Source organism: Miscanthus floridulus, chromosome 8 (assembly GCF_019320115.1).
Source record: "Miscanthus floridulus cultivar M001 chromosome 8, ASM1932011v1, whole genome shotgun sequence".
In the NCBI taxonomy this organism is placed as follows: Eukaryota; Viridiplantae; Streptophyta; class Magnoliopsida; order Poales; family Poaceae; genus Miscanthus; species Miscanthus floridulus.
In genome coordinates this window covers 215,355,204-215,425,891 of record NC_089587.1, presented here as the reverse complement: position 1 = coordinate 215,425,891, position 70,688 = coordinate 215,355,204, and the positions used below count along the sequence as shown (strand labels likewise).

At 45.9% G+C, this 70,688-nt stretch overlaps 5 protein-coding genes and 1 pseudogene across 10 annotated transcripts in view; 5 read left to right on the top strand and 1 right to left on the bottom strand.

Annotated features, from left to right (window-relative positions):
• Positions 1–25,392: 25,392 nt before the first annotated feature.
• LOC136474927 (E3 ubiquitin-protein ligase ATL31-like) lies at positions 25,393–29,362 on the top strand. Of its 2 annotated transcripts, none has more exons than XM_066472495.1 (2): positions 25,393–27,070; positions 28,972–29,297. In XM_066472495.1, the coding sequence occupies exons 1-2, from the start codon at positions 25,730–25,732 to the stop codon at positions 28,999–29,001; spliced, it is 1,371 nt and encodes a 456-aa protein (XP_066328592.1). In that variant the 5' UTR covers positions 25,393–25,729; the 3' UTR covers positions 29,002–29,297. The 2 variants fall into 2 exon arrangements, 1 of the variants encoding a protein (XP_066328592.1); XR_010763045.1 differs by lacking the exon at positions 25,393–27,070 and adding an exon at positions 28,061–28,206 and having other exon boundaries at positions 28,972–29,362.
• A 2,989-nt stretch (positions 29,363–32,351) lies between these two features.
• On the top strand, positions 32,352–37,872 carry LOC136478138 (pentatricopeptide repeat-containing protein At1g73400, mitochondrial-like). Of its 3 annotated transcripts, XM_066476468.1 has the most exons (4): positions 32,352–34,357; positions 34,475–34,528; positions 35,629–35,795; positions 36,696–37,872. In XM_066476468.1, exon 1 carries the CDS (start codon positions 32,640–32,642, stop codon positions 34,293–34,295), a length of 1,656 nt encoding a protein of 551 aa, XP_066332565.1. In that variant the 5' UTR covers positions 32,352–32,639; the 3' UTR covers positions 34,296–34,357; positions 34,475–34,528; positions 35,629–35,795; positions 36,696–37,872. The 3 variants fall into 3 exon arrangements, with proteins under 3 accessions (XP_066332565.1, XP_066332564.1, XP_066332566.1); XM_066476467.1 differs by lacking the exon at positions 34,475–34,528; XM_066476469.1 differs by lacking the exon at positions 34,475–34,528 and having other exon boundaries at positions 35,629–36,551.
• A 6,237-nt stretch (positions 37,873–44,109) lies between these two features.
• Positions 44,110–46,243, top strand: LOC136478137 (E3 ubiquitin-protein ligase ATL31-like). Its single transcript, XM_066476466.1, has 2 exons — positions 44,110–45,748; positions 45,867–46,243. The coding sequence occupies exon 1, from the start codon at positions 44,141–44,143 to the stop codon at positions 45,491–45,493; it is 1,353 nt and encodes a 450-aa protein (XP_066332563.1). The 5' UTR covers positions 44,110–44,140; the 3' UTR covers positions 45,494–45,748; positions 45,867–46,243.
• A 10,664-nt stretch (positions 46,244–56,907) lies between these two features.
• LOC136474926 (transcription termination factor MTERF4, chloroplastic-like) lies at positions 56,908–58,215 on the bottom strand (annotated as a pseudogene).
• A 49-nt stretch (positions 58,216–58,264) lies between these two features.
• On the top strand, positions 58,265–63,470 carry LOC136474925 (pentatricopeptide repeat-containing protein At1g73400, mitochondrial-like). Of its 3 annotated transcripts, XM_066472493.1 has the most exons (4): positions 58,265–60,182; positions 60,300–60,353; positions 61,631–61,800; positions 62,700–63,470. In XM_066472493.1, exon 1 carries the CDS (start codon positions 58,465–58,467, stop codon positions 60,118–60,120), a length of 1,656 nt encoding a protein of 551 aa, XP_066328590.1. In that variant the 5' UTR covers positions 58,265–58,464; the 3' UTR covers positions 60,121–60,182; positions 60,300–60,353; positions 61,631–61,800; positions 62,700–63,470. The 3 variants fall into 3 exon arrangements, with proteins under 3 accessions (XP_066328590.1, XP_066328589.1, XP_066328591.1); XM_066472492.1 differs by lacking the exon at positions 60,300–60,353; XM_066472494.1 differs by lacking the exon at positions 60,300–60,353 and having other exon boundaries at positions 61,631–62,555.
• Positions 63,471–67,214: 3,744 nt separating this feature from the next.
• Positions 67,215–70,688, top strand: part of LOC136478136 (F-box protein FBX14-like) — a 4,880-nt gene continuing 1,406 nt past the window's right edge. Inside the window, exons 1-3 of the mRNA XM_066476465.1 lie at positions 67,215–68,439; positions 69,307–69,814; positions 69,911–70,688. The exon at positions 69,911–70,688 is cut by the window's right edge and continues 1,406 nt beyond it. Of these exons, the coding sequence (XP_066332562.1) occupies positions 67,715–68,439; positions 69,307–69,814; positions 69,911–70,672 (1,995 nt within the window). The 5' untranslated portion in view covers positions 67,215–67,714 and the 3' untranslated portion in view covers positions 70,673–70,688. The remainder of the gene's footprint in view (positions 68,440–69,306; positions 69,815–69,910) is intronic.

Below are 70,688 nucleotides of genomic sequence, written 5' to 3'. Positions count from 1 at the left end.
GCCTTGATGGCATCGGGTAGCTGGCTTTCTTCTTGTTGGGCATGAGTTAAGGCTGCCTCGACTTCTTTCAATTCAGCCAATAGAGCCATCCTCTTTGCCGATAAATCTAAGATTTTCTGCTTAAGTTCAGCGCCCGAAGTCTGCAAGTTGCCGATGCCCTTGTGCTTCTCATCGGTAATCTGTTTCAGTTGTAGCATCTCTTCTTTGAGTTGAGCTTGAGCTGCTCTATCGGCAATGCGTTGAGCAGCCCGTTGATATTGCAGTTGGCGGCTTTCTAAATGGGCTGCTGGGAAGAGTGCTTCTTCAACATCGGCAGGGACCTGGCCACGGATTGTTTTGAAAATAGCCTTTGCGGGGTCTGAGTCATCTACCAGTTGGGCGGTATCCTGCTGTAACAAGTCCAGGAGAGCTTCCAACTTGGACTTAATTTCTGTCGATATTGTTTCTAGTGCAAGGGAAGAACTTGTTTCCTCTCCATCATCGTCAGAAACGTCAATGGCAAAGGAAAATAGGCTGTTTGGGGAGTCTTGTTCCTGAGAAAAAGAAAAAGAGGTCAGTTAAGAATAAGTATGAATATTATAAATCGACTAGGTCAATCGGCTTACCTGTTTCAAGGCAATTTCCTGTACTTGGCTGGAGGAAGCAGCCTGGAGTATGCCGTGTGGAGGATCGGCTGAGCTTGCCGATGGGATATCCTCTGTGGCCTCATCGGTGGTTGGCCCTTGGGGGTATGATGATCGATGGTATGTCCTGTACAGGAGGATTAACTGCTTGCTCAGTTGCATCAACTGATTCTGGCCGGCTTGCAGACGTTGGGGCAGATGTGGGGATCGGCATGGACTTCTGTCGTTTTGGTTGTGCCTCGGCATCTGTTAAGGCTTTGCGCTTTGCTTGGGCCTCAGCAACGGTTGGCTGGGGGGCATCGGCACTTGTTGGTTGTGGAGCTTGAACATCTGGTACGCTTGCCGATGTACCCATTTGTTGCTGCAAAACAAGTGTAAGGTATGATATTTAACAGATAAAATGTAAAATCAAAGGAATACCTCTGAAGGTTTGTCAGAGGTAGTGGTGCTTGATGTCGGAGGAATTGCCGATGACGATCCAGCAGCGGCTCTTACACCCTGATGATTAATGTTAATACAGTTTGTGATCGGCATGAGTAGAAATAAACAGGGTTGTTACCTTGAATGCCTTGATCAGGGTTGTAGCAGCAGCCAATGGAGTGGCCCTAGCTGTAGCCAATTTGGACTTGGAGGTGATGGTCTTGGCATGGGTCTTCTGGTGAGTCAAAGCAGCTAAGGTGGGGGCGTTGTAGCTGATCGGTGATATCGGGGAAACAGGCCGAAGATCGAAGGGTTTCCCACTTTTGCTCATAGATGGTGCTGGGTTGTTAACCTGTCACGAGAAAGTTAGTTACCGATATATGAAAGGAAAAAGCAGAAGGGAGTTAAAAGAAACTTACTGCGTCATCGGGAATGGCGTATTCAGGGTCGATCATGTGCCGATATATGTGAGCAGATGTTGCAAACAGTTGTTCCCTCCACTCTCGCCACCATTGCTTATATGATTCGGTGATGAAAGATGCTGGCGTCTAGATGGATATATCGACATCTGTAGTATAGGCATTGGGGGAGAGTCGCACTACCCTGCTCCAATCTGTTCCGCAGGTGATTGTTTCTCTGGGTTTGATCACATCGGCAAAACAAAGTTTGATTGGCAGTTGCCCAAAAGTCAATTGACGGGATACTGCCGATAGATTGTAAAATTCATACGTGATATTGGTGTTTTTCCCACTACCGAATGTGTTTACTAGGATTGCCCTGGGAGTAATGATGGCCATCATGAGTTCATTATCCTGATTCAGAGTGTTATCGGCAAAGTTGAAAAGAAGGGGGAATCTGTTTTCTTCGTCAATATAAGGTACCCAGGCCCTATGATCACGAGAAAGACCATTGTAGAAGCTTTGGAAGAATCTGCCGATCTGGTCTTCATTGGCCTCTGTTCCAGGGAGGATAATTATGGCTTCACCAAAATTGAGGGGTGAGCGTGTTGCCAATTCCTCATCCCCAAGCACGTGGTCTTCAGCAATTTCTCGTGGGAATTGTTGGGCAAAGAAGTCCCATTGCAAACGTTTGTGCATATGGGCATTCAGCCACATGTTGATAAACCACCACGGGCCTCCTAAGTTGCCGATGGGTTCGCCAAGCAAAAGTTTCTGAGACACTTGATGAAGAAGATAAGTGGAGCTCAGAAGGTATCGGCCAAGAGGGAACCTTACACCATTAGCCAAGAGTTCAGCCGTGGGGAGGAAGGCGTTGGTTGGTCCTACTGATCGACCACAGAAGATAAATTTTTCTAACCACATATTCAAGAATGTGGCATGTTCCGTCTGGTTAACTGTCCCGATCCTCTGGCATTCTTGGATATATTCCGTCCAACCACCGATGTTGTGGGTATTCACCCTATATTCAGATTTTCTGCCATAGATGGAGCCTTCATCGGCAGTTGAAATGTCCAAGCCAGTGAGCATGTAGACATCGGCAAGTGTGGGAGTAGCTGGGCCATGTCCAAACATAAAAGTGTTTGTTGTGTCTGACCAGAAGTAAGCAGCTGCAATCATCATTGACTCGTTCTTTTGCATATCGGCAATGGATAGCCTAATGCATTGGTCTAGCTTCCGTTCTGCCCAGTGTACTTGCATCGACCTGTTGACCCTCAAGTACCAATCTTTCCACCCTTTGGTGGTTTTGGGCCAAGATCGAAATGTATCTTTCCATAAATTCAGAGAGAAATTTTGGGCTCTAAAAGGGATTCCGTTAACCTCTGCATTAATTAGATCAGTTGGATCTGGGTTGCCCATTGGTCCTAGGCATTGGAATTACGGCTGATCGGTTGGAATAACTAATTTGTTGCGAAGTTCCTAAGTTTAGAGGATCCGAAGAACAAAGAAAAAGAGAAAAAATTACCAACTGTATGAACTTGCAAAGACCAGAGAAATCGAGGTAAAAAGTAACGGAAGTGGAACGAACCGCAGGGACGTCGAAGTTGATTGCCATTATCTTGAGGTAGATGGGGGCACGAGCTGGAGACTCGAGGTTGACGCTGGAGAAAAGTTCTTGTTGGTTGAGGTCGCGCAGTTGTTCGTCGGAGTCGCCGCCGGAAAGAGAGAATGCCAAAGATTGGAGTCTGAGAGTAGAAGATGAGCGTTCCGGAGAAATCTATTTATAAGCCGCTTGGAGTAGGGGTATTCTGGATTTATCTCTATGCCGCGCGCATGTGGGTCGAGGTGGTTTAGATGGATATGGTAACTGTTCGCACGATAATCAAGGGATTGTACAGATGATTTGATGGCAAGTAATCATGACTTGGAAGAGATCTCGGTATAGGATATTTTAATTCTGAAAATGACGGCATTATTATGTTAGGATCTTGCCGATGGATTATTGTTTCGGTATCTTAACCATAATCAGGGCAAGAGTGGTTGGAAATTGTGCGATATTTATTGAGGTGCGTGAATCAGGACTAGATTTGATAACAGATCAAGTTTTGGCTTGGAGGATGAGTTACGGTAATTGGGCGAAGGCAAACATTATCTGGAGTAAATTTTGGAGCATTAATGGTTTTATACTCCGAAATTGGGGGGCATGTGTTGACACCGTTTTTTGCACGTGTCAAAATGATCAGAGTGGGCTAATCGGTAGGAGGAAAGTTACTGTATACACTGACAGCCGATGAAAATCAGCTTGTAAAGATGGTTGCCGAGGAATGGTGGTGATCGATGGAAAGGTTGATTTAGACTCAGGCGTTGCCGATAAGGTTGGAGATGTTATTGTCGATGCCGATGAAGGAAGGCTTGAAAACTACTGCCGATGAAACAGGAAGTATGCCGATGGAAAGGAGGTCGGTGAGAATTCCATCGTAATTGAGGAGGACAGGGAAATAGATAGGAGTTGATTTTCTTTTCTATATTTGTTAGAGTATGATTCATGTAAGAGTCACGTGTTTCCTTAGATATGGACTTGGTGTCCTAGTCGTATTTGGTTATGTCTCTTTAGATCAGGGTATAAATATAGATTGAGGGGCAATGTAATATATATCAATCAATATCAAAACCAATTTTTACTCCTATTTGCATCTACTTACTTTTCGGCGACTTCGTCAATTTGCATATTTTTTCCTTTTTATGAGTTCTCATTGATTCGGTGAGTTGCATCGCTTCAGTGCGACCTTCGGCGATTCTCGAGTTCCGCGTGAGTACCTCTTGGCCGTGACTTTCGGGCGTATCGCTGTTGTCAGGACCAAAGTGCTCGTATCTTCATCCTTGTCGATTAACAGGTCAAATCGACTGGCACGCTTTGGATATCGATTCGGGTATTAGCCCTTTGTGTTTGCAGATCCACTTTTGCATCAACAAACACAGGAAGCAAGAGAAGACGATGGCAAACTCTACTCGGCAATCTACGGCGGCTAAGGTCGAGCATAGAGGGACAGCTGCTGGCAATGGCAATGGAGGAGCGATGGTGACGCGGCGAAGGCCAAAACAGAGCAGAAAATAGGGAGATAAAGGGCTCTGCAGGTTCAAGAACTCTACGCGAAGCTCGGAGATGCTCTTACCGTGACGGAGGAGCGGCTAATCGGCACGGTGGCGTTGGCTTCTTCTCAGCGAGCTCGGATGGCAGCGCTGTGGCTTACTCTAGGGCTTGGTGGGGGACGACACGGGTGTAGAGGCTCGCTATTTAAGGGTCGGGCAGCATAGGGCGCAAGGCAAGGCAAGGGAGGAGTCGAGAGCGGCGCGGACACGGCCTTGACATCGCGCGAATACGGGTCGGGTATGGCCGGAGGTGAGGGATAGAGCTGACAAGGATGGCCCACCTATCGGCGTTCGAGAGAGAGGGAGGAGCGGGAAACGCGCAGGCAACGTGGCTTCGACTCGGGCTGGCTTAGCAGAGAGAAGAGAGCGGGGTTGGGCTGCCTATGGGAGAGAGGAGGGAATGGGCCCCTGGGAACAGGAGTGGGCGACGCGGCGCTGCTGGGCTTCATGAGAGAAGAGAAGAAGATGGGCCACGGGGAAACAAGGACGAACGGGCCAAATGCCAGGTAAGGAGAGGAAAAAATAAAGAATTCCTTTTCTATTTTCTTTTCCTATTTCAAAACCACATTCAAATATGAACCAAATCAAGTTTGAATATGATTTCAAATACACTTTTCAATTCAAACAAAAATGGGCAATTTTAGTAAGTTTTCCAAAAATAATTTTTACAACTTTCTAATTTCTTTTATTTTCTAATTTTCTTTTCTTTTATTTCAAAGTCATTTTCAAATTCATTTTCTAAAGCATTTTAAATTTATTTTGAATTTTGGATTCAACCACTCATTGCAATAAATCAAATGCACCAGCATGTATGCACATCCATGTTGCTACTCCTTATGATGAATTTTAATATAATAAAAATATTCTTTTTCCTACATTTCATTTGCACAAAATTCATAAATAAATCATTTTAAACATATTTTTAAATGTGCAAATTTTAGGTTGTTATAGTCATTCAAGACAAATCTATGGGCAAGTTAGAAGATGATTCGTTGTCATGAGCAGAAGGTGTTTGATCTTACCTCATGCGGCGGAGGCGCTGGCTCATTGGTAGATCCTCCTCTGGGATGTCCTCAGCCGCGCGCTTACCGCGGTTATCTTCTTTGGCCATTGGTGTCGGTTTGGATATTGAGAGGAGAAGAAGAAACTGCTACAGGGTTCTTGAAGATGAGAAGACGTAGGAGAGTGAGAGCAGTTGCAGGTGTAGATGTGTTTAAGGCCGAGGCCCTTGGCCGATATTTATAGCCACAAAGGCGAGACAGTAGATATCTTGAAACGTGTGAAAGCAACCCCAATTAATGGAAGGGGAAGCACCGCTTCGCTAATAACGAGGGGAACACGACGTTGATGACTGAGAAGAAATTTGAAGGGTTTTTGCAATAAGTGCTATTTTTAGATTTAGTTAAGTCAGAGTAGAGTCAGAATCCGGAATTGGCTAATTTAAATCGGCTATTCTAGCCGAACCAAGAAGTATAGTAGACCAACTGGAAGAGTACATTTATCATCAGGTTTACACAGAATATATACTACAGATGCCAAAACATAAATTACAAGTTAAGAGCATCATGAATTACTCTTAGTGCTTTCAGTCAAATAGCATCAACTATTGTAATTTATTGTTTGTCTTCTTCGGCTGATCCGGGAATGCTTTCAAGACTGCTATAAATAGCTTTGCCTTCTTTAACCTTGGTCAGCATCTCTTATTTCTTCTATTTGATGGCATTGAGGATTTAAGTCAAGTTAGACTTATGACGATCAATGGTGGCTTTCATACTTTCTAGTTCCTGCTCGAGCTCAGCATGCCTAATTCTTGGCTAATTCAGTTCTGGTTCAATTTTGAAAGAAGAATTCTTCAGATTGTCGATCAATTGTGCTAATTCTTTGGCTTCCTGCTTGTTAGAGTTCTTGTTCATGGTTAGTCAAATTTCTTTGAGCCTTTTTCACCTTGGGAGCTTGATCTTCGATGTTGGATAGAGGTATCAACGCTTCAGCAAGATTTGGGGACAGATTATCCTTAATGGCTAAGAAGATTCTTCTCATTGGATCTGCATCCTGGACCAAATCAGCTATGTTCCTCTCGAGCATTGGCAGCATGTCTTTTAGCCGATTTTTTGTCTCATCTGATAAGATTTCTTGAGAAGAAATAGCTGATGAGCTTATCTCACTTTCATCTATATATTTCTCAAAGTTGAAAGAATAGCTCAAAGTTGAAGAGTTAAGTGTCTATATATGAACAAAAGGAGTCTTATTAGAAATAGCAAATGAGTTGACAATGAGATGGATGGTGAGAGGGAGATAGTACCTTTTCTGAAAGAGACCCTGGCTGAGGAGAAGGAACATCCGATGATGTGTCAGCATCCTTTTCAACATCCGGTTGAATCAACTCTGGGCTTTCGATGCTAGTGTCTGCAGGCATCAAGAAGCTTTTTAGTTTATAATTGCTATGGAAGGATAAAATGAGCATATGAATTTCTTAGCATCGATTGTTTGCTGAGATGGAGAATCGACAGTTTGAGTACCAGCATCAACAGGGTCCTCTTCAACTGGTGAGTTGTCAGATCTTTGCTCTTGTGCAGATGTTTTCCTAGGTGGCGTCTGATAAAAGAAAATAATCAGAGAAGAGTGGGGACTGCATAAGATTAAAGGCTTAAGGAGATACCTTGGTAGCATCAGATGGTGAAGTAGAGAGGTTCTCATCTTCTGTCGTTTGGGATCTGTCAGGGACATCAGTTGCTTCAATTATAATCGGCTCCTTAGGAGGATTAGTCGATGAGAGATTAGCATATGCTGATTTAAGTGCCTGGGACTACAGTTCGGCACCCAAACCAGATTGAGATGCAATAGTCGATGGCTACAAGAGAGAAATTGAATTAGAAGTGGAATATCATCTTAAGAGGGAAGATAAGTTAATTTTCCTAAGCAACTGATGATTTTGTTCTGCAAAGTATCTTTCCAGTGGTGGTTTTCTGAGTTACACTTTTGGTTGCCTTGCGTTTTGAAGACTGATATGTGAGTATTGTTGGGGCAGCTGGGGTTTTCATCAACTTTTTTCAGAGTGGGTGCAGTTGATCCTATTCTTGAGGCTGGACATGGTGGATAATATTCTAAGGGATGCACTTTCCTGTCCACACTTGGGGGGTCAAATTCGGTATCCTACAAAAAAATTGTTTGATGAATTGATAGGAGAACTTGATAATCCTTCTAAAAAGAAAATAGTGAGTTACCTCACTATCAGAAGCAAAATCGTCGTCCAAGGCCAAACAGTTAGGATGAATTGAGTTGAAGAAGAGGTGAGAGTGTCATTCTTGCCACTAGGAGTCAAATAGGTTTGAGGAGAAGGTGACTCTTGTCCATTCATGTAAACAAAGAGAAGGAAGATCTGACCCCAATTGAAAGACTATGGAAGCTTCCATTATTTCACTCATACCTTCTCTTGGCTTCAGAGTATTCCCAAAGAATAGCTGAGGAGGTAGTTGACCATGACCGAGTTGACATCACCACAAAAGAGGGGTTATAGAATTCATAAGTTGGGAGATTATCTGGGAGAAAAGCCCCAATAGCCATTTTATCACGACCATAGTGAAATTCGGCTGACAGTAAGCAGGGTTTGATGATGCAAATAAAAATTACAGCAGCTGTTTCATCTGAACAGCCTGATTCAAACCGAAATTTGACTGCTAGAACTAGCTCATTGTCTTTATATTCATCATAAGGCAGCCAAGTTAAGATATTTGCATCAAACCCTCGGTAATATTTATTGAAAAGGTGGCCTACATCAACAGCAATTATTATGGCTGATGCAGCTTCACCATAATTCATACACTGTCGAGTTCTTCCTTCTTTTTCTTTATAATCTTCAGCAAAGTTGAAAGAAGGAAAGCTCATATTCCTGAGATTGGGTCTTACAATCTTATTCATGTACAGATTCAGCCATAATTGTATCAACCACCAATGACCACTAATGGTATGCATTGGTTCATTTTTCAGCAATTGGGCAGCTACTTGATGTATCAGATGATAAGCAGATCCCAGCAGATATTTTTCAAGGAGGATTTTATTAGCGGCCGCTAGACGCTCGGCCATGTATTTATGATTATAAGTTGGTCCACAGGATGAATTTTTCTAGCTACATGTTTAAGAAAACTATATATTCTCTATGATCAACGGTTGATCTATCTCCACTATGATTCAAAATATAACTTACATATCATATGCAGTCTGATATTTTAGCTAATTTCTTAGACCAGCACTTAACAAGTCATACAGAATTTGCTTTAAAAAAAACCCCGCAACAACGACGGAAACCAAACGTACAACGCGGTGTCAGCGACGGGCTGCGGAGATGACATAGGATTGACCAATGACCATGCCGCCACAAACCCGTACGTACGTACGTATAGAACGAAAAATGTAGCATTGACCATGCTTGGTAGCCGCTAGCCGGTAGGACAAAACCAGAACGTACAAGACTGTACAATGATACATGCATGTGCGGACACTCCGTCGAATCGTCGTTACTTTTTCTTGTAGTTTTGGCATGATCAGTGATTTACGCTGCCACCTGAGAGAGAAGAGGGCAAATTTTCATGCCGAACGACTCTGGAATTCCATGGTTACGTGCCCGCAAAGCGCGCCATCTTCGTCTTGTAGCGCTCTGGCGTTTATCTGATGTTTGATATCCACTGTCATTGGGGAAAGAAAGATAGCCGAGGGTGCATCTAGCACCTTTTAATGTAGATGTAAAAAATATGACCGTCATAAAATCTAACATTTGATACTCATTTCCTTTCTCCGATTAATCTCGCAAGTCGTTCTCTCAGTGATCGTAAGAGCTCTTTTTAACACCGTTTACGACAACCAACCAAAGGACGACGAACGCAAACAAACACATAAATAAACAATGCTCTCACATTTTTTTTTCCTGAAATGCTAATGCTCTCACATTCTCCGCAGTCAAATTTGCTTTGACATCATCTTGGATGATGCCTGTGGTCGTCCTTCCAAGTCCTAGAATCTCTAGATTCATTTAATACTATGTCATCAGTCGTCGCCGTCAATCTGCTCATCGCTCGTTTAGCAGGTGATAAAAGTTCAATGAGCGCGCCAGATTATTGGAGAATCCGTCAGTAAACTCTCCGCGCACGTAACGTGATCCTCCGCGTCCAGGTCAACCGCAGCATTCTCCGGAGACGCCGAACCTGAGGGATCCGACGTGGAATCGTGACAACATATCACATACTATGCTTGGACGTACTGTAGTGGACTAGTACTACAATTGTACAAAAGTCAAAACACTTCATAACTCACCGATCTGCATGTATTCCTACCTCCTCGCGACACGTAACACCTCGTCGCTCTTGGGGCCACAGTTCTCCCGTTTGTCCGTTGCACCGCCCAGTGCCCGGAGCCGCTGCCTTGCCCTCCTCAAACCGTGCACCTGGCACCGCGCTAGGTCGCTGTTGCGCGTGAAACCGTCGAGGCGGCACGCCGGGACGAGGGCCGGGCGAGCCAGTGGTGCCGACGGGACGCACGTCGGCTGGGGACCCCCCACGGCCAACGACAAGTGGTCCGTGCATGCGCGCGCCCGCCCACGGGGACGAGTCCCTCTCGCGGAGTCGCGGTCCGTGTCCCAGACGGGTTGTTTACCAGGTCCGCGCGAGCAGAAGTGTGGCTGGCCCTTCGCTCGCCGTCTCGGCTCGGTTCGGCTGCGCACGCGGCAACTGGCCCACTAGGCAACTGGCGAGTCCAGTAGCCGAGTAGCGGCAGGCTGGCTCATTGCGCAGCTGGACAGCGTGTAGACTGGGACGTGTACAAGTACTACTTGCACTGGCCGGACTGAGCTGACGCCGATCCCTATCTGTACTCGTGTCATCTCGGCTGCTGTGGCAGGGGGTCAGACCGGATCTGAACCCTTCGTCTGGGTGATGGGCGGTTGGTTTCGGCCGAGCCTGCCGTGTCGACTGACGTTGTCGGAACAGCGCGTCAATGTCGTAGGAGAAGTCAAGTGGTTTGAAGTCTGATGCCCTGTCCATACCGGAATTCCAGAACCTCGCCTGGTCGATCCGCCACCGGGTTACTTTGGTTTTACACGCGGTTAATATGTGATGGTTGGTTTGAAAAAAAAAACAGCGTGGTCTATCATCTTTTCATTTTTTTAAAAAAAAATTGTTTATGGGAGGGGAATGTGATGAGTGAACCACCGTCTACTCATCCCATCCAAGCTCTCCTTCCGTTTCAAATTCTAAATTGTAAAGTCATCGTGACTTTTCTAGATATATGACTTTTATTATATATTTTGACATAATATCTATCTAGGTACGTAGCAAAAAAACTACGGTACTTAGAAAACTATAATGACATAATCTATAATGGAGGCAGTAATATTTAGTATAAACATAGGATGATGTAGTGGCTACTTAAATTTATGAGATAAACTCACAAATCAGGATGCATCGCCTCGTATAGAATACCAAAAGATTTATTATTTCACCACTTAGCATGTAGCGGGGGTAAAACTGTCTTAACAATAGCATTAGGGGGGGTTTGCAAATGTACACCCTAAAAAATACGGAAACTACGATTATAACTTATATTTCACTATATATGCACCATATGAATAAGTTTATGCACCCACAAAGTAAACATATCTTTCCTTAATTTATTCTAACTTCGGCACTCGGCAACTCCAAGAGTCCATGCATTTCATAGAAATGTACCACTTTATTTGTCAAGTACTCTCTCCATTTTAAATGTGTCTAGGTACATAGAATGGCCAAAACGACTTATAATTTGTAACGGAGAAAGTTATAAGGCCACTATAGATAATAAGTGGACAAGCTTATTATATGTTTTAATCCATTGAGCGTCACGGTAGGGAAACTTGTGCAAAGATTCACTTCGCAACGAGCGGAGTTTGGAATGCAGGAAATATTCTAAGTTTCGAGAAAATTGAAATTGTTTCTTACACATCTTATAAAGAAAATCCACCACCATGTACAACATCAAATTAGTTTCGTAGTTTCATTGAATTATCTATCAAACATATTTTGACAGCGCATTTATTTGAAATTTTGGATGTTACCATACTTTTATAACATAGTTAAAATTAGAGAAGTATGATTTATAACAAAACTGAAGTGGACTATATTATAGCTTAAAGAAAATTTGGTGTTTTTGCCCTCAAGCTACGATGATGATTTTGCTCTTACTTTTTTAACTTTGCGATTTTGCCGTCATCATCTTCGAACGAAGCAGCCGATCTGATGAGTGAATTAAAAGGGCAAAGAAAAAAGAAAAAACACCCACACGAATAGACAACCCTGCCCCTCACTAGTTTCCCTCCTGTATTGGCTCGGCCGGCCGCGAACTCACCTCGTGCAACCCCTCACGAGCGGCTAGGGTTTGACGCGGCGGCGCGCGCGGCTCCCCGGCGGCCGGCGACCGGCGACGTTGCGCTCCCGTAACACCCTTGGTGTTACGCCTTAATCAAAACACTAAACCATATCATGAGCATCATGTTTATGTATTATTGCATGTGGTAAATGAGAAATTAAATTTTATTGCACTGATTCTCGAACTGAGCTCTAATTTATTCCTTGTCCAAATACTCTCCAGCACAGCTCGACTCACTATTGTCATCCTAATCCAGCTCCATCTCTCGTTATTCACATTCTTCATAATCCCCGTAGCACGCACAAGGCACATGCTCTGCTTAGCCCACGCAGCATGCGCACAATGACAAATTATTATCATTCACTAATTATTAGCATACCACTTGGCAAGATTTATATCTCCATCAATCTTGCGACGCGCCACTGTCATCTTTCGTTGTTCTAATTACCCCGCCTTTACTTCGCTTGCTAATCACCTTACAAAATTATCAGCGCATGACGCGCTGCCGCTGCCATAGTGTGTCGCACACGCTATGCATTAATATCACTCGCAAGCTCGGCCCGCTAAACACTCCGCTTGCACGCTGCTCAGTTACTTTGCAAGCGAAGGTCAGACACCCTTTTCCCACACGAAGGTACTGTAGCCGTGGAAACCACTATTCATCATAGAAAACAATGTTCATCCGAGAAGCACGTCGCGCACAGGCGGCTGCTTTTGACCCGTGGTCTCCTCCTCCATTGATTCCTTGACCGCTCGTTTGCCTCCTGCATGCCCCAACGAACGTCGTCCTTCTTTAGTATGCATGTCAGATAATCTTGGATGATCCAAGGAGATGAACTTTATTATGATGAACTGGATAAACATAAATATCTATGAGTATTGTTGGAATATAAATAAATTATTAGAGAGCACAGTATAAAAATGATTCGATGTGGGTTCAGTGTTTATCCACGAATGAACTTGTAAACAGTGGCGGATGCACGATGCGGGATAAGGGGGGCTAAAACAATGGAGATGTTGATTTGCATGAAGATTTAATGGTGAAATCAAGCTTTTGCTACAGTGGTTAGGCTTGAAATCAAGAAATTAGGGGGGGCTGGAGCCCCCCCAGCCCCCCCTTTGGATCCGCCGCTGCTTGTAAACACTGTCCTTCAGAATTACTAGCCTGTAGTAATTTGCACACAAGCTGCCACCTTTTGGCTTCTAAAAGTTGCCAGCCACGCACCATTGACCGGTAATTAGAGCAGTGCTCTTCTGTAGTACGAAGTCAACACTATCCACTACGTCTTGCACGTCGTGCACGTCTTGCACAGTTTATCGTGGAAAATACTATTGTGGTCCATGCCCCATATGCCTGCTCTCCTCTCCTCCTGATGACCGATGAGATGAGCCTACTAGCTACTACCAACTTGCACTGCTGCATGCCTATATCATATGACTCCTCATAGTACTGGAGTAGCATGCATTACATTACCTGATGATGAGTCAAGGGTCAATGTGCCAAGGGACAGCGCAGGGCGACCTGCATGAATGAACCAGCGCCCACCGCCAAGCACGTTTAGCCCAAAGCACACTCCAGTCCTGATGTGCTCGTTAAGTCCAAAGACCATTCAAAGTCCATCATTGAATTAATCCCCTCATGACCAAAGACCCACTCCAAGTCTATCACGTGAAATCCAATTTACATGACCAGCTAGCCAAATGCCAGCTCCACCTCGAGCCCCGCGTCTCCTGCCTTTAAAAGGGGCACGCCGAGCCGCTGAGCTGTTCTGCTCCACTGATCATTCACTTCTCTTAAATCAAGTACCTAGCATCTCACATCCAATTCACCGCTTTGTGTTCTACCATTTCCAAGAACACGCGAAGGTGCGAATAGATCAGTTGGTTAATCAAGATAATTGGCCTCCTCTAATAATATCATTTTCTTCATCTCTAGAGCTCATTTGAATTTATTTATTGTGAAATAAATTTTGTTAGATTCCTAAATTCATGATCTATCTGTTAGTGTAATTAGTTCGTATAGTTCAGTGATACCTTTAGGATTACTTTATTATTTCAAGATGTGTATTATTATTATGGTTATTTAGAGAATGAATTTTTGTGATGCATTGGTAGAAGTGCTAGCCCTAGAATTCTTTTACAGTAGGTTCATTGTATTATTATGTGCTCACTGTAATTTTTGTGGCCTTAGAATAGGTTGATAAATATGGTAGCTAGTGCACCTTGTTTTATCATATATATAGTAAATTGATATCAACAATAAGGATGCCTTTAGTTGCTAAGATAATGCATGAAATGTTTCATACCTGTTTAGTGGGAATAATAGGTAACTTTGCGTATTAGTCATTAGAGTCAGCTTAGTAACTTGGTAGATATATTCTTATTTTAAGAGTTGATGTTGTTGTATTACTAAGCATTGCATCATCATCACTGCATGCATATAGAGAACGAGCCACTGGAGATCGTGACATTCGGCGAGCAAGAGTACGACGAAGTCGTCGAAGAGTACGAGGAGGAGATCCTCGTGCAGGAGGACGTTCTGGAGCCGCCCGTCACTGACTTTGCTGACACCGCGCCTGCCCAAGGCAAGCCCCGGTGCATAACCCTTATTTTGAATAATAACTGAATATATATCTATGATGTGTATTTACGTTACAGGCATTCTATGGAAACTACATGCATAAATATATCTACCTATGAGTCATACTAGTACAGATCGAGTAGCTGCTATGCTCAGGATATCGGTAGCGTGAGTAACCTGCCGTTACTCGCAAAATAGGTGATAAATATGATCACTCATGATAAAATGGTGGAAAGGAAAATGATGACCGAGCAGGGATATGGTTGGGTTTTGGTGGGTGTAAAGGGTTGTGTCCTGCGGCCAACAGGGCATAGCTCGGTTACATTTTTTCCCTGTTCGTGTCGATTAAGGACCGATCGTTGCATAAGGCATCGTGGGCAAGTCACAGATTTATTGTCCCGAGCACATACTTGGGTATGGGCGCAGGGAAGACTTGTTGCTCTCTTGTCGCGGATCTGGCTCTTTTCGGACCGACTGATGGGAAGAGGAGGTGGTGGAGGTCCTTGCACCACACTGAGTCCGGGACTCAGGATGTGGGGGCTTGGAGTCTAAGGTTGGACGGAGACCTGGACACCCAGGATAGGAGAGTAATGGGTTAGTCCTGCTTGTGCCTGGGGTACAAGCGGGGCGTGTGTCTTCGGGGCACCCAGCTGGGCACATTGATTCGCGAATCGCCGGGCGATCCGATACGGCTTGTCTCGTGTTTAGCACCGTAGTAAGAACTGAAAGTGAAAGGAGAAGAAATGGAACTGATTGCTCAACTCTTGCTTTAAAGTAGAACAGGTGCTTATATAGACTGGCTAGATGATAACTTAATACGGCTGATAATAATAATACATAACTAAGGACTCACTATTAGTATTGCTTTCTGCCAAAAGAAACCAGCAAGCCATATAGCTTATCATATTCCTTGGAGTCGGGAAATTATTCCCACTAGTCGGATAAGTCTTGCGAGTACATTGTGTACTCAGGGTTTATTTACCCCTGTTGCCGGTGATGCATGAGAAGTACCTTGTGTGGAGGATTCTTCTGGTGGGCTTAGACAGATCCTCGTCCCTATCACTAGATGTCTATTTTAAATTCCGCTATTTATCATTCCGCACTCTGATATTTGGTATTGTAATAATATACTTTTAAGAAACTCTGATGTATGAAATGGATAAGTATTGTAACTCGTTCTCATTATTGGATCCTTGGGAAAAATGTGGAACTTTCGGGTTCTCTCTTGGGGTGTGCCCGACGGATACCGTCCGCTATAGCTTGCTTTCGGGGTGCTTAGTGTCTGGTGTAAGACGAGCGCCTCCGTAAGTGTGCTATTTTGGGCGGTTCTACCACAGTTGGTACCAGAGCCAATATTGGTTACGAGTTTCATCACTCTTTTTCAAAACTTAAAAATTTGACCAACAAAAGTTTTGCGAAAATTAGGATGCGATTATATTAGGTAAATAAATGTAAGCCCTAGCAATATGGTATATCTAGGATAGCGGCACTAGTTTTATCTAATCAGTTTTCTGCAGGTACACTGACTTACGTTGCGTAAGAAATCGGTTAGTATACGGAAAGTGAGTGTGCGATGTGCCGAAATTTTTACGAATGCCGCTATATTCCGGCTTGAGTGAACGTATAGGCCGAAGCATGCATCATGATAATAGCATCTTACTTCAACTGAAATCCCCCTTCACGTATAATTGAATTAGTAAATTTATAGGACTAACTAACGAAATGCTTTAATAAATGTCCTGTCATTTCTCTAATCCCTTGATTCTGATCGGGAGGGTGCTCTAATGCATGGTTCATATCTCCTATAGATGAATCTAAGGTCCGGACATGGGAGCACTAGTGTGGGGGTAGCTCATGGTCTTGGCGAGGGCCAAGGCGAGAGTGGCCGGGCCCATGAGCCCAACGGGGAGAGCCATGGGGCTCCACTTCTGGCTCCTCCTCCGCCACCACCACCGCCGATGACTCCCGCAGAGATAATGGCAGAGTTGTTGGCTGCTCGCTAGGAGTCAGCTGCTGCTCGCCAGGAGACAGCTCGTGCCATGGACATTATGGCACAGGCTGTCGCGGGCCTCGCCCGCGGAGGCCACGGGGGCAACGGTGGGAATGGGGGTGGTGCCCACCGCCCTGAGGGACAGTCCTCTTACCAGGACTTCCTCAAGACTCACCCACCCACATTCACGCCGTCTAATGAGCCCCTGGAGGCGGAGCACTGGCTTCGCACCCTAGAGCAGAAATTTCGGCTGCTCGGAGTGACCGACGAGCAGAAGGTGTACTTTGTGGCGCAGCAACTTTTGGGGTCTACAGGTGCATGGTGGGAAACCATCCAGGCCATGGAGCAGCCAGATCATCCGGCAACATGGCGGGAGTTCTCCACCGCTTTCCGAGAGTTCTTTATCCCTGCTGGTGTCATCAACCAGAAGGTGACCGAGTTCCTAGAGCTGCGCTAGGGGAACAGGACAGTGATGGAATATGTGAATAAGTTCAATCACTTGGCTCAATATGCTGGCATCCATGTGGACTCTGATGACAAGAAGAAGGACCGCTTCTTTCGCGGTCTCGCTCCCATCCTTCAAGAGAAGCTGTACACGGTGAACTATCAGACCTTTGGAGCATTGATGAACGCCGCCATTGCCATGGAGGGTTTTCAGCGGGAGTCTCAGGCTGATTGGAAGAGGAAGCGGGTGGCCGCAGGGTCTTCTAGCCACCCTCACACTCAGAAGGTTCAGGTTGTCCGACGGGGGCCCTATTAGTCATCAGGCGGGCCTTCGTTCCGGCAGCCCCAGCAGACTTCACAGACTTTCTCCACACAGTACCATGCACCTCCTCAGCAGGTGCAACCCCAGCAACATCAGGGACAGTAGGTTCCACCTCATCAGGGGTTTGGGAACAAGCCTGGTGCTTGCTTCAAGTGTGGCAAAGATGGCCACTATGCCAGGGAATGTCCCCAGCATCAGCTAGCTCAGTCTGCTCAACCATCAGTAAACTCTAGGCTTATCAAGAGGACCGTCATCAAGAAGAAAGTGCCCAGCAGGTCGGGTCAGGTGCACTTCATGGATGCTCAGCAGGTTGTACAGCAGGAGGCGGTTATGGCTGGTATGTTTACCATTGACTCCCATCTAGCTTTGGTGTTGTTCGATTCTGGTGCATCACATTCCTTTATGAGCATGGGGTTTGTAGAGCGGCACAACTTATCACTTATGGCTATACCGTATGCCTATAAGATCCGTACTGCGGGTTCCCAAATGTTCATCAATACCTGCATGGATACAGTAAGTCTGGTATTAGCCACCCACACTTACCGCCTACAGTTCATGGTCATGCCTGGGCAAGGCATTGATGCTATTCTTGGAATGAACTAGTTGTGGGTGTATGGGGTAGTATTGGATATGAAGAGGAGAAGTGTGGAGTTACGGCTTCCTTCTTCTGAGGATAGGATATCTCTTATTATACCCTCAGAACTGGTCTTACCTGTTGCTGCCCATGCTGAAGCCTCTCCTAATCTTACCTCTATCCCTGTGGTATGTGAGTTCCTGGATGTTTTCCCTAAAGATCTTCCTGGGTTGCCACCGGACCATGAGGTAGAATTCTCCATTGAGCTTGAACCTGGTACTGCTCCTATCTCTAGACGCCCGTACCGCATGGCTCCAAGAGAACTAGCTGAAATGAAGAAGCAGCTAGAAGAATTGATGGACAAGGGTTTCATGTCCTAGTGCTTCACCATGGGGGTGCCCAGCCATTTTTGTGAAGAAGAAGGATGGTACTCTGCGAATGTGTGTGGATTACCGCCCCCTTAATGTGGTAACAGTTAAGAACAAGTATCCTTTGCTCCGCATAGATACTTTGTTCGACCAATTAGCTGGTGCCAAGGTGTTCTCGAAGATTGATCTCCGATCAGGCTATCATCAGATCAAGATCAGGCCACATGATATACCAAAGATAGCTTTCTCTACTAGGTATGGGCTGTATGAGTACCTAGTGATGTCTTTTGATCTCACCAATGCTCCTGCCTTCTTCATGTACCTGATGAATTCAATTTTCATGCCAGAGCTGGATAAGTTTGTGGTAGTTTTCATTGATGACATTCTGATCTATTCCAAGAATGACGAAGAGCATGCCCGACATCTCCGGATAGTATTAACTCGACTAAGGGAGCACAAGTTGTATGCTAAATTCAGCAAGTGCGAGTTTTGGTTAGATCGAGTACAGTTTTTGGGGCATGTGTTGACACCTGAAGGCGTTTCTGTAGATCCCAGCAAGGTGCAAGATGTATTAGATTGGAAGTCTCCTAAGTCTGTGCATCAGATTCATCAGTTCCTTGGTCTAGCTGGATACTATCGGCGTTTCATTCCTAATTTCTCTAAGATAGCCCAGCTAATGACCAAGCTACTCCAAAAAGAAGCTAAGTTTGACTGGAGCCTAGCCTGTGAAGAAGCTTTTCAAGCTCTGAAGACTTTTCTAACCACTGCCCCTATGTTAGCCCAACCGGATATTGACTGACCCTTTGATGTATATTGTGATGCCTCGAAGACGGGGCTGGGGTGTGTGCTTATGCAAGAGGGGTGTGTGATAGCTTATGCTTTGCGCCAACTAAAAAAGCACGAGGTGAACTACCCCACCCATGACTTAGAGCTGGCCGCTATGGTCCATGCTCTAAAGATTTGGAGGCACTATCTGTTAGGCAACAAAGTGCATATCTTTATAGACCACAAGAGCCTCAAGTATATTTTCACTCAGTCTGAGCTGAACATGAGGCAAAAGAGATGGTTAGAATTAATAAAGGATTATAATTTGGAAGTCCATTATCATCCAGAAAAGGCCAATGTTGTAGCAGATGCTTTGAGCCGTAAGTCACATCAAGTTGAGGAAATACCTTTGTCTCTCAACCACACAGAGGTGCTAGCTCATATTGCATTGACCTCAGAATTGCTGGAGCAGATTATTCGGGAGCAAAAGGAAGACCCCGAAGAGATTCCTCATATCAGGAAGTTGATGGCTGAAGGGCGTGGCCCTCACTTTAGTGTTGATGAACATGGAGTGGTGAGATATAAGGATAGACTGGTGGTTCCATCCAATGAAGAGCTGAAAAGAAAAATTTTGAATGAAGTTCACCATTCAAAGTTGTCTATTCATCCTAGCAGTAACAAGATGTATCATGATCTGCACCATTTGTACTGGTGGTCTAACATGAAGCAGGACATCACCCGACACGTCGCGGAGTGCGACACTTGTGACAGGGTTAAAGCAGATCATATGCGTACCCTAGGATATTTGTAGCCCTTGCCCATTCCGGTTTGGAAATGGGAGGATATTTCCATGGATTTCATTGTGGGTTTACCCCGCACAACCAATGGTTATAACTCTATCTGGGTCATTGTGGACCGCCTCACCAAGTCGGCTCATTTTATTCCAGTGAAGACATCATATGCTGCCGGGAAGTATGCGGAGATATACTTTGATCGGATTGTGACCCTACATGGAGTTCCCCTGACTATCATCTCTGATAGGGGATCCGTTTTTATGTCTCGTTTCTGGGAGCGACTCCACGAGTGCCTTGGGACAAGTCTCCTCCGCAGTTCAGCTTATCACCCCCAGACTGATGGTCAAACAGAAAGGGTGAACCAGGTGCTCGAAGACATGTTGCGAGCTTGTACCATTTCTTTTCCTGATAAGTGGGATGACTGCCTGAAGTTAGCTGAATTCTCTTACAATAATAGCTATCAGGAAAGCATCCGCATGGCATCATTTGAAGCTCTATATGGAAGAAAGTGTAGGACGCCACTCAACTGGGTTGAAGTGGGGGACCGTGGATATTTTGGGCCTGAATTCATAAAAGAGGCTCGAGAGAAAGTAAGCATTATTCGAAGTCACTTGAAGACAGCTCAAAGCCGATAGAAAACTTATGCTGATAAGCGGAGAAGGCCCTTGGAGTTTGCAGCTGGAGATCATGTATATCTCAAGGTGTCTCCGATGAGAGGGGTGCATTGGTTTGCCATCCATGGCAAGCTAGACCCTCGATATGTGGGTCCATATCAGGTGTTGGAGAGATGTGGTCCAGTGGCTTACCGTCTACAACTTCTAGATATTCTATCTACAGTACACAATATGTTCCATGTATCACAACTGAAGAAATGTCTGCGTGCTCCTGATGAAGCTATGGAAATCGAAGAGCTTCCCCTCTAGCCAGACTTAACTTATGTGGAGCACCCTATCAAAATCTTGGATGAGAAGGAGAGAGTGACCAGGAACAGAGTGGTAAAATTCTACAAGGTGCAGTGGCAAAATCATTCTGAGGCTGAAGCCACTTGGGAACAAGAGAGTTACCTATTGCAGCATTACCCCCACCTGCTCACCGGCTCGGATAGTTAGTTGTTGTGTCGAAATGTATTTCCTACCTTTTTCTCACTAGGCACATGAAATCTCGGGTCGAGATTTTGTTTTAGGGGGGTAGATTTGTAACACCCTTGGTGTTACGCCTTAATCAAAACACTAAACCATATCATGAACATCATGTTTATATATTATTACATGTGGTAAATGAGAAATTAAATTTTATTGCACTGATTCTCGAACTGAGCTCTAATTTATTCCTTGTCCAAATACTCTCTAGCACAGCTCGACTCACTATTGTCATCCTAATCCAGCTCCATCTCTCGTTATTCACATTCTTCATAATCCCCGTAGCACGCACAAGGCACATGCTCTGCTTAGCCCACGCAGCACGTGCACAATGACAAATTATTATCATTCACTAATTATTAGCATACCACTTGGCAAGATTTATATCTCCATCAATCTCGCGACGCGCCACTGTCATCTTTCGTTGTTCTAATTACCCCGCCTTTACTTCGCTTGCTAATCACCTTACAAAATTATCAGCGCATGACGCGCTGCCGCTGCCATAGTGTGTCGCACACGCTATGCATTAATATCACTCGCAAGCTCGGCCCGCTAAACACTCCGCTTGCACGCTACTCAGTTACTTTGCAAGCGAAGGTCAGACACCCTTTTCCCACATGAAGGTACTGTAGCCATGGAAACCACTGTTCATCATAGAAAACAATGTTCATCCGAGAAGCACGTCGTGCACAGGCGGCTGCTTTTGACCCGTGGTCTCCTCCTCCATTGATTCCTTGACCGCTCGTTTGCCTCCTGCATGCCCCAACGAACGTCGTCCTTCTTTAGTATGCATGTCAGATAATCTTGGATGATCCAAGGAGATGAACTTTATTATGATGAACTGGATAAACATAAATATCTATGAGTATTGTTGGAATATAAATAAATTATTAGAGAGCATAGTATAAAAATGATTCGATGTGGGTTCAGTGTTTATCCACGAATGAACTTGTAAACACTGTCCTTCAGAATTACTAGCCTGTAGTAATTTGCACACAAGCTGCCACCTTTTGGCTTCTAAAAGTTGCCAGCCACGCACCATTGACCGGTAATTAGAGCAGTGCTCTTCTGTAGTACGAAGTCAACACTATCCACTACGTCTTGCACGTCGTGCACGTCTTGCACAGTTTATCGTGGAAAATACTATTGTGGTCCATGCCCCATATGCCTGCTCTCCTCTCCTCCTGATGACCGATGAGATGAGCCTACTAGCTACTACCAACTTGCACTGCTGCATGCCTATATCATATGACTCCTCATAGTACTGGAGTAGCATGCATTACATTACCTGATGATGAGTCAAGGGTCAATGTGCCAAGGGATAGCGCAGGGCGACCTGCATGAATGAACCAGCGCCCACCGCCAAGCACGTTTAGCCCAAAGCACACTCCAGTCCTGATGTGCTCGTTAAGTCCAAAGACCACTCAAAGTCCATCATTGAATTAATTCCCTCATGACCAAAGACCCACTCTAAGTCTATCACGTGAAATCCAATTTACATGACCAGCTAGCCAAATGCTAGCTCCACCTCGAGCCCCGCGTCTCCTGCCTTTAAAAGGGGCACGCCGAGCCACTGAGCTGTTCTGCTCCACTGATCATTCACTTCTCTTAAATCAAGTACCTAGCATCTCATATCCAATTCACCGCTTTGTGTTCTACCATTTCCAAGAACACGCGAAGGTGCGAATAGATCAGTTGGTTAATCAAGATAATTGGCCTCCTCTAATAATATCATTTTCTTCATCTCTAGAGCTCATTTAAATTTATTTATTGTGAAATAAATTTTGTTAGATTCCTAAATTCATGATCTATCTGTTAGTGTAATTAGTTCGTATAGTTCAGTGATACCTTTAGGATTACTTTATTATTTCAAGATGCATATTATTATTATTGTTATTTAGAGAATAAATTTTTGTGATGCATTGGTAGAAGTGCTAGCCTAGAATTCTTTTACAGTAGGTTCATTGTATTATTATGTGCTCACTGTAATTTTTGTGGCCTTAGAATAGATTGATAAATATGGTAGCTAGTGCACCTTGTTTTATCATATATATAGTAAATTGATATCAGCTATAAGGATGCCTTTAGTTGCTAAGATAATACATGAAATGTTTCATACCTGTTTAGTGGAAATAATAGGTAACTTTGCGTATTAGTCATTAGAGTCAGCTTAGTAACTTGGTAGATGTATTCTTATTTTAAGAGTTGTTGTTGCTATATTACTAAGCATTGCATCATCATCACTGCATGCATATAGAGAACGAGCCACTGGAGATCGTGACATTCGGCGAGCAAGAGTACAACGAAGTCGTCGAAGAGTACGAGGAGGAGATCCTCGTGTAGGAGGACGTTCCGGAGCCGCCCATCACTGACTTTACTGACACCGCGCCTGCCCAAGGTAAGCCCCGGTGCATAACCCTTATTTTGAATAATAACTGAATATATATCTATGATGTGCATTTATGTTACAGACATTCTATGGAAACTACATGCATAAATATATCTACCTATGAGTCCTACTAGTACAGGTCGAGTAGCTGCTATGCTCAGGATATCGGTAGCGTGAGTAACCTGTCGTTACTCGCAAAATAGGTGATAAATATGATCACTCATGATAAAATGGTGGAAAAGAAAATGATGACCGAGCAGGGATATGGTTGGGTTTTGGTGGGTGTAAAGGGTTGTGTCCTGCGGCCAACGTGGCATAGCTCGGTTACATTTTTTCCCTGTTCGTGTCGATTAAGGACCGGTCGTTGCATAAGGCATCGTGGGCAAGTCACAGATTTATTGTCCCAAGCGCATACTTGGGTATGGGCGCAGGAAAGACTTGTTGCTCTCTTGTCGCGGATCCGGCTCTTTCCGGACCGACTGATGGGAAGAGGAGGTGGTGGAGGTCCTTGCACCACACTGAGTCCGGGACTCAGGATGTGGGGGCTTGGAGTCCAAGTTTGGACGGGGACCTGGACACCCGGGACAAGAGAGTAATGGGTTAGTCCTGCTTGTGCCTGGGGTACAAGCGGGGCGTGTGTCTTCGGGGCACCCAGCTGGGCACATTGATTCGCGAATTGCCGGGTGATCCGGTACGTCTTGTCTCGTGTTTAGCACCGTAGTAAGAACTGAAAGTGAAAGGAGAAGAAATAGAACTGATTGCTCAACTCTTGCTTGAAAGTAGAACATGTGCTTATATAGACTAGCTAGATGATAACTTAATATGGCTGATAATAATAATACATAACTAAGGACTCACTATTAGTATTGTTTTCTGCTAAAAGAAACCAGCAAGCCATATAGCTTATCATATTTCTTGGAGTCGGGAAATTATTCCCACTTGTCGGATAAGTCTTGCAAGTACATTGTGTACTCAGGGTTTATTTACCCCTATTGCAGGTGATGCATGAGAAGTACCTTGTGTGGAGGATTCTTCTGGTGGGCTCAGACGGATCCTCGTCCCTATCGCTAGATGTCTATTTTAAATTCCGCTGTTTATCATTCCGCACTCTGATATTTGATATTGTAATAATGTACTTTTAAGAAACTCTGATGTATGAAATGGATAAGTATTGTAACTCGTTCTCATTATTGGATCCTTAGGAAAAATGTGGATCTTTTGGGTTCTTCCTTGGGGTGTGCCCGACGGATACCGTCCGCTATAGCTTGCTTTCGGAGTGCTTAGTGTCTGGTGTAAGACGAGCGCCTTCGTAAGTGTGCTATTTTGGGCGGTTCTGCCACAGCTCCCCTCTCTCCCCCCGATCCCCTTCCCCCACCTCGCCGCGCGGGTTGCTGGGAGCCGCGCGGACTCACTGCGGTCCGGCCCCACTCTCTCCATTTCACAAATTAGAAACCCAAAAGGATTTAAACAATATTCGTCATGGTTTTTTTATATAAAATATTGGTCGTGGATACTCGGGATGAATCATGCTCTAGATTGGAAAAAATAAAGGTCCAAAATTCACCATTTTTCTTGGAAAATTAAAGCTCCTAAATTATCTATCTTGTGTGTCAAGATGTTGCATTTGTGTTGGAAAAAATAAATCACCATTTTTTCAATATAAATATGAACAAATGATGTGCGCTACATGTATCATAAATATTCACCATTTTTAGATGAAATGCTGCCGATTTTTTCTGAAATTTTTATATGAAAACTACCAACTTGTTGATATGAAAATAGGGGTAAAAACACAAATATCAAAATAAAACAGGGGGTAAAAACGCATGGGCAAAGTTGTCCGATTGCGAAAAGTTAACATCGTTAGAGGGACTTCACAGACCAGGGGTAAAGTCTCACTTCGTTTTGAAATCGCAGGGGTAAAATCATAAAGTTAAAAAAATGAGGATGAATTCATCATTTTGATTTAAAACGAGGGTAGAAACGCTTAACCCTAACTTAAGATACAAGGAGTAATTGCTTTTCGTAATAAAGCGGGAGGTGGATAGGATGATTGTATTATCAGCTTTAGCATTGACCCGTCAACCGTGGCCAAACTGAAGCTGATATGTGCATTCTCCCTTTTGTAGATTCCTGATAAGCTGATACACGCGGTTGAATCCAGATTCCAGAGTGCACAAAAACGTTCCAACTCCAACGGCCCTTCCCGGTCGCGGCTTCTGAACTGAACCCCGGATGGTAGGCCAGTCAAACTGCATGCCAGACAAAAGGGCACACCTGCCCGCGGCTGTCCTTCCGCGATACCCGCCGAGCGCCGCGGGATCGCGACCCTTTTTTGGCTCAAACTCCCTTCCCCTCTATATAGCCGGCTCCACACTGCATGCTGCGCAGTCAGGCTAGTCAACCCGCTCTCGTGTCCCGGGTCCTCGCCTCTGCAGTCTGCACTGCCGGCTGCCGCGCGCAAAGGATGCCCATGCCTCGCCACGGCCATGCGCTGCTCGCCGCGCTCCTCGCGTCCGCGGTCGCCGCGGCGAGCGCGCAGCCGAGCTACGGTGACTACGGCCAGCAGGTTCACGTCAGCACGGCCATGATCGCGCTCCTGGCCGCCGTCATCGCGGTGTTCGTCTTCATCGCCTTCTTCACCGTCTACCTCCGCCACTGCACCGGCTACGCGGCCAGGTCGGACGACGACGACCGCGCCATGCCCAATTTCGACGCCCTCGTCTCGCGGTCGCGGAGGCAGCGGCGGCCGCGTGGGCTCGACGCCGAGGTGGTCGAGGCTTTCCCCACCATGAAGTACGCCGAGGCCAAGGCGCTGCGGGTCAGCAAGCAGGCCGGCGCGCACGAGTGCGCGGTGTGCCTCAGCGAGTTCGAGGACGAGGAGCGGCTCAGGCTCCTGCCCAAGTGCAGCCACGCCTTCCACCCGGACTGCATCGGCGAGTGGCTCGCCAGCCACGTCACCTGCCCCGTCTGCCGCTGCAACCTCGACCCTAACAAGCAGGATACCAGTAGCGATGAGGAGCCCGCCAGTTTCCCGTCAATTCCAGTAGCGAGCAGCATATCCAGCGAGATTGCGGTGTCAGGGCAAGGACCACTACCAGTGGCCGTGGTGATCGATGTGATCACCGAGGAGGAGGAAGAGGTGCGGAGGCAGGAGGCGCTGGAGCTGCAGCAGATAGGGACCCAGCGGCGAGCCATGCGGTCGCGGTCGGGGCGCAAGCCGGTTCCGACGCAGCTCGCCAGGTCGCACTCCACGGGCCACTCCCTCGCCGTCCGGCTCGACCGCGACCTGGAGCGGTTCACGCTGCGGCTGCCGGAGCACGTGCGCAGGGAGATGGTCGCCGCGGGCGAGCACCACAGCATGCAATTGCGTCGCGGGCGAAGAGCCGGGGAAGGAAGCAGCCGCGGCGGCCGAAGCGCCCCGCTCGGCCGGCCGGGCAGATGGCAGTCGCTTCTTGCGAGGACGTTCTCCGGGAAGCTGTCGTTCTTTTCGGCGTCCAGGATGACGATTAGCTCCGAGCTGGGAGAAGTGTCGTCCTCGTCGTCCACGAGGGCGAGAGGGAAGCGTGTGGCCGCCGTTGATGCCGCCGACGTTCCTGCTAAGGGGAGCGTCCGCCTTGACCGCATCGGAGGCGGCGGCGGGTCCGGTGCAGAAGCTGGCGCTGCGTCCCGCGAGGTGGCGGCAGCGGCGGACAGGGAGAAGAAGGCAGCTACGCAGCAGGTTCGCACGTAGAATGGGAACAGCAGATTTGAACGTACTGTAGAAACTAGCTTGAAAGTTTTTTTTAGCAGGGCAAACTAGCTTGAAAGTGATCTTCTCTCACACGCGAAAGAAATGGGCCTTTTGATGTGCGGGGAACAGGGTGCTGATTTCGTTGCTGGGATCAACGTGTGGTAGTGCTCCAAATTCGGTTGAAATTGAATGAAAACACGAGATGATGCAGATGATGTTTGTAATTTTGTACAGGAGCAGAAACGTAACCTACAGGTAGAGATGTCTGAACAGAAGTTGAAGTTTCTTCTCTGTATATATGCCCTTTACCAAGTTGTGCACTCGTGCTTTACTTTCTAGCCCTGATCCTTTCTGTTGGTATTCATTTTACCAGATTTGTCATGCGTTTTGCTTCAGAATTAGGTACCACGTTTTGAATACTAGCATGGAGTGAATTTCATATGCTCCACCTCAAAACGTACACGATTGATCAAAGTAATAAATACTATACTAAGTTCAGCTTGCTCTCCATGCCGTCGCAAGAAAGAGTTCTTCTTCTTTGTTCAATCACATAAAGTACGGGGCGTGATTGCTAGGCCGAATCGGACCGTCTCCGTACCGTTTTGATGTCTGACCTCATTCATGCGGCGTGTTTGGTTGTCCTCCTCGCACCTTTGGCCTGTATACTTTCATTCATCTGCCCTCCTCCATCCCGCACGACTTCGTCTTCTCAATTTCCACTTCCCTCTCCATACAGGATGGCTTGATTCAGGCATAGCGCAGGGACCCATGTGTTATACACACAAAACTCTCATTCATACATGCAACCAAACAAGATCTCATCTCATACTGGACCAACAACAAAGACAACCAAACACGACTGAATGCACAGTTTGAGCATGCATCTCACCGTCCTGGACCGGCTCTCCATCCCGGCTCCCTCTCACCAAAGCAACCAATCATGCCCTATGTGTAAGCGGATGGGATGCAAATGTTCCAATGGCTGAACAATGCGTAAGTGAAGAAAGGCTGCAACCATCGTACGTCAGATACTCAGATGTTCTGTGCTCATAGTCCAGACTCCAGAATGAAGCTGAAGTAGCTTTGTTAAAACTTTCTATTCATCTGCTTCTTCTTGCAAGAAGGTTTGTTTAAAATTTCAAGTGCTACCTGAATTTGTACAGTATGACACCGATTAATACTTAATAGATGGTCCCAATAACAAATGCCAAACTCAGAGTTGATTAGCAAATGCCCGGGTATTTCTTTTTCCTCCTTCAGAATGTCAACAGTTCCTATAGTCTAGAAATAAACTTGGGAGGTCGGCAGGAGAGAAGAAATGGATGTCCTTCTGCCTGACTTTTACGTGCACGCAGTGCAGAAAAAAACAGGGATCAACAACAACAATAAACCATGCGAAGACGGGGGCATGCATACGCTCTAGACGAAGACAGAAAGGCAGGCAGCAGGCAGCGAGCTGGTCAAGCCGTTTCAGACATGGGAGTTAATACAGCTGGTTACAAGTTTACAACACGGCGCTGAAGTGTTGAATCATGGAAACATGCAGTGAACTTCTTTTGCGGATAAATCATGGAATCATGGAAGACTTTAAACTCTGGATGGTCCAAGGAATTGGCACTTGTGACAACAACCTACCAGTCGGTATATAGATTACTGCTTTGCTTCAGGATAAGAAGCAGTTTTCGCCCGTTTCAATTTTTCACCGTCATATATACTTTCTTTCCTTCTTTTTTTCTCCGATCCGGGAAAATGGAAAAAATAAATGAAGTTTCCTTTTTTCTGCTATTTATGCATAACTTCATTTTCAACGGAAACGACTGTAACTTGCATTTTGTTTACTGCTGATCCTGTTGTCCTTTATTTAATCGCAAACCATGTCATCTTTGCAGAAAAATGAAACAAGTATCCCTGTTCTATGACATTGCCCCTCCATGCGTCCAACCCACAAGATGTTGTTACCTTAAGATTTGATTTTGTATTTTTGTAATCCACAAAAATTGTCCTTTGTTGTACTGCTGGTGGAACTTAATCCCTTTTTTCATATATACACGTGTATATACATAGGACATGATCGATGCCGCTATGATGGGCCCGTACAACAAAACGCTCCCAACATCCTTGTTCATATATTGGTAACTTACGTATATCCTAGTTCCACTACACCTTGCAAAATTTGCAGATTTAACTTGCACTCCCCCCAAGCTTCGCACATTTAGAAATTAGCACCTTGACTTAACATGCACCATTCTCTAGTCCAGATGCCCCGCATCCCCAAGACATCCTAAATAGTTCAAAACTCGATTCTTCCCATATTCAACCACAATTAAGCTTATCAGCCTGACTTATCAGTTATGGTACAATATTTTTCTCTCATAACAAATCAGTGAGCGGTCTTTTTAGCCTAGCTTTTTAGCGAAGTGAACAGGGCCGTCACGTTCGCTGTCAATCTCAAGACATGCATATGAATTCTGGCACTATCATAGCTTGCTTCGAGATACAGTGTTCGGCAAGAGAAGTCGTTTCTTAATTAGTGAGGGCACAAAATCCCTTTGGTCTCAACAAGGACCGAGGGATATGTATCAAGATGACACTTTTTTTTCTCGAACACGCAAGAAAATTGCGTATCATTTTCATTAAGGAGGATGGAGTTATAATTACAAGATGCCTTGCGGCTGGAGCAAAACATCAGAAGCGATTACATGAAAGTTGAACAATCATATGCTTAGCTAAGCGTTGGTCCTAGTTTCCTGGCGCTAAGCTAGCCAACCCGCGTTGGCACCTGCCTCAATCCAGCGCTGAGCCTCTGCATGTATGATCTGGATGTGGTCGAATGCCGTGCTTGCAGCTTCTCTGAAACACCGGGCATTCCTTTCTTTCCAGACGTACTAGGAGACCAACGCGAAGAGGGAGTCCATCCCGGCCTTCTGCTCGTCGTTCCTTGTTGAGCGCAGCTGCCTCCACCAAGTGATGGTTGATTGCTTCTGCTGCGGAAGGTTCTGTCCGAAGCGCTTGGCAGACATAGAACCAGACCTCCTGGGCTATCAGGATGACACTTAACTTTTAACTATAGTTTCAATATCTGCCTTTTCGCTGCATCATGACAGTCTGAAGTATCTGTTTTCTATTTAAAAATGGCATAAAACTATGATCATTATCGTTTTCATGAGCATTAGTGGTTGGACTGCCGGATGTTCACATGTTTCATGTTTTTAATTCGAGACTGTCAGGCAGGAGTCTACTGTCTACCAAAGGAGGCATAGCCAAATACCAAATAGCGATATCAACGAACATCCTAAAAATTCACCAAACAAGGACAAATAACCAACTCAATATATATTTCCATGATGAAAGAAACCAGAATTAAAATCGATGCCCAAGCAAAGAAAATGTTAGCAGTTTTCTACTGTAATGCACTGCACACTGCAGAAAGATTGAACTTAGTAATGGGGGATCAGTTTATAGACCTTAACAGAACAACCAATCCAGTATGTTTTCACTTAGTTCGGATCATTAACCAAAACCAAAAATGAAATAATAAGGAAATCCTATAAGGCTATAAGGATACATTCATTTCCCTGTTTTCGTACAACAAAGAGGAATAAGGGAGTTCACTGAGGAGGAATTACAAAGGTGTAAGAGTAACTAATTGACATAAAAGAGGGAGGCTTATGCAAGAGTAAGAGTTGTATTCACCAAAAAAGCAAATCAAATTCCGACTAGCGACAGTGAGGCCTTGGAATAAATATACTAAAATAGTGGTACTGAATTCATGCCGCAAAACTAGGTGTTCTTTTACAAGGATAAAGTAAATGCATCCAGATATGAGATATCTATAGCTAATTTCATTTCAGCACACAAAGGAAGAACTAATTTCATTTCAGCACACAAAGGCAGCATCTGTTGCAAGCATTGGTGTGCACCAAGGAACTACACAATAGTTCAGGCAAGAGGCTGTTCAAAGTACAGGCAGAGAAGACTTGGACCGACTATCTTTGCCTTTGCTTCTCAGTATCCCTAGCATGCTTCTGCGAATGCACCTCATCTTCATGAGGCATTTTCCCAGCACAAGCAGTAGCATAAGCATCTGCAAGCCCTGCAATACTCTTGTTGTAAGAATCAATAAACTTCTGGACAAATCTTTTCTCAGTTAAACAAACAGTATTATAAAAGTCAATGTTTTCCTTCACAAGCCCCTTCGCCTTCAGAATCTTGATGAAATAATGCTTGGGCATCAGCCGCCTCTGCATGCTATAGCCAAGTATTGCTGGCCTATGCAAGATGTACTGAAGCTTCAACCCAACATCCACCTTCAGGAACTTCACTGTGCGACTCAGCTTGCCTTCTGATATCCTCAGAATTTGGGGTGGACTTGCTCACCATAAGGGCCAGCTCCGCCTCGGAGCATCCAAGAGTCGCCTTCATGACATCCATTTTTGCACCAATGGAGTTGGGACCAACGCAACAGACAGCCCACAGGGCGCTCTTGAACATCCCTGTATTGCGCTGCGTGGCACACCAAGCTTCTCAGCACATGCCACCCTTTCCCTTGACATCCTCGGGCTTCATGCATATCAGCATTGCGAACTCTGGAACATTAGAGGACAGTTAGACCGCACTGCTACAGGAATGCTATGTTAGGCTTGACCACATCCTCAAGGTTCCGACCGAGGAGGATCGGACTGATCTTGATGGCGGAGTGCAGCAGATCGAAGCAACCCAAGAAGGAGAGATAGAACTGGAGGCGACGAATCATTTTGGGAGCCACGAAGATGTTGGGGACGATGGCAATGAGGCGGGAGATTTGGGGAGGGGATAGCCCAATGCTGATGATCTGAGCGAAGCGAGGGGTTAGGGTTTTGTCCACCTTGTAGCAGAGGAGCCGCGGGTACCTGGCGATTCCGGCGGCGATGTCGTCTTTGGCGAGGACCGACGCCTGTGAGAAAGGCGAGGGCGGCGTCGGGTTTGACATGAGACTTGAGGTGGGTGAGCCCCTTGGAGGGCCTGCCCGATTGCGCTGGGTGAGCCCGCAGGTGGTGACCAGGTATTCCTCAGCGACGAATCGGGCGGGAGAAGTGGCGGTGGTGGCGGTAGAGAGGAGGCAGCGGTGGCGAGGGAATGCCGTGCGGATGGAGGATAGGAGATGATGTCGAAGGTGCAGCATCGCGGCGGAACGCCGCCTCACCGGGGACGAGACGCGCGGACGGCGGGAGAGAGATTTTGTCGGCCGGGCAAGTTGGTTTAGAGGGAGGTTATGGTGACAGATTAGCCCCCGCGGTGGCTGTGGTTTGTGGGCGGGATGTCTAAATTGGCGGTGGACGGTGAACAGGTACGCTCGTGTCAGGGTGAGGATGCCGGACGCTAGTGGGGGCTGCGGCGGCGGCGCGGGAGGGAGAGCCGGAGAGGAAAAAAAAGGCTTCGGCTTTTTGGCTTCGCCTTTGTCCCAAGCTACCGCTGGTGGGGCCGTGTGCATTCGAGCGAACGCAAACTCTCGGTCCACCTGCGCTTCGGTTTTGTCCCCGGCGAAGCCCATCCCCATCATCGGCTGCCTCCAACCTCCATGATGAACCTCCCTTCCCGGCTCCGCCATCTCCGCCGCCTTCTCGCGGCCCCGCCCTTGCCGACCCTCGCCGCCACACACTCCCCCAATCCGCCCTCCTTCCGACCGCTGCACCCCACCCGAATCCTGCCGCCGCGGTTCCATCTACCCAATCTCCCAGTGCGGCGGCTCTTCTCCGAGCACGCCATCCTCCCCACTCACCTCCAGGACGAGCGCTTCGCCACGCTCTCTGATAGGATCTATGATGCCGTGATTAAGACGGGGGCGGAATCCAACGAGGGCACGGAGGCCGCGCTCGACGCGTTGGGCGCCGAGCTGACTACCCCGCTCGTCGCCGACGTGCTGCACCGCCTCCGCTATGAGGAGAAGCTGGCGTTCCGGTTCTTCGCCTGGGCGTCCCACCAGGGAGGGTACAGCCACGAACCGGCGACTTACAACGACATCATCGACATTCTCTCCGGCACGCGGTACAAGAGCCGCCAGTTCGGTGTCCTCTGCAACGTGCTGGATCACTTGAAGCGCCATGGCACGAGGTCGGTGCCGGTTGAGGACCTGCTGGAGATCCTGCGCGCCTACACGGAGAAGCATCTCACGCACATGAGGAAGCTGGCCAAGAAGCGGCGGGTTCGGATGCGTACGCCGCCGGAGACTGACGCGCTCAACGTTCTGCTGGACGCGTTCTGCAAGTGTGGGATGGTCAAGGAAGCAGAGGCGGTGTTCGGCCGCGTGAAGAGGAGGTTGCTGGGTAATGCAGAGACATACAGTATCCTGTTCTTTGGGTGGTGCCGGGCGAGGGACCCCAAGAAGGCCATGAAGGTGCTTGAGGAAATGATTCAGATGAAGCACACCCCGGAGAGTTTCAGCTACATTGCAGCCATCGAATCTTTTTGCAGTGCTGGATTGGTGTCAGAGGCAAGGGAGCTGTTTGAGTTCATGAGGACTGAGGGGTCGACGATATCATCACCCACAGCCAAGACGTATTCGATTATGATTGTTGCGTTAGCAAAGGCTGACCGGATGGAGGAGTGTTTTGAACTGCTTTCAGATATGAGAAGTTGTGGCTGTATGCCTGATGTGACGACTTATAAAGATTTGATTGAAGGGATGTGCTTGGTGGGTAAACTGGATGCTGCTTATCGTGTGTTGGAGGAGATGGGGAGGGCTGGATTTCCTCCTGACATTGTGACGTACAATTGCTTTCTTAATGTGCTTTGTAGTCTTCGAAAGGCTGATGATGCACTTGAACTCTGTGAGAAGATGATAGAGGCGCACTGTGAGCCCAGTGTTCATACCTATAATATGCTGATGGTGATGTTCTTCGAGATGGGAGAGGCACATAGAGCATTAGATATATGGCTTGAGATGGACACAAGAGGATGTCAGCGTGCTATTGATACCTACGAGATAATGATCGATGGTCTCTTTGATTGCGGAAGAACAGAACATGCAACTGCTCTTCTAGATGAGGTTATAAACCGTGACATGAAACTTTCATACAAGAAGTTTGATGCTATAATGCTGAGGTTATCAGCTGTGGGCGACCTTGGCGCGATACATCGGTTGTCAGAGCATATGAGGAGATTTTACAATGTTGCGATGTCGAGACGATTTGCAATCACTCAGAAGAAGAAGAGCATAGGCCTGAGAAGGAAATGAGTGCCGTGGCAATTCCTGCTGCTGTTTCTTGTTACTGTGGATAATCAGGAGCTTATTCAAAGGTAATTGATGCTGTGTTTTCTCTGATTTTACTGCCAGCTATTCGTGGTAAATATATTTAAAATGTGCTTTGGATTGTGGTCTAGACATGGTATTTAATTTGTTCGTGCAATCTGCAGTGCATCTCAAGTGGCAAAACAAATAGCATATTTCAATCAAGTTCTTCTCTTATGGTATATCTTTTCCTAAACTTGCTGCCATGTTCCTAAACTTGTTTGTTATCTTGACGTCTTCTCATCCCAAAACTAGTACAATGCCTGCTAAGAATGCAGTGAAATCTATGTATGTACAGAAATACCAATATGAAGTAGGATGCTTTTCTTGTACTATTTGGGACACTAATCTGGGTATGCCATTATTTATATCCTTAATCAGTAGTCCAATATGTGTTTTGCTTACCCTCTCTGATATAAAAATATAAGTGCTTTAGGACATTGAAAGAATTTACAAGGTGAAACTTTGGCCACCATTTTCCTAAAAAAATATTTTATTTTGAAAGGCAAAATATATTATTATGAAATTGTTTTTTCATGAGGTGTCTAGCTGCAAAACTATTGTTTTTTAGCTATTCGTGGTCAAACCTAAAAATGTTTGACTTAGGACAAACCTAAAACTACTTATTTTTATGACCGGAGAGAGTACTGAATAGGAAAACTTTTATCAGCGTGTTATAAGGATATTTTACAGTTGTGGCTTAGTAGTTGGTTTCTTCAGGACACGGTGTTTTAAAGACGTGTCTGTTTGAATAATTGCTAGTAGCTAGTTGACTCAGTGAGTTCCTGTCACTGATTTTAAGGCCTAATCTATGCTGAAAGATAAGTAAGCAACCGAGCTTTTCTACTCTCTTTCTAGAGCTAACATCACCGACCGAACTATCATGGAGCAATGGACACAAATGGTTTGGAATGCCTTGTGTAGCCAAGCTATTCAAGATCCCGATGGCCAATTTCTTCTCGGATTGCCAGATATATAAGAGCTTTACTTTGTTATCCCCATCTGGGATCTAAGCAGGAGGGAAGTGGAACCTTCCTTGAATTCCAGTTATGATGATTTAGGGCAAGGAGTTAAAACTGGATAGTTGTTGAGCCAATAGGTTATTTAGCAATTTTTGCAATAATAAGGTCTGAAGGTGCTAGGTAGCATTTATGCTGGTTGAGACTGCAATTTCATGCATTGGTGATACCTGAGCTTTTATCAGGTGGATCCTTTGCTTTTCAGTTTGCTTATGCTGAGCAGGAGTAATGTTTATTCTAAACATGATTTCATTGTGCAGGGTGGTTGATGTATGCCAGCACATACTGTATTGTTGGTACAAATTGCGGTGGAAGAAGCACTGCGTTTTTTTAACGTAAAAAGAAGCATTGCATGACCTCATTCATTTGTTGAATTGAACCGGTGCTGTGAATATCAGTGCGTTTGTATTGTAGAAACATGTACAAGGTAACCCCTCAACCCCACCCATTAACTGTTGCGACGTGCACAATACACCAATCCACTGGCACCAGAAGTATTAACTGCAGTCTTATTTTGTTTGAATCCTATGAAGAGAACCTCTTTTATGGCCTACTTGTTCATGTAGGACCCCTTTCTTCCTTACGCTCAGATGAAACGTGTAACTGTATAAGCCTAGAACTGAATTTCTTGCCATTAAACATGTGACCCACACCACTTTCCTCAACTCCTGACTATATGTTTCCCAATATCAATTTTTGGGCTATTTCAAAACTTGACTGCTTAAGGAAACATTTTACTGATAGCTTGTTGCAAGGTTATTATTATTGGTCACACATCCAGTTCATTTTCACTAAAATGGGACGGGGTGCACTTTATTTTGCTTCAAAGAGCATCTTTGTTCTATTAGTAGTGTGCTTACATGTAGAGGGTGACAATGACTAAAATTTGGTCGTTTTGGCTGGTGGCTAGAGTTGAAGACCTAACTGTAGTACATTTAGTGTGTGCACTGCAGCTGCATCAAAATTGTGGCTACACTGTCGAACTAAAGATTCCAAACTAGTAAATAGGTTCATGGCTACAGCAATCAATGACTTATCAAGGGTTACTACTGAGTACTGCCGAACCAAGAAATTTAGCACACCACTAATATCTGTGTAACACAGCCAAGATTCGACCGCTTGTGCGAGTAGGAAGATGGATAGTCCTTTTATACTCTCCAGCTTGCCTCATGATGTGTACTAGGTAACTAGGTATCTAGTAGTATTTGGTAACTTGATTTTTAATTCTTTAGTGATCCTAGATGCACATAGTTTGGTACTGAAACTGCACATTATGCTTCATCGAGCTCAACTAACGTTCAGGCCGGTGATACTTCCATACTTGCAGGTGACGGCTACTGGTTATCAACAGACATATCGGGGCATCGGGCGAAAGCCGCCAAAGGCATGAGTATATGACCCGCATTGGCTTTGGCTCTCTCTCCTGTCCCTGGTCCTTGTTCAGGTGCTGTAACCTAGTACTAGCTATCAAGGGCTCAAACTAAAGGCTGTGAGCCTGTGAGTAGACCTAGGACGGCCATAGCTGTGTACCATTTGCACCAGCTGAGAACCTGGAACGCACCATGCCAAGAACCCCTGGAATTGAGAGCTTCGGATCATCGGATGCCATCAAGCGAGCCGAGGTGAAATTCTCTGAAGTCGAGACCTCGTGGCAGGGACCGGCGGAGCGCTTCGGGGTTCGCGGGTTTTCTTGAGTCCCGAGCTAAAATATGGCTGGCTCTGACGGAAAAGACCCGGTTCCTGTCCGGCCGTCCCATGCCATGCATGATTCTCCAGGTCAAGCAGTTGTCTGAAATCCGCATATTTTTTACTGCTCGTATATTTTCTTTTGGCAACCTCTGTCTTTGCCATAAGAATCTGTATGCTGAGCGATGCGACATGGAATTTCACAGGAACGGGATAAAATGGTATAGGAATTTTATCGAAGGAGAAATTCGTTTTTACAGGAAAAGTGTAGGAAATAGAAAAAAAAAACTCTTGCATTCCAAAGTGGTTCTATGGCATTCCGTTTTTTGGTAGGACATTTCGTTTCATGGACTCCCTCAGCTAGAAATGTAAAAGCTTTTCGTTAGAACAAGCTTTTGACCGGTAAAGATCTTACTGGTATGTAGTAGCTTTCATGACATGAAATTGATGTTATTAGATTCATATTTTGAAGCTGTTAATGATTTATGTCTTGTATAGAACATAATATGCCATTAGAATAACTGTTAGTCAAAGGAATAAAATACAGTATATTTTCTGCTGTCACCACGAACAAAAGAAAAGAAAAAGGAAAGACATATCGAGCGCTCTAGAGAAGGAAACATAATCAAGAAACACTTGTGTGTGGTTCACTTTTAGATGAAACAAGCAAGTAAAAAAAGAACCCAAACTAGGTGACTAGTGATTTTAATTAAGAAGAAAATATTCACCTATAAATGTAAGTATAAGGGACTTAGAATCTTAGTGGCTGGTACAGCTAGACTCACTTCATGAATCTGGCAGCTCAAACGAATTAAGAGAAAAAATGTCCACTGCTAGTGCTAAGGCTTTGAGTGAGCAGCGGACGGCGGCGCAGAGTGCACACGCACCGGCTCAGCTCAAAAAAGTGTTGGCGTGACCTGTGTACGTGTATCTGACACGTTTGGTGCGACTGCGAGCCCCGGCCGGAGCCACCGCCCGGCCAACCGTCTCGTGCCCCGAATTTTTTACTTTTTAGCATTTTTTTTAAGTTTTTCACAAATAGATTCGGCGGGGGAGGGAGGGAGAGATTTTAGAATGTGGACCCTTAACTCGGCGCCATCGTCCCTGGCGCCGAAGTCTTGGGCTCGACGCAGACGTGACGCTGACTTAGTAGGTAGCTCGACGCCAGTCACCCTGGCGCCGAGCTCGGCGCCGTTGACACTGGCGCCGAGCATGTAGTTCCAGGCCTCGAGCATCGTGCACTCGTGCTGCCATTCACCACCGTGCGGCATGGAGTGCAGATGCTGGTATCCTGAAAAGGGTCACGTCGCCTAGCTACTGGCAATGCGTGCACGGTCAAGCATGGAGACTTGCCCGCGCTGCATGGCACCTAAAAATCACATCAGCTTTTTACTGTGTTAGGCCAAGCTCCGTCACTGACTTTTTACTTGATGGATGGCAGAGGAGAAAAGAAAAGCACTTGCGTCAACTCATTGGAAAAACACTGCGGCCACGCACTTCTCCCTATAACGTGCTTGAACAAGTTATCTTTCAGCAACTTGTTCAGCCATAACACTGCAGCACTTCTCCCTATAACACTTGCTGGAACACTGCGGCCCTGCTCGCTTGATTATCGGTCATGATTATCAGCCATGATACATTGTTTTTCTCTAATAATAAAATAGCATCAGCCGACATATCAGTCGCAGAAACGATCAAACGAACATGGGGTATGTTTTTAGAGTTTAGATAGATTTTGCTATAAAAATATATTTTATAATCAGTCACATTTGTTCTAGCTTTTTTATGTACCACCGTAGCTAGATATATATTTCTAGATGTATAATAAATAAAATAAAAGTTATGTATCTAGAAATATCGAACGACACATAATTTAAATTGAAGGAGTAATATTTATCAATATCATAAATGTTAATACTTCTTTTTTAGATTTGTTGATTATATTTAAAATTGTTTGATTCTTGGGAACAAGAATTATAATTTTTTAGGGCGGGAAGGGGGTATGTATCTGCTCGTGTGTGTCACGTGGCTCTGAAAATTCTGAATTCCCAAACGGGGAAACGGCCATGGTCCATGGATATGCTTTTCTGTGTTGAAAATGGAATACATCGGTGGAGTAGGATTGCTAAGCGGTTCTGAAAAATGAATAATTAGATCTATACCATTACAAATATCATGTTTTCGAAATACGCTACTATTATTCATCATATAGGAACAATCAGCCTGTTCACTTGTTGGTTTCAGCCAGAGCTTATCAGCCATGGTACAATATTTTTCTCTCACAACAAACCAGCACCAACCAGACTTATCAGCCCAGAAACCAACCAGCGAACAGGCTGAATATCACTATAATTTAGTGTCTATTCCAATCGTGCCATTTTACACGCCTCTAGAAAATAGCAACCCTAGACTCATGTGCAGGCTATGTATCCCACATATTGTTTTCTATGGTAAATGTAAGGAAAATTAACCCTTGGTCTATTTACTTTGTATTTTGGTGTTTGATGATCAACACAATTAAATTGGACTGATGAATTTGCAAGTGATTGTTTTGTAGTTCAATAGGATGCAAGACGTGACTTGGACGAAGGCAACGTGATGATCCGATGATCAACAGCATAAGCAAGACCTTAGAAACACAAGAGAAGACCTAAGATATCAAGCAAAGTCTAAGTATGAAGATAGAAATCACGCCGTACGCAAGATCGCGAAGAAACGAGCTCACAGAAGTGACCGGACGCTGGATCGGACGCGGGAGAAAAGTGACCGGACGCTCCGATCAAGAGGCTCGACAAACAGGCGTCAGCAGCAGCGACCGGACGCTGGCGGCAAAATCGACCGAACGCGGGACAATAAAGTCTGGTCGAGTACATAGAGGTTCCAGAGCGGCGAAAATGCGACCGGACGCGTCCGGTGGTATGTGACCGGACGCTGGCAGCGTCCGATCAGTAGTTCGCGGCTCCAACGGTCGAGACGATAGGACGCGTCCGGTCAGGACGTGATCAGCGTCCGGTCAGTAGCAGAAAAGCGGGATTTCGTCCGACAAGTTTGATTAAGTTGATAAGTGTTTGGTTGGCAACTAAATTTTAGCAAATTTCTTTTAGGCTCCACATGTCATAGAATGTGGCTTCAAATTTTCTAGCCACATTTGCCTAAACTTAGCTTTGGCAATCTATGGCTATGTATGCTAGTAGTAGCTACTAATAGAGAAAAAAGGCCGGTGCTTGCTGCCGAGACAGCACCGGCGGGATGGGCGTAAAAAGTGACAAGAGTACTATGTCATCGGTCGCCGTCAATCTGCTCATCGCTCGTTTAGCAGATGATAAAAGTTCAATGAACGCGCCAGATTATTGGAGAATCCGTCACTAAACTCTCGGCGCACGTAACGTGATCCTCCACGTCCAGGTCAACCGCAGCATTCTCCGAAGACGCCGAACCTGTGGGATCCGACGTGGAATCGAGACAACATATCACATACTATGCTTGGACGTACTGTAGTGGAGTAGTACTACAACTGTACAAAAATCAAAACAACTTCATAACTCACCGATCTGCGTGTATTCCTACCTCCTCGCGACACGTAACACCTCGTCGCTCTTGGGGCCACAGTTCTCCCGTTTGTCCGTTGCACCGCCCAGTGCCCGGAGCCGCTGCCTTGCCCTCCTCAAACCGTGCACCTGGCACCGCGCTAGGTCGCTGTTGCGCGTGAAACCGTCGAGGCGGCACGCCGGGACGAGGGCCGGGCGAGCCAGTGGTGCCGACGGGACGCACGTCGGCTGGGGACCCCCCACGGCCAACGACAAGTGGTCCGTGCATGCGCGCGCCCGTCCCTCTCGCGGAGTCGCGGTCCGTGTCCCAGACGGGTTGTTTACCAGGTCCGCGCGAGCAGAAGTGTGGCTGCCCTTCGCTCGCCGTCTCGGCTCGGTTCGGCTGCGCACGCGGCTACTGGCCCACTAGGCAACTGGCGAGTACAGTAGCCGAGTAGCGGCAGGCTGGCTCATTGCGCAGCTGGACAGCGTGTAGACTGGGACGTGTACAAGTACTACTTGCACTGGCCGGACTGAGCTGACGCCGATCCCTATCTGTACTGTGTCATCTCGTCTGCTGTGGCAGGGGGCCAGACCGGATCTGAACCCTTCGTCTGGGTGATGGGCGGTTGGTTTCGGCCGAGCCTGCCGTGTCGACTGACGTTGACGGAACAGCGCGTCAATGTCGTAGGAGAAGTCAAGTGGTTTGAAGTCTGATGCCCTGTCCATACCGGAATTCCAGAACCTCGCCTGGTCGATCCGTCACCGGGTTACTTTGGTTTTACACGCGGTTAATATGTGATGGTTGGTTTGAAAAAAACAGGGTGGTCTATCATCTTTTCATTTTTTTTAAAAACAATTTGTTTATGGGAGGGGAATGTGATGAGTGAACCACCGTCTACGCATCCCTTCCGAGCTCTCCTTCCGTTTCAAATTCTAAATGGTAAAGTCATCATGACTTTTTTAGATACATGCCTTTTATTATGTATTTAGACATAATATCTATCTAGGTACGTAGCAAAAAAAAACCGCGGTACTTAGAAAACTATAATGACATAATTTATAATGGAGGCAGTAATATTTAGTATAAACATAGGATGATGTAGTGGCTACTTAAATTTATGAGATAAACTCACAAATCACGATGCATCGCCTCATATAGAATACCAAAATATTTATTATTTCACCACGTAGCATGTAGCAGGGGTAAAACTGTGTTAACAATAGCATTAGGGGGGTGGGGGTGCAAATGTACACCCTAAAAAATACGAAAACTACGATTATAACTTATATTTCACTATATATGCACCATATGAATAAGTTTATGCACCCACAAAGTAAACATATCTTTCGTTAATTTATTCAAACTTCGCCACTCGGCAACTCCAAGAGTCCATGCATTTCATAGAAATGTACCGCTTTATTTGTCAAGTACTCTCTCCATTTTAAATGTGTCTATGTACGTAGAAAAGCCAAAACGACTTATAATTTGTAACGGAGAAAGTTATAAGGCCACTCTAGAGAATAAGTGGACAGGCTTATTATACGTTTTAATCCGTTGAGCGTCACGGTAGGGAAACTTGTGCAAAGATTCACCTTGCAACGAGCGGAGTTTGGAATGCAGGAAATATTCTAAGTTTCGAGAAAATTGAAATTGTTTCTTACACATCTTATAAGGAAAATCCACCACCATGTACAACATCAAATTAGTTTCGTAGTTTCATTGAATTATCTATCAAACATATTTTGACAGCGCATTTATTTGAAATTTTAGATGTTACAATACTTTTATAACATAGTTAAAATTAGAGAAGTATGATTTATAACAAAACTGAAGTGGACTATATTATAGCTTAAAGGGAATTTGGTGTTTCTGCCCTTGCTCCAAGCTGCAACGATGATTTTGCTCTCACTTTTTTAACTTTGTGATTTTGCCTTAGTCATTTTCAAACGAAGCAGCCGATTAACCCTACTTTCTAACTGATGAGTGAATTAAAAGGGCAAAGAAAAAAGAAACAACACCCAAGCGAATAGACAAAGACAACCCTGCCCCTCATTAGTCGGCCGGCCGCGAACTCACCTCGCGCGGCCCCTCTCGAGCGGCTAGGGTTTGACGCGGCGGCGCACGCGGCTCCCCGGCGGCCGGCGACCGGCGACGTTGCGCTCCCCTCCTTCCCCCGGTCCCCTTCCCCCACCTCGCCGCGCGGGTTGCTGGGAGCCGCGCGGACTCACTGCAGTCCGGCCCCGGCGGCCGGCGACCAGCAGCTGGGCCTCTGAAGCCGCCGCGGCCCCGACGCCCTCCCTGGCTCGTGTGGTTGAGACGAATCGAGATGTAGCAGCTTGAGGACGACGAATTTTGCCGGCGAACGCCAGCGACGGAACACACAGAGAGAGAGAGAGAGAGGGGGGGGGGGGGGGGGGGGGGGGGGGGGGGCGGCGGGGGAAGAAAGGCTCAATTGCAGCAGCAGGATTACTCCAGGCGGATGCTTCTGAGACGGCCAGACAAGCAGCTGAAGTAGGCAGGCTGCTTGCTGCAGGTGTTGACTGAATCACTGAACCCAGGTTCAGCTACAAGTCTCGTTCCGTACTCTCCCTCCACTCTCTCCATTTCACAAATTAGAAACCCAAAAGGATTTAAACAATATTGGTCATGGTTTTTTTTGATAAAATATTGGTCATGGAAACTCGGGATGAATCATGCTCTAGATTGGAAAAATAAAGCTCCAAAATTCACCATTTTTGTTGGAAAATTAAAGCTCCTAAATTATCTATCTTGTGTGTCAAGATATTGCATTTGTGTTGGAAGAAATAAATCACCATTTTTTCAATATAAATATGAACAAATGACGTGCGCTACATGTATCATAAATATTCACCATTTTTAGATGAAATGCTGCCGAATTTTTCTAAAAATTATGTATGAAAACTGCCAACTTGTTGATATGAAAATAGGGGTAAAAATACAAATATCAAAATAAAATAGGGGGTACAAACGCATTGGCAAAGTTGTCCATTTGTCGAAAAGTTAACATCGTTAGAGGGATTTCACAGATCAGGGGTAAAGTCTCCCTTCGTTTTGAAATCGCAGGGGCAAAATCACAAAGTTAAAAAAATGATGATGAAATCATCATTTTGATTTAAAATAAGGGTAGAAACACTTAAGCCTCTGACTTAAGATACAAGTGAGTAATTGCTTTTCTAATAAAGCGGGAGGTGGATAGGATGATTGTATTATGAGCTTTAGCATTGACCCGTCAACCGTGGCCAAACTGAAGCTGATATGTGCATTCTCCCTTTAGTAGATTCCTGATAAGCAGATACACGCGGTTGAATCCAGATTCCAGAGTGCACAAAAACGTTCCAACTCCAACGGCCCTTCCCGGTCGCGGCTTCTGAACTGAACCCCTGGATGGTAGGCCAGTCAAACTGCATGCCAAACAAAGCGCACACCTGCCCGCGGCTTTCCTTCCGTGATACCCGCCGAGCGCCGCGGGATCGCGACCCTTTTTTTTTTTTTGCTCAAACTCCCTTCCCCTCTATATAGCCGGCTCCACACTGTATGCTGCGCAGTCAGGCTAGTCAACCCGCTCTCGTGTCCCGGGCCCTCGCCTCTGCAGTCTGCACTGCCGGCTGCCGCGCGCAAAGGATGCCCATGCCTCGCCACGGCCATGCGCTGCTCGCCGCGCTCCTCGCGTCCGCGGTCGCCGCGGCGAGCGCGCAGCCGAGCTACGGTGACTACGGCCAGCAGGTTCACGTCAGCACGGCCATGATCGCGCTCCTGGCCGCCGTCATCGCGGTGTTCGTCTTCATCGCCTTCTTCACCGTCTACCTCCGCCACTGCACCGGCTACGCGGCCAGGTCGGACGACGACGACCGCGCCATGCCCAATTTCGACGCCCTCATCTCGCGGTCACGGAGGCAGCGGCGGCCGCGCGGGCTCGACGCCGAGGTGGTCGAGGCTTTCCCCACCATGAAGTACGCCGAGGCCAAGGCGCTGCGGGTCGGCAAGCAGGGCGGCGCGCTGGAGTGCGCGGTGTGCCTCAGCGAGTTCGAGGACGAGGAGCGGCTCAGGCTCCTGCCCAAGTGCAGCCACGCCTTCCACCCGGACTGCATCGGCGAGTGGCTCGCCAGCCACGTCACCTGCCCCGTCTGCCGCTGCAACCTCGACCCTAACAAGCAGGATACCAGTAGCGATGAGGAGCCCGCCAGTTTCCCGTCAATTCCAGTAGCGAGCAGCATCTCCAGCGAGATTGCGGTGTCTGGGCAAGGACCACTACCAGTGGCCGTGGTGATCGATGTGATCACCGAGGAGGAGGAAGAGGTGCGGAGGCAGGAGGCGCTGGAGCTGCAGCAGATAGGGACCCAGCGGCGAGCCATGCGGTCGCGGTCGGGGCGCAAGCCGGTTCCGACGCAGCTCGCCAGGTCGCACTCCACGGGCCACTCCCTCGCCGTCCGGCTCGACCGCGACCTGGAGCGGTTCACGCTGCGGCTGCCGGAGCACGTGCGCAGGGAGATGGTCGCCGCGGGCGAGCACCACAGCATGCAATTGCGTCGCGGGCGAAGAGCCGGGGAAGGAAGCAGCCGCGGCGGCCGAAGCGCCCCGCTCGGCCGGCCGGGCAGATGGCAGTCGCTTCTTGCGAGGACGTTCTCCGGGAAGCTGTCGTTCTTTTCGGCGTCCAGGATGACGATTAGCTCCGAGCTGGGAGAAGTGTCGTCCTCGTCGTCCACGAGGGCGAGAGGGAAGCGTGTGGCCGCCGTTGATGCCGCCGACGTTCCTGCTAAGGGGAGCGTCCGCCTTGACCGCATCGGAGGCGGCGGCGGGTCCGGTGCAGAAGCTGGCGCTGCGTCCCGCGAGGTGGCGGCAGCGGCGGACAGGGAGAAGAAGGCAGCTACGCAGCAGGTTCGCACGTAGAATGGGAACAGCAGATTTGAACGTGCTGTAGAAACTAGCTTGAAAGTTTTTTTTTAGCTGGGCAAACTAGCTTGAAAGTGATCTTCTCTCACACGCGAAAGAAATGGGCCTTTTGATGTGCGGGGAACGGGGTGCTGATTTCGTTGCTGGGATCAACGTGTGGTAGTGCTCCAAATTCGGTTGAAATTGAATGAAAACACGAGATGTGCAGATGCTGTTTGTAATTTTGTACAGGAGCAGAAACGTAACCTACAGGTAGAGATGTCTGAACAGAAGTTGAAGTTTCTTCTCTGTATATATGCCCTTTACCAAGTTGTGCACTCGTGCTTTACTTTCTAGCCCTGATCCTTTCTGTTGGTATGCATTTTACCAGATTTGTCATGCGTTTTGCTTCAGAATTAGGTACCACGTTTTGAATACTAGCATGGCGCGAATTCGATGGAGTGAATTTCACATGCTCCACCTCAAAACGTACACGATTGATCAAAGTAATAAATACTATACTAAGTTCAGCTTGCTCTCCATGCCGTCGCAAGAAAGAGTTGTTCTTCTTTGTTCAACCACATACAGTATGTGTAAGCTTGGATGGGATCCAAATGTTCGAATGGCTGAACAATGCGTAAGTGAAGAAAGGCTGCAACCATCGTACGTCAGATACTCAGATGTTCTGTGCTCATGGTCCAGACTCCAGAATGAAGCTGAAGTAGCTTTGTTAAAACTTTCTATTCATCTGCTTCTTCTTGCAAGAAGGTTTGTTTAAAATTTCAAGTGCTACCTGAATTTGTACAGTATGACACCGATTAATACTTAATAGATGGTCCCAATAACAAATGCCAAACTCAGAGTTGATTAGCAAATGCCCGGGTATTTCTTTTTCCTCCTTTAGAATGTCAGCAGTTCCTATAGTCTATAGAAATAAACTTGGGAGGTCGGCAGGAGAGAAGAAATGGATGTCCTTCTGCCTGACTTTTACGTGCACGCAGTGCAGAAAAAAAACAGGGATCAACAACAACAATAAACCACGCGAAGACGGGGGGGCATGCATACGCTCTAGACGGAGACAGAAAGGCAGGCAGCAGGCATGGAGCTGGTCAAGCCGTTTCAGACAAGGGAGTTAATACAGCTGGTTACAAGTTTACAACACGGTGCTGAACTGTTGAATCATGGAAACATGCAGTGAACTTCTTTTGCGGATAAATCATGGAATCATGGAGGACTTTAAACTCTGGATGGTCCAAGGAATTGGCATTTGTGACAACAACCTACCAGTCGGTAAATAGATTACTGCTTTGCTTCAGGATAAGAGGCAGTTTTCGCCCGCTTCAATTTTTCACCGTCATATAGACTTTCTTTCCTTCTTTTTTTCTCCGATCCGGGAAAATGGAAAAAATAAATGAAGTTTCCTTTTTTCTGCTATTTATGCAGAACTTCATTTTCAACGGGAACGATTGTAACTTGCATTTTGTTTACTGCTGATCCTGTTGTCCCTTATTCTAATCGCAAACCATGGCATCTTTGCAGAAAAATGAAACAAGTATCCCTGTTCTATGACATTGCCCCTCCATGCGTCCAACCCACAAGATGTTGTAACCTTAAGATTTGATTTTGTATTTTTGTAATCCACAAAAATTGTCCTTTGATGTACTGCTGGTGGAACTTAATCCCTTTTTTCATATATACACGTGTGTATATATATAGGACATGATCGATGCCGCTACGATGGGCACCTACAACAAAACGCTGCCAACATCCCTGTTCATATATTGGCAACATACGTATATCCTAGTTCCACTACACCCTGCAAAATTTGCAGATTTAACTTACACTCCCCCCAAGCTTCGCACATTTAGAAATTAGAACCTTGACTTAATATGCACCATTCTCTAGTCCAGATGCCCCGCATCCACAGGACATCCTAAATAGTTCAAAGCTCGATTCTTCCCATATCTAGTTTCGGTAGCTTTGTCATCAACCACGTTCGCTGTCAATCTCAAGACATGCATATGAATTCTGGCACTGTCATAGCTTGCTTCGAGATACAGTGTTCGGCAAGAGAAGTCGTTTCTTAATTAGTGAGGGCACAAAATCCCTTTGGTCTCAACCAGGACCGAGGGACATGTATCAAGATGACACTTCTTTTTTTCTCGAATACGCAAGCTTTTCATTAAGGAGGTGTTGACGTCGGAAGTGATCCGAATCAAACACCAATAGGGCCTTGGACGTCCAGGCCGCTATGGACCGAAGAACGCAGCGAGGATGTCACTCTTTCGTGGTGAAGAACGGAGAGGTTTACAAGCAAACCATCAAATGATAACCAACATGCTTACGTGAGAAGAACCGGCTAGTTTTCAGACAAACTAGCAAAGAAACTGTCGAAGCTCTCGCCCGGGAGGGACCCCGTCAGGGCAAGGACGTCGTCGAGTTGCCCTAGGTCGGCCGGCAAGCCTAGGGCACCATCCTTGGTCGTCGGATCAAAGGATGAACAACATGGAGGTTGGAGAAGAGGGTAAAAGGGTTGGAGTAGAGGTAGTAGATTGATTTGATTGTCGATTGGATAGATGGTAACTCAATCGGCCATGATCCTCTCATACATATAGAGGGGGTGGTCTTATCCCAGTAGGAAACCTCTCCAAGTCTTATTTTCAAGCTTCCCACGAGTTTGGAACAGTTCGGATCGGAATCCAAAAGGCCAGATCCGAACATGATTTTCTGTTAGGTATATCGGAAGTCCCGACTTGGGTCGGAACTCCCGACGTAGGGATAATCCCAGACACCCGAGCAGATTTCTTCAGGCTTCCCGGAAATCTCGACACCCGTCGGAACTTCTGATAGTCAGAAGTCCCGACTTGGGTCGGAACTCCCGACAACGAGGCATCTTTCCGAGGGCATAACTTCTTCATCCGGACTTCGAATTAGACGTTCCATATATGTTTTTTAACCGTCTCGATGAGAGGAACGCAATGGTGAAGTCCATTTCATATTTTGACAACTTCATAAAATAGACATTTTTGGTTGTCAACATATCCCCCCTGTTTTCAGGTGAATAATGCATGAACCTAAAAACACTTATTCAAAACCAAACAGCGACGATACCCATCTCATCGGCTGCTTAGTGACTAAGGGCGATGTATATACCGGCCATTTTTTCTAAGGGCGATACATGTATCGGCCATTGTTTGAAGAGCACTTAGGCTTCTTGCCAAACACTTGTAAAATACCCTTTCAAGTACCTCCCGTTGAATGCTCTCGTGAGACGTTCACCTTGCAATATCTTTAGCACATATGAATTTCTGAATATAACTTTGACCACTTTGTAAGGACCTTCCCAATTTAGTGACCACTTGCCAAACTGATTGCTCTTCGATCCAATTGGTAGTATGGTTTTCCACACAAATTCTCTCACTTGGAAGGATTTGCTCCTGACTTTCTTGTTGTATGCTTTGGCAACTCGAGCTTTATCTTTCTCTATTTCCTTGAGAGCTTTTAATCTCATATCAGTCACCTCATCGATATTATCCATCATCAAATCATGATACACAACAGCTGATAAATCATTTTGTTTAGCAAGCCTGTATTCATCCAAATTCACTTCGACAGGCAACACGGCCTCTTGGCCATATACTAACTCAAAAGGAGTAACTTTTGTAGCACCATGTCTTGAAATGCGATGTGCCCATAGAGCCTCAGACAAAACTTCATGCCATCTCCTTGGATTCTCCTCAATTTTCTTTTTGATGAACTTGATCAAAGTCTTATTACTAGACTCAGCTTGGCCATTGGCTTGAGCATAGTATGGAGATGAATTGAGCAACTTGATCTTATATAATTTGGCAAATTCCCTCACCTCTTTTGGACACAAACGATGTCCCTTGATCTGTAGTTAACGTTTGAGAGATGCCAAATCTATGAATAATATGCTCAGTGATGAACTCAATTACTTCCTTGTGTGTCATATTCTTCAAAGAAACTCCCTCGGTCCACTTAGTAAAGTAATCCGTAGCAACTAACACAAATCGGTGTCCCTTTAAAGATGGGGGATGTATTTGGCCAATGAAGTCTAGCCCCCAACCACGAAAAGGCCATGGTTTGATGATAGGATGAAGCACAGCAGCAAGCACAAGCTGAATATTTCAAACTTCTGGCACTCTTCGCAACCTTTGTAGTAGCGAAAACAATCGGCTATCATAGTAGGCCAATAGAAATCAGCTCTACGCAATAATCACTTCATCTTTGGGGCCGATTGATGCATACCACATATGCCTTTATGGACTTCTCCCATAGCCACTCTTGCCTGATCTGATCCCAAGCACTTAAGCAGTAAATCTTCGGCGGTTCTTTGATAGAGCTCATCATTATGCAATACATATTTGAAAACGCTCCGCCGAACACTTTTATCAATTTTGGCACTTGGATCACGTAGATATCTCAACAAGGGAGTCCTCCAATCTTCTAAATTGGCCCCAACATCACTAGAAGTTATATTGGGGCGATTTGATAGCTTCTCGGGCGAATTGACCGGGCTAGTCACAGGGAAGTCGGCTAAGCCAACAGGGCCGGTAGGCTTAGCCGATTTGGAGGTGTCGGCTTGGCCGACTAGAGCAGTTGGCTTAGCCTACTTGGCCACAGCAGAAGAGTAGTCGGCTGAGCTGACTTGGTCAGTCGACTTAGCCGACTGGTCTGTACCTACACAGGAAAATTTGAAATCTTCATGCATTGGTTGTTCTTAAATATAAAAATTATGTCCACCGACATCATAGCCAGATGCTTGTTAAGCTAACATGTTGGCCTTTTGATTTTCATGCCTCGGAATATGCCGGATTCAAAATTCGGCAAAATAATCAATAACATCAAGGCAAGCATCAAGACAAGCTCTTAATGATCCTTCTAAACATTGAAATTTACTAGCAACTTCATATACCACCAGTAAGGAATCACCATAGGCTTCAATATGTTATACCCCATGGATTGCAATATGGCCAAGCCGAATAAGAAAACTTCACATTTGGCTCAAATATTGGTGCATATATAATTTTAATCGGCTTGATGTCTCCAATAGCACCATTGTGAAAAATAATGATTATGCCAACACCGTGGCCACATTTGCAAGCCGACTAATCATATTGTCACATCCATGAAGTATATCAAAATGCATATATCATGCTCCCCAGGCCTTAAGGCCATCAAAGTAAATTTCATGGGGGGCTTTCTAATAGCACGATGGTTGCAAGCATCCATCGACTATATTTTACACTAAGGGCGATATCAAAATATCGGCTATATGAATTCATCCACATAAATATGCATAGCCGAAACAAAATATTTCGGATCTCGATCATTGATAAGTAAAATAATTTGGTAACCCCCCATAACATAAAGATCCACACCAAGAATCAAAATAAGGAGTTGAGGGATAACCATGCATACCAGGGGATGAATTCCACAGAGGCATAGGCAGAGAGTATAGATGATGCCATGACCAATGATTTTGATGATTTGGTGCAAACCTCCAACTTGGCAATTGTTTCTTGAATCTCCTCTTCTTTGTTTTTGTTGCACCACTTGCTTGAGCATCATTCTTTTGAGATTGAATTCTTTCTTTAAGCACCCATGCCAAGCCTTTTTTCTTTCAGCTTCTTTGCACTAAGCTTATGTAACTTATTTTCTTGCCACTTTGGTAAACCGATTGAGCATATCAGTTTAATTTCTGTTTGGACAGCAGCAAATCTTTCTTAATTTTGGGCACTCTCACATTCTTTTGTTCAGATTTGGCACCTAGAATATTAAGAGATGATTTCCTCACTTCTTTGCCATCAATAGCCGGATTTTTAGTGATGTAATTGGCTTTTTGATTATTAAATTTAGATCTGAACTTTTCTTCTTTCGGCCATCATACTTCACGTGGTAAACTTACTTTACCACTTCCTTATTTGATTGAGCTCCAGACCGATTTTGATCAAAATGGTCTTTACAAGATGATGATCTCTCTTAATGTCTAGGAGCTGCATACTCTATATATTGTGGCCTAAATTATGGTGAAACATGTGCCTCTTGATCAAACCAGCCCCAAGATGAATAAGGATGAAAATATACAGACTGTGGTTCATATGACATGGTAATTGGCTGCTCAAAAGGAGAATATGTTGATGCTGCGTGAGATCTATCTCCTTGCCAATTCCACTCTTGAGACTTATGCTTTGGAAGCAATTTTGATAATTGGATTTTCTTTGGCCGATTGGTGACATTTGTTTTTGCTATCTTCTCATATTTAGCTAGAAGTTCCTTGAAGCTAAGCTTCGGCCTTCTACTTCTTTGTTTGTCATGACCTTTACCTCCATTAGCTTTACGAGCATCCTCCTTCTCCCCATCTTGACAGACATGCTCCAAAAGAGGATCCTTAGCCGATTCCCCTTGCTCAACGAGATCAATCGGCTTTTCCTTTGTTTGGAGAGGTTTTAGCTACCCCCAGTGCCTTCTAGAACTGTGATAACTTTGCTATCCTCTGGAATATCTTCTATTTGCAATTCATCAACAACAACATTGCCTTCACTTGAGGGCTCCACATCTCTCTCTTGGGCGTTCAAGCTTTGAGCTTTGAGTGAATCGGCTAATGCAAGCCGATTCGAAACCTGTTTGTCATCAAGACCAATTGAATCCAATTGGTCTATGTGTTGAGCTTCAGAAAATCTCAATCGTCCTTTATCAATGGCTGATTGGATGACTCGATGAAACGCATTGCAGTCAGAAGTATTATGATAAGATGAATTATGTCATTTGCAATATGTAAGCTCTTCTAAGTTTTGAATAGATTGCAAAGCATTGTGATCAATGATTCTAATAAAATTATTCTTAAATAGGATATCAAAGATATGATCACAAAAAGTAAAGTCAAAGGTGTACTTTGATTTCTTGAGCCAATTCTTTTGTGGAGTCGACTTTAAAGCTAGGCAAACGAATGGATCGGATTTATTATCAATCCATTCGGCCACACCATTGTAATTGCTTATAGGAAGCTTTAGCTTTAATGAACTACACTATCGGCTTTGCCATATGGAATAATGTCTTGGCCGATAGAATCTGAATTTATTTTATTATTAACAAATAAATTGCTATTCTCAATCAGTCTATTACAATAATTAGCAAGGATATCTCTAATAGATGCAGAAATTGAAATAGTATGACCAGATTGAAATTTGAGCAAAATATTTGTGTTTTCTACCTTGTTGATCATGTTGGAAAAGTGAACATCCTTGATTTGCATGATATTGCTCTTCATCTCTAGAGAATGATCAACAATAGGTGCTGAATCATCCGAAGATGCATCGGCAGCTGCCGAGACCGAGAAAGTCGACTTAGCCGACTGGAAGTCGGCTAGGCCGACTTGGGCACTAGCAGGGGCAGTCGGCTTGGCCGACTGGGAAGTCGGCCTAGCCGACTCAGGGAAGGCGACAGAGGCAGTCGGCCTAGCTGACTCAGGGCAGGCAGCAATCGGCTCAGCTGACTTTGAAGTCAGCTCAGCCGATTCTGAGTAGGCAAGCAGCCCTCCTTTGTTGCTTGTAGGGGCTTGATCTCCATCAATGATGCGGTAATTACTAGATAAGTGTGCAACCCCTTTAGCTCCTAAAAAATCAAGTCCAGCTGGTTTTTGGCGCTTTCCATGCTTTTCTATAGCATGACTTCTTTTTTGAGATGTGATTGATTCGGAAAGAATATCGTATTGTTCGACTTTTGTAGCCGAACCTTTGCTTACATCTGCATCAATTATTTCTTTCATGCCCACTAGCAATCCTCTTTGAACCGATGACTCAACTGTGATCGACTTTTTCTTATTAGTCTTTCCAAAACATTCATAGAATTGCTCCTCTAATTGAGACCATGAACCAATAGTACATCGCGGCAAAGATGTAAACCATGCAAAGGCAATACCGGTGAGAGATAAAAGAAAATTTCGTACTCTCATATAGTCTTCTTTACCGGTAAAACCCAACTGTGAGAGATATATACTAATATGTTCTATAGTGGTTTTATCATCTTCACCACTAAATTCATAAAAATCAGGTACCCACCAACCATTAGGAGTTTTCAAGTAATCATAGTATAATGAGTACGGTCTATGATAAGCGGACACCTTCCATTTAGAGGAGCCATATGGATTTCTACTATGGGCTAAATCTTCATCGATTCGGCTTGGTTTGAGAGCAACATATGAAGCCGAATCATGACTATTTGCATGTGCACATATTGCTGAATTTTCATTGATTCGGCTACAATTATTAGCAATATGTGGAGTCGAATCACGAGTTTTAGCACTCGAATGCCTTGCTGAAATTTCACTATTTCGGCTATGGTCATGAGCGAAATACAAAGCCGAATTGTGAGCATTGATCTTTACATAAGGTGCTGAATTTTCATTGATTCGGCTATGGTTACTAGTAACACGTGAAGCCGAATCATAAGTATTAGCACTTAAACACTTTGCTGAATTTTCATTAATTCGGCTCGAGTTGGGAGTAACATATGAAGCCGAATTATGAAAAAGGACATTGGCATATGGTGCTGAATTTTTAGAGCAATTGGCTAAATAATTAGCATTGTTATAGCCAATTCTCTCATTCATCGGCATGTCTTGTGGTGGAACCACATATTATGAACTTATAGCCGATGAATAACAATTTATGTGTTGTATGTTGCTAGTAGCATCAAAACTCGGAGAATTTACAACATGCATCGGCTCTTGACCATAATATTCATAATTATGATGTGTGTGATGAGGGGCATTAACAAAAGTATTAGCCGATGTAACATATCTAGTATCATTACAGCTAGCAACACCAACATGAGAGCTCATAGAACTTGCAAAATAACTATTAGGATCATAAGATGTATTTACAAGTTGTACCTCAGGGTGATTGTAGTAATATTGTGATGCAACATCTTGGTACTTCATGATTTATAACTTGACCGCCTTGCTGAATTTTTCGATAAGCAGCGCAACTTGTTGCAAAATCGCAAACAAGATCACAAGGGGTCAAAACCAGATACGATCGGCCTTTTGGGCCAGATGCAACGGTAATGGCGAGCTCAAGAAGATAGATCAACGAGGAGTAAGGCTAGGTCAGAGAAATCGAATATAAGAGATAGCCGAACCAATCGTCCCCAGCGGAGTCGTCAAAAAATGTGTTGACATCGAAAGTGATCCGAATCAAACAACAATAGGGCCTTGGACGCCCGAGCCGCTATGGACCGAAGAATGCAGCAAGGATGTCACTCTTTCGTGGTGAAGAACAGAGAGGTTTACAAGCAAACCACCAAAGGATAACCAACATGCTTACATGACGAAGAACCGACTAGTTTTCAGGCAAACTAGCAAAGAAACCGTCGAAGCTCTCGCCCGGGAGGGACCTCGTCAGGGCAAGGACGTCGTCGAGTTGCCCTAGGTCGGCCGGCAAGCCTAGGGCACCATCCTTGATCGTCGGATCAAAGGATGAACAGCATGAGGGTTGGAGAAGAGGGTAAAAGGGTTGGAGTACAGGTAGTAGATTGATTTGTTTATCGATTGGATAGATGGTAACTCAATCGGCCATGATCCTCTCATATATATAGATGGGGTGGTCTTATCCTAGTAGAAAACCTCTCCAAGCCTTATTTTCTAAGCTTCCCATGAGTTTGGAATAGTGCGGATCAGAATCCAAAAGGCCAGATCCGATCAGGATTTTCTGTTAGGTATGTCGGAAGTCCCGACTTGGGTTAGAACTCCCGACAGTCGGAACTTCCGACTTTTGTCGGAACTCCTTACATAGGGATAACCCCAGACACCTGAGAAGATTTCTTCAGGCTTCCCGGAAGTCCCGACACCCGTCGAAATTTTCGACAGTCGGAAGTCCCGACTTGGGTCGGAACTCCTAACAACGAGGCTTCTTTCCGAGGGCATAACTTCTTCATCCAGACTTCGAATTAGACGTTCCATATATGTTTTTTGACCATCTCGACGAGAGGAACACAATGGTGAAGTCCATTTTATATTTTGACAACTTCACAAAATGGACATTTTTTGTTGTCAACAGGAGGATGGAGTTATATTACAAGATGCCTTGAGGCTGGAGCAGAACATCATAAGCGATTACATGAAAGTTGAACAATTAGATGCTTAGCTAAGCGCTGGTCCTAGTTTCCTGGCGCTAAGCTAGCCAACCCGTTGGCTCCTGCCTCGATCCAGTGCCGAGCCTCTGCATGTATGATCTAGATGAGGTCGAATGCCGTGCTTGCAGCTTCTCTGAAACACCGGGCATTCCTTTCTTTCCAGACGTACCAGGAGACCCACGCAAAGAGGGAGTCCATCCCGGCCTTCAGCTTGCCGTTCCTTGTTAAGCGCAGCTGCCTCCACCAAGTGATGGTTGATTGCTTCTACTGCGGAAGGTTCTGTCCGAGCGCTTGGCAGACATAGAACCAGACCTCCCGGGGTATCAGGATGACACTTAACTTTTAACTATAGTTTCAATATCTGCCTTTTCGTTGCATCATGACAGTCTGAAGTATTTGTTTTCTATTTAAAAATAGCATAAAACTATGATCATTATCGTTTTCATGAGCATTAGTGGTTGGACTGCCGGATGTTCACATGTTTCATGTTTTTAATTCGAGACTGTTAGGCAGGAGTCCACTGTCTACCAAAGGAGGCATAGCCAAATACCAAATAGCGATATCAACGAACATCCTAAAAATTCACCAAACAAGGACAAATAACCAACTCAATATATATTTTCATGATGAAAGAAACCAAAATTAAAATCGATGCCCAAGCAAAGAAAATGTTAGCAGTTTTCAACTGTAATGCACTGCACGCTGTAGAAAGATTGAACTTAGTAATGGGGGATCAGTTTATAGACCTTAACAGAACAGCCAATCCAGTATGTTTTCATTTAGTTCGGATCATTAGCCAAAACCAAAAATGAAATAATAAGAAATCCTATAAGGCTATAAGGATACATTCATTTCCCTATTTTCGTAATAACTACAACAAAGAGGAATAAGAGACTTCACTGAGGAGGAATACAAAGGTGTAAGAGTAACTAATTGACATAAAAGAGGGAGGCTATGCAAGAGTAAGAGCTGTGTTTACCAAAAAAGCAAATCAAATTCCGACTGACGGCAGTGAGGCCTTGGAATAAATATACTAAAATAGTGGTACTGAATTCATGCCGCAAAACTAGGTGTTCTTTTACAAGGATAAAGTAAATGCATCCAGATATGAGATATCTATCGCTAATTTCATTTCAGCACACAAAGGAAAAACTAATTTTATTTCAGCACACAAAGGTAGCATCTGTTGCAAGCATTGGTGTGCACCAAGGAACTGCACAATAGTTCGGCAAGAGGCTGTTGAAAGTATAGGCAGAGAAGACCTGGACCGACTATCTTTACCTTTGCTTCTCAGTATCCCTAGCATGCTGCTGCGAATGCACCTCACCTTCATGAGGCATTTTCCCAGCACAAGCAGTAGCATAAGCATCTGCAAGCCCTACAATACTCTTGTTGTAAGGATCAATAAACTTCTAGACAAATCTTTTCTCAGTTAAACAAACTGTATTATAAAAGTCAATGTTTTCCTTCACAAGCCCCTTCGCCTTCAGAATCTTGATGAAATAATGCCTGGGCATCAACCGCCTCTGCATGCTATAGCCAAGTATTGCTGGCCCATGCAAGATGTACTGAAGCTTCAACCCAACATCCACCTTCAGGAACTACACTGTGCGACTCAGCTTGCCTTCTGATATCCTCAGAATTTGGGGCGACTTGCACACCATAATGGCCAGCTCCGCCTCGGAGCATCCAAGAGTCGCCTTCATGACATCCATTTTTGCACCAATGGAGTTGGGACCAACGCAACGGACATCACACATGGCGCTCTTGAACATCCCTGTATTGCGCGGCACACCAAGCTTCTTAGCGCATGCCACCATTTCCCTGACGTCCTCGGGCTTCATGCATATCAGCATTGAGAACTCTGGAACATTAGAGGCAGTTAGATGCACTGCTGTAGGGATGCTATGTTAGGCTTGACCACATCCTCAACGTTCCAACCGAGGAGGATCGGATTGATCTTGATGGCGGAGTGCAGCAGATCAAAGCAACCCAAGAAGGAGAGATAGAACTGGAGGCGGGGAATCATTTTGGGAGCCACGAAGATGTTGGGGACGATGGCAATGAGGCGGGAGATTTGGGGAGGGGATAGCCCAATGCTGATGAGCTGAGCGAAGTGAGGGGTTAGGGTTTTGTCCACCTTGTAGCAGAGGAGCCGCGGGTACCTGGCGATTCTGGCGGCGATGTCGTCTTTGGCGAGGCTGACGCCTGTGAGAAAGGCGAGGGCGGCGTCGGGTTTGACCGGAGACTTCAAGTGGGTGAGCCCCTTGGAGGCCCTGCCCGATTGCGCTGGGGTGAGCCCGCAGGTGGTGACCAGTTATTCCTCAACGACGAATCGGGCGGGAGAAGTGGCGGTGGTGGCGGTAGAGAGGAGGCAGCGGTGGCGAGGGAACGCCGCGCAGACGGAGGACAGGAGATGATGTCGAAGGTGCAGCATCGCGACGGATCGCCGCCTCGCCGGGGAAGAGACGCGCGGACGGCGGGAGAGAGGTTTTGTCGGCCGGGCAAGTTGGTTTAGAGGGAGGTCATGGTGACAGGTTAGCCCCCGCGGTGGCTGTGGTTTGTGGGCGGGATGTCCAAATTGGCGGTGGACGGCCAACAGGTAGGCTGATGTTAGGGGTGAAGATGCCGGCCGCTAGCGGGGGCGGCTGCGGCGGCGGGGGAGGGAGAGCCGGAGAGGAAAAAAAGGCTTCGGCTTTTTGACTTCGCCTTTTGTCCCAGGCTACCGCTGGTGGGGCCGTGTGCATTCGAGCGAACGCAAACTCTCGGTCCACCTGCGCTTCGGTTTTGTCCCCGGCGAAGCCCATCCCCATCATCGGCTGCCTCCAACCTCCATGATGAACCTCCCTTCCCGGCTCCGCCATCTCCGCCGCCTTCTCGCGGCCCCGCCCTTGCCGACCCTCGCCGCCACACACTCCCCCAATCCGCCCTCCTTCCGACCGCTGCACACCACCCGAATCCTGCCGCCGCGGTTCCATCTACCCAATCTCCCAGTGCGGCGGCTCTTCTCCGAGCACGCCATCCTCCCCACTCACCTCCTGGACGAGCGCTTCGCCACGCTCTCTGATAGGATCTATGATGCCGTGATTAAGACGGGGGCGGAATCCAACGAGGGCACGGAGGCCGCGCTCGATGCGTTGGGCGCCGAGCTGACTACCCCGCTCGTCGCCGACGTGCTGCACCGCCTCCGCTATGAGGAGAAGCTGGCGTTCCGGTTCTTCGCCTGGGCGTCCCACCAGGGAGGGTACAGCCACGAACCGGCGACTTACAACGACATCATCGACATTCTCTCCGGCACGCGGTACAAGAGCCGCCAGTTCGGTGTCCTCTGCAACGTGCTGGATCACTTGAAGCGCCATGGCACGAGGTCGGTGCCGGTTGAGGACCTGCTGGAGATCCTGCGCGCCTACACGGAGAAGCATCTCACGCACATGAGGAAGCTGGCCAAGAAGCGGCGGGTTCGGATGCGTACGCCACCGGAGACTGACGCGCTCAACGTTCTGCTGGACGCGTTCTGCAAATGTGGGATGGTCAAGGAAGCAGAGGCGGTGTTCGGCCGCGTGAAGAGGAGGTTGCTGGGTAATGCAGAGACATACAGTATCCTGTTCTTTGGGTGGTGCCGGGCGAGGGACCCCAAGAAGGCCATGAAGGTGCTTGAGGAAATGATTCAGATGAAGCACACCCCGGAGAGTTTCACCTACATTGCAGCCATCGAATCTTTTTGCAGTGCTGGATTGGTGTCAGAGGCAAGGGAGCTGTTTGAGTTCATGAGGACTGAGGGGTCGACGATATCATCACCCACAGCCAAGACGTATTCGATTATGATTGTTGCGTTAGCAAAGGCTGACCGGATGGAGGAGTGTTTTGAACTGCTTTCAGATATGAGAAGTTGTGGCTGTATGCCTGATGTGACGACTTATAAAGATTTGATTGAAGGGATGTGTTTGGTGGGTAAACTGGATGCTGCTTATCGTGTGTTGGAGGAGATGGGGAGGGCTGGATTTCCTCCTGACATTGTGACGTACAATTGCTTTCTTAATGTGCTTTGTAGTCTTCGAAAGGCTGATGATGCACTTGAACTCTGTGAGAAGATGATAGAGGCGCATTGTGAGCCCAGTGTTCATACCTATAATATGCTGATGGTGATGTTCTTCGAGATGGGAGAGGCACATAGAGCATTAGATATATGGCTTGAGATGGACACAAGAGGATGTCAACGTGCTATTGATACCTACGAGATAATGATCGATGGTCTCTTTGATTGCGGAAGAACAGAACATGCAACTGCTCTTCTAGATGAGGTTATAAACCGTGACATGAAACTTTCATACAAGAAGTTTGATGCTATAATGCTGAGGTTATCAGCTGTGGGCGACCTTGGCGCGATACATCGGTTGTCAGAGCATATGAGGAGATTTTACAATGTTGCGATGTCGAGACGATTTGCAATCACTCAGAAGAAGAAGAGCATAGGCCTGAGAAGGAAATGAGTGCCGTGGCAATTCCTGCTGCTGTTTCTTGTTACTGTGGATAATCAGGAGCTTATTCAAAGGTAATTGATGCTGTGTTTTCTCTGATTTTACTGCCAGCTATTCGTGGTAAATATATTTAAAATGTGCTTTGGATTGTGGTCTAGACATGGTATTTAATTTGTTCGTGCAATCTGCAGTGCATCTGAAGTGGCAAAACAAATAGCATATTTCAATCAAGTTCTTCTCTTATGGTATATCTTTTCCTAAACTTGCTGCCATGTTCCTAAACTTGTTTGTTACCTTGACCTCTTCTCATCCCAAAACTAGTGCAATGCCTGCTAAGAATGCAGTGAAATCTATGTATGTACAGAAATACCAATATGAAGTAGGATGCTTTTCTTTTACTATTTGGGACACTAATCTGGGTATGCCATTATTTATATCCTTAATCAGTAGTCCAATATGTGTTTTGCTTACCCTCTCTGATATAAAAATATAAGTGCTTTAGGACATTGAAAGAATTTACAAGGTGAAACTTTGGCCATCATTTTCCTAAAAAAATATTTTATTTTGAAAGGCAAAAAAAAGGGCGTACCCGGCGCAGAGAGCTCCCGCTCTGTGCGGGGTCTGGGGAAGGGTGTTAGTGGCAAGCCTTACCCTCGCATGTGCAATGCGAGGAGACCGCGACTCGAAACCGGGACATTCCGGTCACAGGCGGTAAGACTCTACCGCTTGAAAGGCAAAATATATTATTATGAAATTGTTTTTTCATGAGGTGTCTAGCTGCAAAACTATTGTTTTTTTAGCTATTCATGGTCAAACCTAAAAATGTTTGACTTAGGACAAACTTAAAACTACTTATTTTTATGACCGGAGAGAGTACTGAATAGGAAAACTTTATCAGCGTGTTATAAGGATATTTTACAGTTGATTTTACTCAACTGAGTTGAAATGGCTTAGTAGTTGGTTTCTTCAGGACACGGTGTTTTAAAGACGTGTCTGTTTGAATAATTGCTAGTAGCTAGGTGACTCAGTGAGTTCCTGTCACTGATTTTAAGGCCTAATCTATGCTGAAAGATAAGTAAGCAGCCGAGCTTTTCTACTCTCTTTCTAGAGCTAACATCACCAACCGAACTATCATGGAGCAATGGACACAAATGGTTTGGAATGCCTTGTGTAGCCAAGCTATTCAAGATCCCGATGGCCAATTTCTTCTTGGATTGTATGAGCTTTACTTTGTTATCCCCATCTGGGATGTAAGCAGGAGGGAAGTGGAACCTTCCTTGAATTCCAGTTATGATGATTTAGGGCAAGGAGTTAAAACTGGATAGTTGTTGAGCCAATAGGTTATTTAGCAATTTTTGCAATAAAATAAGGTCTGAAGGTGCTAGGTAGCATTTATGCTGGTTGAGACTGCAATTTCATGCATTGGTGATACCTGAGCTTTTATCAGGTGGATCCTTTGCTTTTCAGTTTGCTTGTGCTGAGCAGGAGTAATGTTTATTCTAAACATGATTTCATTGTGCAGGGTGGTTGATGTATGCCAGCACGGACTGTATTGTTGGTACAAATTGCGGTGGAAGAAGCACTGCGTTTTTTTAACGTAAAATGAAGAAGCATTGCATGACCTTATTCATTTGTTGAATTGAACCGGTGCTGTGAATATCAGTGCGTTTGTATTGTAGAAACATGTACAAGGTAACCCCTCAACCCCACCCATTAACTGTTGCGACGTGACAATACACCAATCCACTGGCGCCAGAAGTATTAACTGCAGTCTTATTTTGTTTGAATCCTATGAAGAGAACCTCTTTTATGGCCTACTTGTTCATGTAGGACCCCTTTCTTCCTTACGCTCAGATGAAACGTGTAACTGTATAAGCCTAGAACTGAATTTCTTGCCATTAAACATGTGACCCACACCACTTTCCTCAACTCCTGTCTATATGTTTCCCAATATCAAATTTTGGGCTATTTCAAAACTTGACTGCTTAAGGAAACATTTTACTGATAGCTTGTTGCAAGGTTATTATTATTGGTTACACATCCAGTTCATTTTCACTAAAATGGGACGGGGTGCACTTTATTTTGCTTCAAAGAGCATCTTTGTTCTATTAGTAGTGTGCTTACATGTAGAGGGTGACAATGACTAAAATTTGGTCGTTTTGGCTGGTGGCTAGAGTTGAAGACCTAACTGTAGTACATTTAGTGTGTGCACTGCAGCTGCATCAAAATTGTGGCTACACTGTCGAACTAAAGATTCCAAACTAGTAAATAGGTTCATGGCTACAGCAATCAATGACTTATCAAGGGTTACTACCGAGTACTGCCGAACCAAGAAATTTAGCACACCACTAATATCTGTGTAACACAGCCAAGATTCGACCGCTTGTGCGAGTAGGAAGATGGATAGTCCTTTTATACTCTCCAGCTTGCCTCATGATGTGTACTAGGTAACTAGGTATCTAGTAGTATTTGGTAACTTGATTTTTAATTCTTTAGTGATCCTTGATGCACATAGTTTGGTACTGAAACTGCACATTATGCTTCATCGAGCTCAACTAATGTTCAGGCTGGTGATACTTCCATACTTGCAGGTGACGGCTACTGGTTATCAACAGACATATCGGGGCATCGGGCGAAAGCCGCCAAAGGCATATGAGTATATGACCCGCATTGGCTTTGGCTCTCTCTCCTGTCCCTGGTCCTTGTTCAGGTGCTGTAACCTAGTACTAGCTATCAAGGGCTCAAACTCAAAGGCTGTGAGCCTGTGAGCAGACCTAGGACGGCCATAGCTGTGTACCATTTGCACCGGCTGAGAACCTGGAACGCACCATGCCAAGAACCCCTGGAATTGAGAGCTTCGGATCATCGGATGCCATCAAGCGAGCCGAGGTGAAATTCTCTGAAGTCGAGACCTCATGGCAGGGACCGGCGGAGCGCTTCGGGGTTCGCGGGTTTTCATGAGTCCCGAGGTAAAATATGGCTGGCTCTGACGGAAAAGACCCGGTTCCTGTCCGGCCGTCCCATGCCATGCATGATTCTCCGGGTCAAGCAGCTGTCTGAAATCCGCATATTTTTTACTGCTCGTATATTTTCTTTTGGCAACCTCTGTCTTTGCCATAAGAATCTGTATGCTGAGCGATGCGACATGGAATTTCACAGGAACGGGATAAAATGGTATAGGAATTTTATAGAAGGAGAAATTCGTTTTTACAGGAAAAGTGTAGGAAATAGAAAAAAAAAACTCTTGCATTCCAAAGTGGTTCTATGGCATTCCGTTTTTTGTAGGACATTTCGTTTCATGGACTCCCTCAGCTAGAAATGTAAAAGCTTTTCGTTAGAACAAGCTTTTGTCGTTTTGACCGGTAAAGTATTTTGAAGCTGTTAATGATTTATGTCTTGTATAAAACATAATATGCCATTAGAATAACTGTTAGTCAAAGGAATAAAATACAGTATATTTTCTGCTGTCACCACAAACAAAAGAAAAGACATATCGAGCGCTCTAGAGAAGGAAACATAATCAAGAAACACTTCTGTGTGGTTCACTTTTAGATGAAACAAGCAAGTAAAAAAAGACCCCAAACTAGGTGACTAGTGATTTTTATTAAGAAGAAAATATTCACCTATAAATTTAAGGCCATGTTTAGATCACTCAAAATCCAAACTTTGGCACTATGCAAAAAGAAGATTCCCCGTCACATCAAACTTGCGGTACATGCATGGAGTACTAAATGTTGACGAAATCAAAAACTAATTGCACAGTTTGGTTGTACTTTACGAGACGAACATTTTGAGCCTAATTAGTCAACAATTGGACAATTATTATCAAATAAAAACAAAACGGCACTGTAGCTACAGTGCCGCTACAGTGATTTGGCCGGCGCCGATCCGGTGCAACTAAACACGGCCTAAGTAGAAGGGACTTAGAATCTTAGTGGTTGGTGCAAGCTAGACTCACTTCATGAATCAGGCAACTCAAACGAATTAAGAGAAAAAATGGCCACTGCTAGTGCTAACTAATCTTATGTCTCCGGCTTTGAGTGAGCAGCGGACGGCGGCGCAGAGTGCACACGCACCGGCTCAGCTCAAAAAAGCGTTGGCGTGACCTGTGTACGTGTATCTGACACGTTTGGTGCGACTGCGAGTCTGCGAGCCCCGGCCGGAGCCTCCGCCCGGCCAACCGTCTCGTGCCTCGTGGTCGTGGCCAGCACGGACGCACCGGTGCCGAGTAAAGCGAGCTAGAGCTCGCGGTGTGGCTGAACAGTGGCGTCCCGGGGCCCGGGTGCTCCGCATGATTGAGCACTCAACAGTGGCGCGTTGCATGACAGGAGAAACCATGCTCTGCAATAGTGCCTCACCTGTCACTGTAGCTTCAGCAGTTGGCCGTACGAGTAAAAAGTCTCGAGACCCGGTTTTGAATGCTTCCTCCTCGGTCCAAAAGGACGTAGTTTTGGGTTTGGGACCTGTTAACTTTAAACAATCAATTAGCTTTATAAAAATAATGTCAATATTTATGGCCCTGCTCGCTTGATTATCAGCCTTGATTATCAGCCATGATATATTGTCTTTCTCTAATAATAAAATAACATCAGCTGGCATATCAGTCGCAGAAACGATCAAACGAACATGGGGTATGTCTTTAGAGTTTAGATAGATTTTGCTATAAAAATGTATTTTGTAATTAGTCACATTCGTTCTAGCTTTTTTTATACTGCCGTACCTAGATATATATTTTTAGATGTATAATTAATAAAATAAAAGTTATGTATCTAGAAATGTAGAACGATACATAATTTAAATTGAAGGAGTAATATTTATCAATATCATAAATGTCCGTACTTCTTTTATAGATTTGTTGATTATATTTAAAATTGTTTGATTCTTGGGAAACAAGAATTATATATTTTTAGGGCGGGAAGGGGGTATGTATCTGCTCGTGTGTGTCATGTGGCTCTGAAAATTCTGAATTCCGAAACGGGGAAACGGCCATGGTCCATGGATATGCTTTTCTGTGTTGAAAATGGAATACATCGGTGGAGTAGTATTGCTAAGCGGTTCTGAAAAAAGAATAATTAGATCTATACCCTTGCCAGTGCCAGTTCTAGGATTTTAAGAGCCCTTTGACGATCCCGTCGCAATGGTCCCTCTTAACCATGTATAAAATCTTATAATATATAGACACTAATTTTAATTGTAAAACGAAAGCAAATTCAATAACATATTTTTAATTTAACATGTCTGATAATTATCGAGGAACGATGTAGACTGAGCAATATATTTGTCGATGTATAATAATTATCGAGGAACAATGTAGATTAAAAAAATAATATATTCGTTTTCTTTTCTCACCCATAACAAATGTTTCTTAGGTAACATTTTAAAATTCTAACACCTAAATTAGAAGAAAAATATGACTATATAGGTACACAATAGTAGAAGTCTGGAATATTATACAAATAATTAATTTGGATTAAAAATAAAAGGAAAAAAATACCTTGGGCCTAAACAACTGACCAGTGATCAAAATTCGTAAGAAGCCAAGAATCAAGATGTCGTCGTCGTGGAGCCCTGCCTGGTCGCCGTCCTCGTGCGAGCTCTGCGTGTGTAAGGCGCACGTCGTGAACTCACGATCAGAGTGTGGTATTTGCTGTATGACTCTTCGCCTCCTCTCTACCCGAGGGCCATGGGGAGAGAAAACTAGGAAAGAAATGTCAACGTTGTCTTTTTGGGTCACATGGCCAGTTCTGTCTCTCTTCTCATTAGTTTACTAATGTCTAATGGACTATAGGATCTGGGGGTTTCTATACCTGGGCTTGAGCCCCTCCTCCGCTTGGGCCCTCGGCCGTCGCACCTCGTGCCCTACCCGTAGGGCCGGCACTGACCATTACAAATATCATGTTTTCGAAATACGCTACTATTATTCATCATATAGGAACAATCAGCCTGTTCACTTGTTGATTTCAGTCAGGGCTTATCAGCCATGGTATAGTATTTTTCTCTCACAACAAACCAGCACCAGCCGGGCTTATCAGCCCAAAAACCAACCAGCGAAAAAGGCTGAATATCACTATAATTTAGTGTCCATTCCAATCGTGCCATTTTACACGCCTCTAGAAAATAGCAACCCTAAACTCATGTGCAGGCTATGTATCCCACATTATTTTCTATGGTAAAAAATACCCCATTTATTCCCTTCCTCTCCATCTCATCCCCTTCATCTGCTCAGGAAACCATCTCCTTCCTTGCTTTCTTCTCATGGCTAGGCGACGGCCATGGTCCCAACCATTACAGCTTCGTGAGCCTGTGCCGCGTGCACTCGGCCTTAGCGCGGCGAGCGGATAAGGATTCGACCCTCTCTGTGGGTGGTTTCCTGCTACTTGTGAGCGCGTGGGCAGCGAGGGATGCCAGGAACGAGGCTCGTGAAGTGGAGGCAGATGAGCAAGATGAGGCCGACGAGGTGCGGGGATATGATGGCCTTGATGGGATTGAATTTGTAGCGCACGAGGACGTGGGGGCAGGCGAGGTGGTAGATCTTATCGACCATTAGGAGAATGGGTTCAAGGACGTCGTGGTGGATGAATTTGAATTGCAGGTTGCTGAGTTGAGGGTGTAACGTTGTCTTTGTGGCCCATGAAGTTGTCGACGACGATGATGCTGTCACTGTGGGCGAGGAGCTTGAGGAGGCGCTGCCACGAGGGATTTTGCTAGCGGCAGCGGTAACGATATTGGTAGCGGAGGAGGGTCCGACGACAAAATGTGGGATGAGGGATATGTAGAGGAAGGAGAATGATGAGGCTTAGGGGAAGCCAAGGAGGACGAATAAAATGGCACGGTGTATAGACAATAAATTATAATAATGTGGTTCAAAAAAAAGTTTGCTAAAGCGCTAGCTAAACCTTCACTGCTAGTGCCATCGGTGAGGCAAGTTTATCTTAGACAACTGCTACACTGTCTCGCTATAGATTGAGACACTTTTATCTTAGGCAAGTTTGATTAAGTTGGCAAGTGCTTGGTTGGCAACTAAATTTTAGCAAATTTCTTTTAGGCTCCACATGTCATAGAATGTGGCTTCAAATTTTCTAGCCACACTTGCCTAAAATCAGCTGTGGTAATCTATGGCTATGTATGCTAGTAGTAGCTGAGAAGAAAGGCCGGTGCTTGCTGCCGAGACAGCACCGGCGGGATGGGCGTAATAAGTGACAAGAGTACTCGCTTACGAGTCTGACCCAGAGAAAAAGGAACAAGCCCATGCTAGCAGACGTCGTCTTCGTCTCTCCCCCAGCGTAGCGTAATGGCGTATCGTCCTGTTCCTTGCTCGGACGTCGCCGGCCGCCGTTTGCGTCCGCTTTGATCTCCGTTCGTTTCTCTCCAGACAGAGAGGAGAGGAGAGCCCAAACCGAAAGCAGCCAGCCAAACAGAAGGAGGCCGAGACCGCGAGAGCGAGAATAAAAAGGAGGGGGCCTTCTTTCGATCGATGCCTGCCTGCGCTGCGCTGCGTGCCTGCGTCCCAGCACCAGCCGTCCCAGTCCACCTTGCTCGCTCGCTCGCTCCCTCGCGCTCCCTCGCTCAGATCTAATCATTATTTAATCCTTTTTTCCAGTCTCACATGAGCACTCCCCACTCGTCCTCCACCTCCTCCGTCCCCCACCGCGCCTCCCCTCCCCAGATCCCTGCATCCCTAACCCTAGCTCCCACGGCGTCCTCTTCCTCGCCGTCCTCCTCCTCCGCGTCCGGCATGCGGGACGCGGCGGAGGACGACTCCGACTCGCCGCCGTCGCAGATGTCGGAGGACGACCCCGGCGGAGAGGGCGGCGGCGGGGACAGGTGGGAGCCGGATCTGAGGGGCGGCAACAACGGCGGGGGCGGGAGGTGGGCGCCGCCGGACCAGGTGCTGGAGAACGTGCTCGAGACCGTGCTCGAGTTCCTCACCGCCGCGCGGGACCGCAACGCCGCCTCGCTCGTCTGCCGCTCCTGGTACCGCGCCGAGGCGCAGACGCGCCGCGAGCTCTTCATCGGCAACTGCTACGCCGTCTCGCCGCAACGCGCCGTCGAGCGCTTCGGAGGCCTGCGCGCCGTCGTGCTCAAGGGCAAGCCCCGCTTCGCGGACTTCAGCCTCGTGCCATACGGCTGGGGCGCCTACGTCTCCCCCTGGGTGGCCACGCTCGGGCCCGCGTACCCGCGCCTCGAGCGCATCTGCCTCAAGCGGATGACCGTCTCCGACGACGACCTCGCGCTCGTCGCCAAGTCCTTCCCCTTCTTCAGGGAGCTCTCGCTCGTGTGCTGCGATGGCTTCAGCACGGTCGGGCTCGCCGTCATCGCCGAGCGCTGCCGGTACGTCGCCCTATCACCCAGCTTTTGTATGTTTTGCTGCACACGGGCTGTGAATCTAAGCGGCCTTGCGGTATCCAGAGGAGTATTTTACCAGCTTTCCTCGCTTTCGGAGGGTATCATACTATGCCATTCGTACATTTGTTCGATCCTAGCTGCACCACGCAATTCCGCCTTATTTAATGTGTGCGCGCCTAGCCCTTTACGCTTTTCAGTTTTATGGACGTATTGGTTGGTTTCTGATCGCTACACGCCTTCCTGTGAAAATTACCAGTAAATCGATTATTTATTGTGCTCGACTTTCTGATCACCGGATAGTGACACCTGCTACTGTCACAGCCGAATCTTGCCATAGGAATTACCCCTTAGGTCCTTGGCAGAACAGTCTCGTTAATTAGGCCTTTGAATCTCAGGTGTAAAGTTTCGAGGTGTCGGGTGTCACGTGTAGGTGTCACGTGGGGTGTTCGGATAATAAAAAATAAATTACAAAATCCGTCACTAAACCGCGGGACGAATTTATTAAGCCTAATTCATCAGTCATTAGCACACGTGTTACTGTAGCAGCGCATTGTCAAATCATAGACCAGTTAGGCTTAAAAGATTTGTCTCGCAAAGTAGTCGCAATCTGTACAATTAGTTATTTTTTTAATCTATATTTAATACTATATGTATGTGTCCAAATATTCAATGAGATATGGTGTAAACTTTTGGGAGGAACTAAACAAGGCCTTAATTGGTTACACTCAGGTTTGGGGTACTTCCAGTTGCACGCTGTCTGGTCTTCCTTATTGGGGAATAGGAGCAGTAATAGCAGCATTTAAGTGTAGTACTGGTATCTCACGCCCACGGTTGGTGCTTTTGGTTTTGTAGGCTTCTTCGCGTGCTGGATCTGATTGAAGATTACCTTGAGGATGGAGAGGACGAGCTGGATTGGATCTCCAAGTTCTCAGAGTCCAACACCTCTCTGGAGTCACTTGTCTTCGACTGCATCAGCGTCCCCTTCAACTTTGAGGCCCTGGAGGCACTTGTTGCACGCTCACCGGCTTTGCGCCGGTTGCGTGTCAACCACCATGTGTCAGTAGAGCAGCTGCGCCGTCTCATGGCAAGAGCACCCCAGCTCACGTACTTTGGAACCGGTGCATTCCGATCTGAGGGTGCCCCCGATGGGGGCTTGGCTGTGACTGAGCTTGCTACATCTTTTGCTGCAGCCAGGTCTCTCGTTTGTCTATCAGGTTTCCGGGAGGTCGATCCACAATATCTCCCAGCGATCTACCCTGTCTGTGCCAAGCTCACCTCACTAAACTTCAGCTTTGCAAACCTAACCGCCGCAGAACTCAAGCCAGTTATTCGCAACTGCACCAATCTTCGCACTTTCTGGGTGAGCCACCTACCAGATTTTCGTTGATGCATATACCGGTTTTTATGTGCGCTGACAACTAAGATATAGACATTGATGTTCAATTTGTTATTCTAGGTCCTTGATACTGTGGGTGATGAAGGCCTACGTGCTGTGGCTGATACATGCTCTGATCTCCGTGAGCTGAGAATTTTTCCTATGGATGCCTCTGAAGATTCTGAGGGTTCGGTCTCAGATGTTGGTCTTCAGGCAATCTCAGAAGGCTGCCGGAAGCTAGAATCAATCCTCTACTTCTGCCAGCAGATGACAAATGAAGCAGTAATTGCTATGTCGAAGAACTGTCCTGAGCTTGTAGTGTTCCGCCTCTGTATTATGGGCCGCCACCGCCCTGACCGAATCACTGGGGATCCCATGGATGAAGGTTTTGGCGCAATTGTGATGAACTGCAAGAAACTCACCAGGCTTTCAGTCTCTGGCCTGCTTACTGATAAAGCCTTTGCATACATTGGAAAATATGGGAAGCTAATAAAGACCTTGTCTGTTGCCTTTGCTGGGAATAGTGACATGTCCCTCCAATATGTATTCGAGGGATGCACTAAGTTGCAGAAGCTTGAGGTCAGAGATAGCCCTTTCAGTGACAGGGGGTTGCTCTCAGGAATGAACTACTTCTACAATATGAGGTTCTTATGGATGAACTCATGCAGGCTAACTATGAGGGGCTGTAAAGATGTAGCTCAGCAAATGCAAAATTTGGTGGTTGAAGTAATTAAGGACCACTATGAAGATGAAGGGGAGGCTGAGATTGTTGACAAGTTGTACTTGTATCGGTCACTGGCAGGACCAAGGAATGACGCTCCGCCATTTGTTACCCTCTTGTAGGACTGCTATTGGAAGA

Excerpts from the sequence above, each read along its gene's own strand:
- LOC136474927 (XM_066472495.1), top strand. The coding sequence starts at position 25,730 with ATGCTGCGCAGTCAGGCTAGTCAACCCGCTCTCGTGTCCCGGGTCCTC. Across the intron at positions 27,071-28,971 it reads AGAAGGCAGCTACGCAGCAG|AAAAATGAAACAAGTATCCC; the intron begins GTTCGCACGTAG and ends TCATCTTTGCAG.
- LOC136478138 (XM_066476467.1), top strand. The coding sequence starts at position 32,640 with ATGATGAACCTCCCTTCCCGGCTCCGCCATCTCCGCCGCCTTCTCGCG.
- LOC136478137 (XM_066476466.1), top strand. The coding sequence starts at position 44,141 with ATGCTGCGCAGTCAGGCTAGTCAACCCGCTCTCGTGTCCCGGGCCCTC.
- LOC136474925 (XM_066472492.1), top strand. The coding sequence starts at position 58,465 with ATGATGAACCTCCCTTCCCGGCTCCGCCATCTCCGCCGCCTTCTCGCG.